The 72,089-nt window shown below is 36.5% G+C and overlaps 3 protein-coding genes across 3 annotated transcripts; all 3 read right to left on the reverse strand.

Annotated features, from left to right (window-relative positions):
* Positions 1-19,278: 19,278 nt before the first annotated feature.
* Positions 19,279-47,829, reverse strand: LOC148301791 (cilia- and flagella-associated protein 91-like). The gene is made up of 16 exons (XM_088272698.1): positions 47,691-47,829; positions 45,587-45,663; positions 44,443-44,506; positions 41,218-41,347; positions 40,067-40,189; positions 38,009-38,109; positions 37,140-37,279; positions 34,815-34,965; positions 33,638-33,775; positions 32,165-32,281; positions 26,985-27,157; positions 25,091-25,171; positions 24,038-24,167; positions 23,543-23,634; positions 23,119-23,258; positions 19,279-20,527 (listed from the first exon to the last, which is right to left on the reverse strand). Exons 1-16 carry the CDS (start codon positions 47,767-47,769, stop codon positions 19,810-19,812), a joined length of 2,454 nt encoding a protein of 817 aa, XP_088128824.1. The 5' UTR covers positions 47,770-47,829; the 3' UTR covers positions 19,279-19,809.
* Positions 47,830-52,512: 4,683 nt separating this feature from the next.
* On the reverse strand, positions 52,513-53,865 carry LOC148301792 (uncharacterized). The gene is made up of 2 exons (XM_088272703.1): positions 53,774-53,865; positions 52,513-53,699 (listed from the first exon to the last, which is right to left on the reverse strand). Exon 2 carries the CDS (start codon positions 53,666-53,668, stop codon positions 52,886-52,888), a length of 783 nt encoding a protein of 260 aa, XP_088128829.1. The 5' UTR covers positions 53,669-53,699; positions 53,774-53,865; the 3' UTR covers positions 52,513-52,885.
* A 3,442-nt stretch (positions 53,866-57,307) lies between these two features.
* LOC148301793 (galectin-4-like) lies at positions 57,308-71,674 on the reverse strand. The gene is made up of 9 exons (XM_088272697.1): positions 71,492-71,674; positions 70,593-70,681; positions 67,993-68,200; positions 65,928-66,059; positions 65,377-65,521; positions 65,094-65,164; positions 59,159-59,209; positions 57,746-58,207; positions 57,308-57,535 (listed from the first exon to the last, which is right to left on the reverse strand). Exons 1-8 carry the CDS (start codon positions 71,516-71,518, stop codon positions 58,037-58,039), a joined length of 894 nt encoding a protein of 297 aa, XP_088128823.1. The 5' UTR covers positions 71,519-71,674; the 3' UTR covers positions 57,308-57,535; positions 57,746-58,036.
* Positions 71,675-72,089: the final 415 nt, after the last annotated feature.

Below are 72,089 nucleotides of genomic sequence, written 5' to 3' on the forward strand. Positions count from 1 at the left end.
TTTTCGAATGGAGAAAAAACCTTCAGGTTTTACCTCAAAAGATCTGTTGCGCAGTAAAAAGTTTAATAAGTGGCTTGATATTTATTTTTAATACATTGCATTTTATCTTTTAACTTTCAAAACGTTCTCCTGAAAAATCAAGTTTTTTGATTTATGACGTTCTTGAAAGGAGTGAGCGATATTTCAAAATATTAATTTGATTTGGAACTAGTACCCGTCTCTTGGCGATGTTGCTGCAGAGTTTGGGCCTGTTCCGCTTGCACCCTTTCCAGGGCCGAGAGGGAGCTGGCTCGGGCAGTCAGAGCGTCCTCCAGCTACTTAAATCTCTGCTCCGACTCGGCCGTCTTGCGTTCTGAGGATCAAATAGCAAGTCGGTATAATGGGATCACCAGCAAAGCCTCTTGCCCGGAGGTAGGAAAGTAGTCTTCACATATTTCAAAATATTTATTTGATTTGGAACTAGTACTCGTCTCTTGGCGATGTTGCTGCAGAGTTTCAGCGTGTTCGGCTTGCACCTTTTCCAGAGATGCTTGGGCGGAGCTGGCTCGGGCAGTCAGGGCGTCCTCCAGCTCCTTAACTCTCTGCTCCGACTCGGCCGTCTTGCGTTCTGAGGATCAAATAGCAAGTCGGTATAATGGGATCACCAGCCAAACCTCTGAGTGCAAGTTGGAAAACTGTTTGTAGATATGAAAGAGAGGAAGGAGAAGAAATATGTATATCAAAATCAAATTAAGCTCAAATTCATATGAACTAGATTTTATACTGTGAATTTATTCATTTTCGTAAAAATATCTTATTTTTCGGTCCATATTTTAATTAAAAACAGTGACACACAAATATATATTAATATATTTATATATATATATATATATATATATATATATATATATATATATATATATATATATATATATATATATATATATATATATATATATATATATATATATATATATATATATATATATGTATATATATAAATATATATATATATATATATATATATATATATATATATATATATATATATATATATATATATATATATATATATAAATTGTGGTAATATTTTCCTTCGTAAAGTGGGTGTATTGAAATAAAATAAACAATGTGTTGCTTTGTAAATAAAGAAACGACAATAAAAGTTTATTCTTAATTAATCTTTACAATATTTCTGATTCTGATTCTGACACAATATTATATTTCTCTATCTGATGTCTTTTGTTTATTCAGTGCGACGCATGCGACATCTGGTGGTAGATTTGTACTATATTTAGGTACTTAATGAAATGTATAGGTAGGTACCTAGGTATTTTATTACAATATATATATATATATATATATATATATATATATATATATATATATATATATATATATATATATATATATATATATATATATATATATATATATATAAATATATATTTGTTTATATCGGTAGTGTAAAGGCAAAGGGGTATATCTGTCTGAGACCAAATTTTACAGGAGAGCAAAAACAAACTTGTGAAATGAAATAAGTCATTTGTTTTATGTATTATTATATGAACATATCTCAATAAAACTAAACAAGGATAGCAACTACAGCTACATCCTTCTGCCAGATTATGGAATACACTATTTTACACATTTTGTGGAACAAACTTAGAAAATGAACATTATTACGTATCGATACATTTAGAGCTACACATTCTTCACATGATACGACTTCAGTTGGATCGGTCACATGTAGCGCTAGTCGGCGCAGCAGATGTATGTCCTGTAATACATCCCCTAATGGTCGGGAAAGGTTTTTGCTTTTTATAACTTTATTTGTACGGTTTGTTTTTTTTGTAAACATGTTTTTCTACTACTAAATGATCTACTAGTAAATGCACGAATCTAGATTCAAGTAGGCTGCCTATACTTTTACTGAATGTTATGTGAAGTAAAAGTATACTAATGTTATGTAGTACTAAAAACCTAATGTTATGTTGAAATACTATTGTTATGTAGTATTCTGCCTATACTCTTACTGAATGTTATGTGCAGGTGTATAATTAGTAGGAAATGTTTACATTCCATTGGTTGAGAATACATTTACTGGATTATACTTACTGCATATTTCCAACTCCAAGCACTTCACTATTTCCTGGTGGCCTCGTCTTTTAGCCACGTCAAGTGGTGTTTCACCTAAAGGCATTAAATATTATACACATTAATAAAAATAAATATTTTCACAAAAATGTAGATTGTACGAGTGGACCGTTGGTATATTTGTGCGGAATAAAGATAGACAGACGGAGAGGACTTCTCTGGCAGGAATTGAATTGACTGGACATAATGTTAGTACACACAAAACATAAAGGGGTAGTATGTATGAACAAGGTGCATTATTCACGAACATTATGCGTTATTTGAACCAGCGCTTACCGGAAACTGGATGGTTTAGTTCAGAATATTGAAATTAATATATTCGTGTATCAGCGTTCCCATCCGTGAACTTAAAAATATAATAATATTAAATGAATATTTCAGCAATAGCGCCTGCCGCGGTCAGACATTACGGCAACGAGTTATGTAGGCTGTCAAATGAAATATCTTCCATTGTCTATTTCACTGATTTTATGAACTTTCTCTCCTCTTTTGCACATATTAGTCAATTGTCGTTTGTTAAAGTAAAGTTACGAAGACGTTAAAAACCTATCAGCGAAAGCTAAACTGGCAGTACACAACGGAGTCCTGGTTCCAACTCTTATGTATGGAAGTGAGGCATGGAGTTGGCAAAATAAGGATGAATGGAGTCGAAATACGATCCCTCAGACGAATGTGAGGCAAATCGATGTTTGATAGATGTTCGAATGGTGAAATAAGGAAAGAGTACAAGGCTGAGATAAGCACTATCGATAAAATAAAGAAAGGTGTGTTGAGGTTTGGACATGTGGAACGTATGAGTGAGGAAATATATGAGGCAAATGGAGTTGGAAAAAGAAGCAGAGGAAGACCGAGGAAAACTTGGTGCAATCAGGTACATATGTTAAATACTCGTAAGCGGCCGGGTCAGGAGTGGAAATCATCGTCGAGTATGTACGAGGAGACGCATGAATGTGGAAGAGGCGAAGAATGTTTGCAAAGAGTTGTGTGGCATTCTATTCTCTCTACCTACGTAAGTGGCGTGATGGTTAGTTAGCAATCGGTTGTTATTGATGACGCATAAGGGTCCGCTTGCAAATTAGTTGATACTTCTGTTTGTGCTAGTTAGTATCCTGTAATCTATATACCATGGAGTCCTTACTATCCTTCTTTGTGTAAGTCGTATTACTGCTAGTACTAGTTACACTTACAGGGTGTACGGCCGGCGCGAGGCCATGCAGCAGGACCCCAATACCTATCCCAGTAACCTCCCCAGTATGTTATATTCACCAATGGTGCATAGGGCACTGCAAAGTATAAACGCAGTGTCATCTTGATCGCTAACACATGAAGGAAAGGTGATCAGCCTTCCGCTTCAGGTACCAGTCCAGGGTAATATTGAGTAAATATTACAGTGAAAACATGGCATATTTATTTAACCCCCCTAGAAATGGAACCCGGGACCTCCAGTACGATAGTCCAGCGCGCTGACCTGGTTACACTACGGAGGCGGACATGCAACATGTCGCTCGTATCACGTGTACGGCGCCACTCGCAAATCATCTTCTGTATAAGGTATCTACCTCTTCAGCAAGTCCATTTGGGGATGGCACATTGAAACCCTGCTGATTTTCAAGTGTTTTATTCGTGTCATATACATATCTATGTACCTATATGCGCATAAACATCTGTATCTGTATGTATGTATATGCACACATACCTACGGAGAATATATATATATATATATATATATATATATATATATATATATATATATATATATATATATATATATATATATATATATATACATATATATATATATATATATATATATATATGTGTTTATATATATATATATATATATATATATATATATATATATATATATATATATATATATATAATATATATATATATATATTTATATATATATATATATATATATATATATATATATATATATATATATATATATATATATATATATATATATATATATATATATATATATTTTTATATATATAGATATATATATATATATATATATATATATATACATACATATATATATATATATATATATATATATATATATATATATATATATATATATATATATATATATATTTATATATATATATGTATGTATATATATATATATATCTATATATATAAATATATATATATATATATATATATATATATATATATATATATATATATATATATATATATATATATATATATATACATATATATATTTATTTATTTATTTATTATGTATACAGATATGTTTCTAAATATCATACATATGCAAACATAACTGCAGAGTTCATGTTGCAGGACCTCAATACTAAATAATCCTCCAAGTACCTTACATTCCTCCTCCATATCCTTTCCCATGATTCCCAGTAGTGTCCTTCACACTGAGCTCCTTCACCTACGTTGATCTACTGCATCCGACCAATCATATCGCTCCATGAATTTGGAGCGCATGACTGATCACCTTGCGATGTATAATTATAATCGAGTTTGATGTCGTGCCTTATGCACCACTAATGCATATCTACGTACCAATGTTCTCTTCATTTCTATTGTTTGTGTAAGTCACATTACTGCTAGTACTAGTTACACTTACCGTCCTTATCTTGCAGATCTGCTGCAGCTCCACGTCCCAGGAGGTCCTGCACTACCGGGAGGTGGCCCTCGTACGCTGCATGGTGTAGTGCAGTCCACCCTGTAACGGAGGATGTACTGTATATACAGGGTGTACGGCCAGCGCGAGGCCATGTAGCAGGACCCCAATACCTATCCCAGTAACCTCCCCAGTATGTTATATTCACCGATACTAAACAGTTTTCGCATTGAATTAGTTTTTTAAGTGAAGCTTTTTAGGCGGCGATTCGCTAATCGATAACTAAACGAGAATCGAGGGTGAGAATATTTTATATGTACATTTTGTAAAGCTTGTATTTCTTCTAAAATCCTCTCTTGAGATCTCTCTCCCTTTCTCTGTCTCTCACATTAAATTTGTCTCATTCTTTGTTTCTTTAACGTTTTTTTACGGCGCATCACCCGCAGTGTTGTTTTTTTTTTTACAAAAGAAAACTCTTGAACTTTTGTTGCTACAAGAAATCTATTGCCAACAGTGTCTAAAATATGTTTTCGTGCGCCAACATTTATTTCCTAAAAATATTAATACATCTAGAATAAATAATTTACTAGAAATTCCTTTTTGCAAATACAGACTCGCGCAAAGACGCCCATTTCTCATAGCTCCAAAACTGTTCAATTCATTCCACAAAGACTATATCGCTCACTCCTTTCAAGAACGTCATAAATCAGAAAACTTGATTTTTCAGGAGAACATTTTTAAAGTTTAAAATTATAATACAATGTATTAACAATAAATATCAAGCCACTTATTGAACTTATTACTGTGCAACAGATCTTTTTAGGTAAATCCTGAAGGTTGTTTCTCCATTTGAAAAATATTTAGTATATTTAAAAATAAATTTAAACAATACCTTTTCTTTGAATTGCAAAAACTGCACTTTCTGCCCTGTAGAGGGTAAATATTAAGTTTAAAATATGCCTCTTTTGCTGGGATACAGTAGATTTTCTGGGCATTACGAAAACATGCACAACTGAAAATTGCCAATTTTTGATTTATGACGTTCTTGAAAGGAGTGAGCGATATGTTAGACGTTAATTACCTAAGTTTGTTTCTATTTAAAATTTTGCTTAAATTATTAATTTAAAAAACCGATCTATGTTCCTTTTTATTTTAAACATATAATAGTACCTACTTATGTACTAAGTTTTTTCATTTTGGTTTTCTGAAAAAATCAAAAATTTTAATTTACACTAACACATTTAATATATTTATATTTCTGATACCTATTGTATTCTTGCTACTAGTCTTAACTATAACCTCAAATAAAAATAAAAAAAATATATATATATATATATATAACTATAAATATATATATATATATATATATATATATAACTACCCGACGATTATTACGACTCCTGACCCGGCCGCTTTCAAGTATTTGACATACCTGATTGTGCCAAGTTTTTCTCGGTCGTCCTCTGCTTCTTTTTCCAACTACATTCGCTCCATAAATTTGTTTAACCGTTCTTTCTTCACTCATACGCTCCACATGTCCGAACCATCTCAACACACCTTTAAATAATTTTATCGATAATGCTTATCTCAGCCTTACATTCTTTCCTTATTTCATCATTCGAACATCCATCAAACATCGTTTTGCCACACATTCGTCTGAGGGATCGCATTTCGACTGCATTCAGTCTGCTTTCATCCTTCTTTTGCCAACTCCATGCTTCGCTTCCATACATAAGGGTTGGAACCAGAACTCCATTGTGTACTGCCAGTTTAGCTTCCGCTGATAGATTTTTATTTGCTAAAACTGATTTTAGTGCACCATTCACTCTGTTCCCAGCATTCACTCTCCTTTCTATGTCTTTATCAATCTTTCCATCCCTAGAAAACATACTACCCAAATATATGAAATCATCTACCTGTTCCAAAATCTCCCCATTTACCAATATTTCACACTCAGATCTACATTCATCTCTTTCAAAAACCATGATTTTGGATTTCCTAATATTCATCAATAAATCACTTTCCTTGCACACGTTATACACTTTTATCACCAACGTTTGCAGGTCTTCTTTGCTATCGGCAAGAAGAACAGCGTCGTCAGCATATAAAAGGCAACAAACGGTCAAATTATTCATTCTTGCTCCAATATTTAAACCTTTCAGCTCTTTCATGCAGTTATCCATGTATAGATTAAACAGCCAAGGCGACATTACACATCCCTGTTTTACACCTTTAGAGATGTCAAACCAGGATGAAAAAGAGCCATTTACCCTAAAGCATGCAGTGCTATCCTCGTACGAGGATGCAATGCCCTGGATGAGTACTGCTTACTCCATACACAGATAACACCATAACTTCATTCTATCATCTCGGTCATACGCTTTTTGCAAATCCACAAATGCGCAGAAAAGCTTTTGGTTCTTTCCCAAAAACTTTTCTGTTATATCGCGCAAGGCAAAAATTTGATCCGTACATCCTCTCCCATTCATAAAGCCACTCTGAACATCCCACACTTTATCCTTAGTTATGGTTCTTACCCTTTCTATGAGGATTCGTCCAGACATTTTGCCAACAGCACTCAATAGACTGATTGCTCTATAGTTTCCACATTCCACCCTAGATCCTTTTCCCTTGTAAAGAGGCATTATAACTGCCCTTCTCCAATCGACGGGAGTATAATTCTCCTCTAGACACCGGTTAAAGAGCCTATGTAACCATGTGAGAACTATTTTGCCACCATTCTTGATGTATTCTACAGCAAAATTATCGAATCCTACAGCTTTTCCATTTTTTAGGGACTTTGAGGCATTCACAATTTCTTCCATACCTATCTCTCCTGAATCATCATCCACACATATTCTAGGAAGTGTATTTACGACACACATGCTGTTATTATTAATTGCATGCGTTTCATACACCTCCTCGAAATACTCTTTCCATCTCTCTTTTATATCTTTTTCATTCGTCACCATTTTTCCGTCTTTAGCTGCAATCGATTTCAGACATCCATTCACGTTTAGATTTCGGGAGTTTTTGACTTCTTTCCAGAATATTTTTATATTTTCTTGGAAATTATTTGTCATTTTTACTCCTTCTTTTTTCAACATACGTTTTCGTTCACTCACCGCATGCTTAACTTTCATTTTACATTCCTTGTACACTTCTTTAACCGATTCATACTCAGTGGAGTTTTTATTTTTTACTGCTATACAATCTAACCACGCATTCTTCTTCTCTTTCACTATTTTTTTAACATCGTCATCCCACCACGCATCGCCTTTTTTCCTTCCTTGCACCGCTATACCACACACTACCTTTGCAGATTCGCACACACTTTCTTTTAAATGTTTCCACATGTCATTTATACTTAGATTCTTTCTATCCTCCGCGTTCAACCTACTGCATACGTCTTTTACAAATTTACCCTTTATGTCGTCATTCTGCAATTTTTCTACTTTGACTCTAGAGGGAGCCGCCACCTTGTTTGTTTTGGCCCTCCATCCTTGAAACAGAATCACTCTTGAAACCACCAAAAAGTGATCTGTTTCCATTTCGGCCCCCCTAAACACCCTTGTATCTACTGTGGCGGATTTCAATCTAGAGTCAATGACGACATAATCGATAATGGACCTTTCATTTCGTCTCTCCCGAGTATATTGATGGATTCCCTTGTGTGCAAAAAAAGTATTTGACACAAAGAGATTCCATTCCAGGCATACCTCTAACAACCTCTTCCCACTATCGTTTACTCTTGCATCCCCGTACATACCAAGCGATAGTTCAAACCCTTCTCTTCTTGTTCCAACCCACCCATTTAAATCACCAGCCAGAATTACCTTTCCATTATTCATTTTTCCATTCATCACATTCATTACATTCAAGCAGAAGTCATCCTTCTCAGATTCGGTGTCGGAGTTGCCGGGAGCATTACCTATCAGCACAAGTAGTCTTGTCAATCCGACTTTGAATCTGATAAACATGAGTCTCGCGTTTATAAACACATATCCTTTCATACATTCTACCATCCTGGGTGACAGAAACGCGGCGACGCCCTGACACGCTCTATCTGACTCGGGGAGTCCAGACCAGAGGACCAGCGAGCCGTCGTGCTCCATCGATCCATTACCTTTCTTCCAGCTTTCAGTCGCACATAGTAAATCTAAGCACTTACTTTTCCTCACATCACATAGTTCATTCATTTTTCCATCCATACGTCCTCTGATATTCCATGTCGCAATTCTACACTCTCGCGTTGTTCTCTTCTTTGCGCCCCCGCGGGAAGAGCGGCTGACTGGATTGCGAGTCTCAGCGCGGCCATTAGAAAGCATCTTCCCGCTACTCACTGTTCTATACTACATACATATTTTAGTTAAACTAGTACAGACTACAAAATACATCACACTTACTCTTAAACCTTACACTTACTTTAAAAATAAAAATAAGCTTAAACTTAAAAATAAAAATAAATCGTTTATGGGCTCACTAAAGTTCACTAAAATACAAAATATTGTCTTTACAAGGCTGCGTCTGGAGCGGGAGAGAGATCCGGCGACAAATTGTTACGCCTTCCTCGCGATCGTCTTGGGTTAGAGGAGGGCCAAGATGTTGGACCGGATGCCTCCCTGAGCGATGGTCATGCTGGATAGCATCGTGTTGAGCTCCACGTCGTTTAGTATGGCCAAGTTCCACTTTCCAGATTAACGCAGTTAAAACGGGTCTTCCTATTATCGTCTTTTGCCGCCCTTCCGTAACCCGATAGTTTGTTTTTTTTTTAATTTTTGTTTTTTTTTGTTTTAACTTTCTCTTTTGCTATAGCTGGCGTGCGAATGGAGATATTTAAAATTGCCGTTTATTTCATAAGAATGGTCTTACGTACGGCGTATGGTGTTCTAGGGTTCTTATTGTCACTTGCATATATATATATATATATATATATATATATATATATATATATATATATATATATATATATATATATATGTATATATATATATATATATATATATATATATATATATATATATATATATATATATATATATATATATATATATATATATATATATATATATATATATATATATATATATATATATATATATATATATATATATATATATATATATATGTATATATATCTTAAAGCGCACGACTGGTCCTATGTGTAGTGCCCTATGCACCTATATCTGTAAAGGGCTTAGAAGAAGACGATGAGAGTGAAGGAAAACACCTGTTCATAATTTCGTTATCCGGTATATTTCATAGTTAAAATCAGTCACATTACGAGTATTTGTCAACATTTGTGGAAATATTTTTATAATGGTCTGTTACGAAGGTCTGCCTCATCATAATCCTCCAAGTACCTTCCATTCCTCCTCCATATCCTTTCCCATGATTCGCAGTAGTGTCCTTCTCACTGAGCTCCTTCACCTATGTTGATCTACTGCATCCGACCAATAATATCGCTCCATGAATTTGGAGCGCATGACTGATCACCTTGCGATGTATAATTAAAATTCAGTTTGATGTCGTGCCTTATGCACCACTAATGCATATCTACGTACCAATGTTCTCTTCATTTCTATTGTTTGTGTAAGTCACATTACTGCTACTACTAGTTACACTTACAGTACTTAGTTTGCAGATCTGCTGCAGCTCCACGTCCCAGGAGTTCCTGCACTACCGGGAGGTGGCCCCGCCATGCTGCATGGTGTAGTGCAGTCAACCCTGTAACGGAGGATGTACTGTATATACAGGGTGTACATATATATATATATATATATATATATATATATATATATATATATATATATATATATATATATATATATATTGTATATATATATATATATATTGTATATATTTATATATATATATATATATATATATATATATATAAATATATATATATATATATATATATATATATATATATATATATATATATATATATATATATATATATATATATATATATATATATATGTATATATATTTATATATATATATTGCGATGTATGATTATAATCGAGTTTGATGTCGTGCCTTATGCACCACTAATGCATATCTACGTACCAATGTTCTCTTCATTTCTATTGTTTGTGTTAGTCGTATTACTGCTACTACTAGTTACACTTACCTGAATCACTTCGCAGATCTGCTGCAGCTCCACGTCCCAGGAGTTCCCGCACTACCGGGAGGTGGCCCCTGTATGCTGCATGGTACAGTGCAGTCCACCCTGTAACGGAGGATGTACTGTATATACAGGGTGTACGGCCAGCGCGAGGCCATGTAGCAGGACCCCAATACCTATCCCAGTAACCTCCCCAGTATGTTATATTCGCTACGTTTTTACATTTTTGTTTTCTGTTTAAATCAAATAATTGTAGTTCATATTAGCACTTTTAATCCATTCATATTTCTGATACCTATTGTATACTTGCAAGTGGCCTTTACTTGCCTAAAATAATATATATAAATATATATATATATATATATATATATATATATATATATATATATATATATATATATATATATATAAAGATATATATTATTATATATATATATATATATATATATATATATATATATATATATATATATATATATATATATATATATATATATATATATATATATATATATTTATATATATTGTGGCAGCCTACACATATAATGTACATCGAATATGGCAACTCAAGCTCAACGTAGCGAGCTACCTTCACGAGACCAGAAAAGAACGGAACGAGCGAGCCCGCGACACTTCGTCGCCACCCGTCCTCAGATCGACACGTACTTCAACTGTTCTCATATTAGAGTCACGCGATTATCCTTAAGTATTTTCTTGATTGTAATTTGATAGAACTAAATAAATTTGTGTTAAAAGTAATCCGCTTTCATCTTGCTTCCCTTCTGATAAATTAAAGTGGTATTCAACTAGAAACCATAATATATATATATATATATATATATATATATATATATATATATATATATATATATATATATATATATATATATATATATATATATATATATATATATACATATATATATATACATATATATATATATATATATATATATATATATATATATATATATATATAAATATATATATTATTTTTTGACATCTCATCAAAGATGAAGAAGAATATGGAAGTCTGGGCATTTACAGGGCTTACGACCGTCATAGGCTGGTTTAAGTGATCACTTTACACACGTGTAACATTCACCAATTTGGACACACTCAAAATGTTGTATATATATATATATATATATATATATATACATATAAATGTGTATATTAACCAATTAACTAACTAACCTTCACGCCGCGTCCCCGCAGGGGTAGGCAGAGAGAATATAACATACTGGGGAGTTTACTGGGACGCAAGGTTGAAAGGTTGACAGATACAGCAGAGGTCCATATTGGTGAAGAGGAGCCGCTGCCTGTACATTTATTTCCAGAAGCATGCACATTCTTTTAAAAATTAAAAGCTTTCTACTTCGCACATTCAATAACTGATGCCAAAAAATTATATTAGCAAAGCAGAAAATAAACTGTTGATTTACGGAAATTAAACAGTCAAAAAACAAATCTTTTTGTGAATTGACTTCTTAATCCCGCATTCATTGTTTTCCCGCATTCGTGGTTCATTTTAATAGTAAGGATTAGTGTTAAGTTCAATTAGTCAGCTAGATCCGATTCCGACTCGACGTTGGCCGGTACACAGACGCCCGCAACCCCGACCAGCACAGCAGACAGACACGGAACAGTGCAAAGACATTTACGGAAAATGGTCAGTCATCGCATTTCCACTCATAAATATATATTTATATATATATATATATATATATATATATATATATATATATATATATATATATATATATATATATATATATATATATATATATATATATATATATATATATATATATATATATATATATATATATATATATATATATATATATATATATATATATATATATATATATATATATATATATATATATATATATATATATATATATATATATATATATACGTACCTATATACACACAAACACATATATTTTTTCTTGATACACGCCTATCACAATCCTAACAAACGGTGGACATAAAAATAATAATAATAAAGAACAACCCTATCTCACAAGCTGGCACAAAGGCCTAACCACGACACTGAAAGACAACAATAGCACAACGCAGTACTTTACACAAAGATAACACCCTTACGATGCAGAACTTTAGATAATTACGATAGGATATTTGAACATTATACTTTTCTCATGGGCCCGTTTGCTTACCGCAAGCTGCCTGTAAAGCGGCTGTAAATGCGAGTACTGTGCTCAGTACTGCAGCCCTCGGAGCGGGGAGCGCGGTGATTGATTGAACTAAGCTAACTGAAGGACCCATTAGCGGGAAGTAACTGCACTCCCAATGTCTCTCGGACCACTGTCCGAGTGATGAATCCACGCGACGCCAGCATTTTAATGGAAAATATAATCAATTCCCTTTTATATTTCATGTGGGTTCGCCGAACTTCAGTAATTATATCATTTACAACAAAATCACTCCACATTTATATTATACACTGCGTAACGTTCACCACTCTGCCCATTAACAGTGAAGAGTAGTAAGTCTCGTAACATCTTACCGGCGCTATCTGCCCAGTTTAAGATTCCAATATCTCGGCTAAGGAGAGTTTTGACCCTTTGTACATCCCCCTCTTCAGCTGCATCCACTAAATCTTGTCCGGACATCTGTAGAAAAATAACTATTAAATTATAATTAAATACAGCCATATATCGCTCACTCCTTTCAACAACGTCATATATAAAAAATCGTCAATTTTTAGTTGTGCGTGTTTTCGGAATGCCCAGAAAATGTACTATATCCCCCAGCATAAGCGGCATATTTTGAACTTCATATTTACCCGCTACAGGGCAGAAAGATGTGACGTGAGTGAGCGATGTATATACATAAGTAACAAAACACATGTTAACAGAATTGTTTCCAAAATGTCCATATAAAAGGTCCTTTAACCCTAGAAAGATGGTCTGCGTAACATTTACGCATGCGTTTGCGAAATACTGCTCGCTCTTTCTAAATAGCGCGATCCACAGCTGTGCGTTTAGGACATCTCATTCGTCCTAGGAGCTGCCGTGTGGTGTGCGTGTCGACAAGGTGAGTGGCACCGATTTTGAAATATAACGAACGTGTGCGTCTTTTTTTTAACCCTTATCCGCACCCTATGGTGCATAGGGCACCGCATCATATGAACGCAGTGTTATCAAAATTACGCACGATTATCTTTTACGTGACTTACACCGGACACATTTGCTAGGTAGGTGCTCGCGTGTCGTATATACAGTAGAGCGGGATGTTGTTTGCGTTCAGCAATACAATATTTGTATTTTACGTAATGTATTATATTTCTAACACCGTTGCATTAGATTCACACTGCTGCATGTGTAATCAAAAATATACAAAAGTTCAGTAAGTCACTTGTTATTATCAAATGCATGTTATTTTACCTTTTACTCGTCGTAAGGCAATAAATGATGACAAAAAATGATCGTTTGCATGCTGTGGTAGTGATTGTCCTGACGAAGAGACGGGTACGTCTCGAAACCGGTAGACATAAAAATCTCGGTGAGTGGTTATATACTAACATTATTAACATTTTTGTAAAAATAATAAGTAAAAATGACTAACCACAAAGTAAATGCTTTAAATATTAATAATATCGAAAATAAAAAAAATGATATTACAAATAGCGCCAATTTTCTAAAAATTCGCATATTTTAAAACAAATATAATAAATGATTTCTTATTATAATATTGTGAGTAGTAAGCAGTAGTATAATATCCTTAGTAGAATAGTAAATATACATTTTTAAAAAAATAAAATCTCAACAATTGAATCGACTTATTTTTAAGCGAATAATTGAACGTAAAACTGTCGATTAAAAAAACAAAATTTTCAGATTTGTACAGCCTATAACTCGTTTAAAAATACATTTTTAAATAAATTTTGGTTTTGAATGTTTTCCGCAGATACTTTGTGGTACATTTTATAATATCTTTATAAAATTAAAGGACTTTGTTTTCACCACTTTTTATTCATATAATTCAACCTACCGGTTTCAACAATACATTGTCATCATCAGGGCTTATTTAAAATATTTTTTAAAAAACATTAAAAATATTAGAATACTTTCACAAAAAAACTTCCACACACTCCTTAAAAATCCTTAAATTTAGGAGAGGCTCAATTCACGAGTGTTAAAATATTTAATCATCTTTTATTTTTAATAGAAAATAAATCCATGAATGAGAATACTTTTATAAATAAACATTTATACATATTTTAATAAAAATTCTAAATTAAAATCACCCAGTTTTCGGTAATCAATTAATAAATAACGCATATTTTTCACAACACACGCAAATTGTGGCTAGTACTCGTGAACTCCTTCTTAAGGAGCATGTACTCCAGATAGTAACAAAAAATATATGGAAATATATTCTGAATCCAGTTCAGAATCAAAATTTTCGGATGTTCTCGTACAATATTAACAAATAAATATTGTAATAAGTATATTAAATATTGTGCGGCTTTGTGCGGCTACTTTACTTTAGCTAGTATTTCGGCTCAACACAGGCTGTGCCTTAAGAGCCATAATGCAGATGTTATATGTACATGTATATTTTAGAAATAATTATTTTTGAAATAGTTTGAATATTGACTTACCGTTTTGTGGTTGTGGTCTTGGTGGTACTGGTGGTCCTGGTAGTCCTAGTGGTCCTACTATGATGGAATAGCGCCCAAAGTGGTGTTTTATACTGGACGCGTTATCTCGGAGAATGCTATCTCCCTGTTGAAGTCAGGGCAGGACTAGCTCCAACTAAATACGCATTCTTGCCACAATAGTGATATTTGGCGGACTTATATTCTCCTGTTAGCTGCCGGATAGCGGGTAGCGGGTAGCACTACAGAGCTCAGAGGTCAGCTGTATAGTTTCCTTGCAGTGGCTTTCTGAGTGAACACCTTTACACCTAGTTTCACCACTGCTGACTTGTGGCTCTTCTGGGATTTGGAACAACGAACCAGTATTACACGGACCTACTAAACATTACGGATTAATATTGAACTCTCGGGAGTTACGACCCCTGAGAGCGACCCCGTATTTTACAGTCTAACAGTGTACGCGACAATACGATATGTGTATTTTTATAAATAGAATATAACGACTCGCTTCGAATGGTTGAATGGCGCCGGTACATGTAATACGGTTTAGCGGTCGACTCGTGACACTTGTTCGCGTTAGTTCTCTGCTGATAGTCGGCTCGGTTCGGTGTTCGGCTGCGACTTGGAAATGATTTCAGCGTGACGTCACACATAGGAAGAATGTCGAAAGGAATTATACAAGTTGTGAAATGAATGTCTTTGCGACTTGCTTTTCAGAAATCGTCTCCTTTGTTGCGAAAGGCGAGAGGCGAGAGGCGAGAGCTCAGGTACAGCGGAGGTATAACAGCTGGGAATGGGTCGGAGGACGGTATTCCCGTTATTGGGGCAACTCCTTCGGGAGTCTACTACCAAACCCAAACGTGACGTCACAGTTTGTGGTCCAGGCGATCGGTCCAGTCGATATTCACGAAACATTTCATTTCTTCCAGGGCCTGCCTCACCTTATTAACATGTTTCATTTAATGAAATACCTTCTGAATCCGGTACTGAACTTAGATTACTATACTAAAATGACCGAAGGATGGTGTGTCGTGTGGAGGAATAGACCATGATCAAGAACTTGTACAATAGTGAGGAGTATTGTACAAAGTAGGGAATAAAGTGAGCGCTGCGTAAATGCTGCAGTCGATCGATAAGGCATTGCGCATTAGTCCAGATAATGTGTTATTTTTTTACACTTCAATTTGGAGGCTTAAGATAAACTTGTTTTTTTCAGAAAATTGATGCAAACATAAGATAATTATATATTAATCTTAGAAAAGAAGGGTAATCAATCAATCGGCGTGTCACGTCATTATCGGATTATCTATTCGCAAATAATACATTTTCAGTTTTGGACGATTCATGTATTTTGAAAACGTTACAAAAATAACAATGTTAGAAAAACCTAGACAATATAAGTTCGGAGTCAGGGCAAAGGAAAAGTCAATCAAAAGCTCACTCGCAAGATCTACGCGGGTCATGTAGCACGACCTGCCCCGGTGGCTGGAGCTTCACCTTCTCCAGTAGTAGCCCTCCGAGGATGTGACTTCGAGCGAGTGCGTCACAATCGGGTGTTTCGCTATCTCCATACGAAATCTGCAGACTGGGAATCATGCGATGTTTTATTTAGTTAAAATGAAAAAAGAGTGCGCCCATTTTTGTTTTCCGAGTGCAGAGTTCACTGCATACTTTCCGCCGGTGTGCTTATCGTGAAGTTATCTGTAAATATCAGGTGAAGTCGCACCCATTTTACGAATGGAATTTGCTCAAGGCTTACGTGTCGATCCGTCCAATAAATATTTTCTAATCAGATTCTCTCCAAAAATAAGCTATCGCCATTTCTGATAAATGTGTTATCGTTGTTCAAATGACGACTGTAATACATAACTTGAATTTACCATCTCCAGATATTCATCGGGAACTTGATATCTAGAATGTTTTGTCAGCAGGAAGGCGCGATTTTCTCCATTTCTTTTCGTTTGCGATACAAATCATGTGTTGTGGTGGTCGGCCTTGTGCGGCCGCAGCAGTCGCACGCTCTTGGGGCGGCCCTGCCTTACGCCGAGGTTCGCAGAGATCGTCGGGACATTTAGCCAAAAATATCTAACGTACTTTATATTTACAACATTTATATTGTGTCCAAATACTTAATCCAGTTCACAAATCTGGATTATCTCCAATTGTAGGAGTTATTTTTCATATTATTTTTTGATACCTCAACATAAGAATATGGAAGTCTGGGCAAATGCTCAGACTTCCCCGTAAATACGGGGCTTACGACCGTCAGAGCCTGGTTTGTCCGATCACTTTTCACACGTGTTACATTCACCAATTCTACCCATGATTGACAACCCCACTACTCAAATTCTTGGAATTTCTATATATACATATATTGCAAGATATAAAATGATCATTTGATTATAAATATCGATGTATAACTTATTGAAGAAGAAATAAAATGTATATTAACTGAAGATTTCTGCACAACCCTGAAGGAATCCCTAACACACTCTCCAAAATGTATCCGATACTTTTACAAATCGTGACGTCAGATCCGGTATCTCTCGCCAGAGTGCCAAAAGCCGATTTATCGGATCTTGGTAACCTAAGAGTTCTGCCAGTTGTTAGCGTTTGAGTTGAATCTTCGCCGCGTGAACCCTCCAATTTCTCGTCTTGAACACTTTCCGTCTTCCAGGGCGATCCTCGTGTCGTCAACGTCAAAATCACCAGTTTTGAAGCTTCTATACCATCCTATTTAATGATGGCACGGAGAAATACAAGAGGACTATTACCAGATTGGTGAAGTCAATTTCAAATTGATTTCACCAATCTGGTGGAGTATTGAATTTTGTACCTTATGTAGCATAGTTTAATTTCACTTTTAATTTTTACTTTTAGTTTTTATTTTTATTTTTCTTCCTTCATTACTTTTAATTGTTATTACCTTTTTACAACCAAATTTCTATTCTGTATAAATGTGTTTAACCTGCACTTTTATTGTTTCTGAAAGCTTGTTGCGCTCTCATATAATTGATGAGAAACATTCATTGTATTGCACTGTATTTCATTTATTGTAAAATGTTTTTCATTGTTTGTGAACCATAAATAAATAAAATAAAATAACATCCTGTGCACGACTCATCCGGTAGGCGTGTTCGCCATTAGCTTCTACATGCACTTTAGTTGCCTCAGCTGCAGTCTTATTCCGATTCAAAGAGATCAGCAGAACTTTCTTACTTAGTACCATTGTCAGCATTAAAAGGAGCTATAAGCAGTCCAAACGCTTATTTTTGTTTATATGTATATGTATATATATATATATATATATATATATATATATATATATATATATATATATATATATATATATATATATATATATATATATATATATATATATATATATATATATATATATATATATATATATATATATATATATATATATATATATATATATATCTATATATATATATATATATATATATATATATATATATATATATATATATATATATATATATATATATATATATATATATATATATATATATATATATATATATATATATATATATATATATATATATATATATATATATATATATGTATATATATTTGTATATATATATATATATATATATATTTGTGTTACTTATTTTATTTCAGTCTTGACTTAGTCTTAAAGCGCACGACTGGTCCTACATATGTGTAGTGCACTATGCACCTATATCTGTAAAGGGCTTAGAAGAAGACGATGAGAGTGAAGGAAAAGACCTGTTTATAATTTCGTTATCCGGTATATTTCATAGTTAAAATCAGTCACATTACGAGTATTTGTCAACATTTGTGGAAATATTTTTATAATGGTCTGTTACGAAGGTCTGTCTCATCATTTGGAAAATTGGTGAGATTGTTTTTTTATTTAACACCTGTACCCGGCCGAATGTAGCTGTGACTCATTCTGGTCAAATTTTAATGAAATAAATTTGAAAACTTACATTTGTGATGTGTGTAAATTCACAATGCTGGTAAAGCGTTGAAAACATAAAACAATTAACAACAATGCATTCCGATAATATTATAAATCCTCAGCAGCATGTCCAGAAGCACGCCGTCTACCATGGGTAATATTTGGTTCCCGTGTGTTTCTCTTACTCTCAACAGATGGCAGTGCCAGTGCAGTTAAAAAAACATCGCAGAGACATATTTATGGCAGTGGGGGGCAGCGGACTTCTGGGCTCCTACAGAATTCCTAGGCCAAAAATTAAACTATTAATTTTTACTACCGACTGGTCTCAGTCATTTGAATTACATCGCCTCTTCAGCTCCTGACATCTCTGTTATTTCTCCTGTAGTTCTCTCGCCCTCCGATACGTGTGAGGGGACTCCACTGTCCACATTTTCTTCTGACGACGCATCACCAACGGCAATTGTCTCTAAAACATCGTCATCCCCGCCTGGTTTTTCCAGATCTTCCTCGGCCTTTTCCTTGTCGTCTTTTGTGGCAACCTCTGTTTCTTCTCTCACTTGTTCACTTACCTCTCCCTCGGCGTTTTGTCCTCCGCCCACCGGGCTTCCATTTCCGTCTGCAAACCTCACCTCTAGGTCGCACGCGGTCACCGAGTTGCCTTTCCATTCATCCCCCAGTACGGTTCTCGTTTGCAACGAATCAATCGTTTGTGAATCCAGACTTTGAATCTCATCGCCGGCCTCGTCCGACTCTCGAGCTTCAATCTCTGCATCGCGTATTTCTAGAACTTCGCCACCACCTTCAATGCAGACGCATTCCTCGCCTTTGGTTTTGCAATCGCACACTGTTTTGGCACTTCTGGATCGGGAGATCTCGTCATCAGATTCGGGGGCCCGGATAATAGTGTGCGCTCCAAAAAGTGCTTCGATTACGATTCCAGGGGTACTGCTCATCTTCATGTTCCTCTGCGTGCGTTCTATCCTCTTGACTACTTCAGGCAGAATGGAATCCATGACAAGCTCGGCGATGAGGTCTTCTTCTTTCAATGGGTCGAGTCTGGTAAAGTAAAATTTGGGTGAGTTTTAAGGTCATGACAAACAAATAAGAAACATAAAATCGTGATAAAAGCGGTGTGAATGCTGTTGAAAATGTGAGTAAGAAATGGAGAGGTCAGAAGCAATGCGCAGCTTAAACAAGTAACGGGTGTTTTTTTAAGAGCTTGAGAAATTTAAATACATAATACAAGACAGAAATATTGTTGGAATGATTTTTTTATTATTATAATCTGGTAGATAATTTTATGGTATTTATTTTTTTAAATATGATTTCCGGCATATCGTTCACTCCTTTCAAGAACGTCATAAATCAAAAATCGACAATTTTCAGTTGTGCATGTTTTCGGAATTCACAGAAAATGTACTATATCCCAGCAAAATAAGCATATTTTTAACTTAATATTTACCCGCTACAGGGCAGAAAGTGTTATTTTTGCATTTTGAAAAAGGTATTGTTCAATTATTTTTTTTAAATATACTAAATATTTTTCAAATGGTGAAAAAATATTTGTTTCTTTGCATTTTGAAGAAAATGTATTATTTAATTATTTTTTTGAATATACTCAATAATTTTCAAATGGAGAAAAAACCTTCAGGTTCTACCTTAAAAGATCTATTGCACAGTAAAGAGTTTAATAAGTGGCTTGATATTTATTTTTAAAAGATTGTATTATATTTATAAATTTTAAAAACGATCTCCTGAAAAATCAAGTTTTTTGATTTATGACGTTCTTGAAAGGAGTGCGCGATATGTCCGCCACAGCTACGAGTTGCATAGTCCATTCGATCAGTCCAATTTTTCGATACTTTTTCCAATAAATCTGGCCATATGGCATCAATGGTGGCTTGAATATTGTCATCCGACGCTACAAGAGTTGTTGGTTTTTCAGCATGAGCCAATAACTTATCATAGCCTTAAAGAAAATATAGAGAGGCGTTAAATCGCACGAACGAGGGGGCAGTTAACAGGACAACTATTTTAAATAAAGTTATCACCAAATTGATGGTTACGCGTTGTACGGCAGGTTGCGCCGTCTTGTTGGAACTAAATATTGTCGATGATTAATTAGCTTATTCATTTTTGGAAATAAAAAAATCAGTCAGCATGACGCTCGCCATTCACCGTAGCGGCAGTTCCTTCGTCATTTCGAAAGAAGCGTGCAAACCGCACCAAACAGTCAATATTAATGGATGAAATGGTGATTCGTTTACTAACGAATTGCTTGCGGATTTTCTTCGCTCTCAAAGCAGGAATTTAGCTTATTGACGGGTCAATGCCATTTAACCAGAAATGAGCTTCATCATTAAACATAATTCTTCAGTAAAAATGCTCTATGAACTTGGCGAACAGATTGATTTTTTTCAAAGTAAATTTCCACAATTCGGAAGCGTTGTTCCGGCGTTTCGTGACGAATTGCCAAACCTTGCTGAACAGAAATGTCAACACAATTTGACATTGTCAACTGTCAAACTGTAGATAGACAACAACCATCGAAACAGAGTTTCTTAGATGCTCGGGTCATGTGGAAAGAATGATTTAAAAAAAAAATTTAGGTGGGAATTGCATTTATCATTTACCTTGCTTATTATTTGCAAGGTTTATAGATCATTTAGTGGATATCTGTTTCTTCTAGCTAGAATTAGCTAATTAAATATGATTTTATTTGAATCTGTGTTGGGAACAGGAGGGATAATCTAGTGTGGGCCGATCGGGAACTCCTCAGCATTTGCTCATTGCTGGGAGGAAACCACGTAAAACTCCTCAGGAGAAGGCGAGAATGATTAGAGCAGTATATATGGGAGAAGAGGACTTAGAGTCTACACAGCATGTATGACTAGAAGCTGGGACTGTATGCCAGGGTCAGGAGTGGAGAAATCAGAAGGAAAGTGCAGCTGAGACAGGTATAGTTTTGACGACGAAGAATCTCTAAAATAGTTTGGCCATGTGGAGAAAATGGTAAGAGCAGTGTTTATGGGAGAGAAGGATCAAATTGATCAACTAAAATAATGCTACATCTGGACTTCCTCAAGGTACCCTTCTCGAACCTTTCAAATATATTCATAGGAGATTCATTTCAAGATTCTTTAATATAAAGACTAGGAGAAAACAAATAGGAGTATCTACCACACCTTGTTCTCTTAATGCTTTGAAGCAATATCTTCCAACCAACCAAAAGCAAAGTAATGTGGTCCAGATGTGTACCTTATAGAGTTATACGAGTAGATAGCAGACAGATAATGCCTATTATAACTACGCGAGTCCAGTTAGGAGAAATAGTAAGGAAATAGCATAGAAAATTAGAGTAAAGAGTTGAGAGGGAGAGAGAGAGAGAGAGAGAGAGAGAGGCCACAAAAGAAAATGATATATTGCACAGTTAAGGTTCCAAGGATATATATTTTCCTAAATGTGTACAGAGAAGGCAAACTCTTGGCGTGGAGATGCGGGCTGGTCCATTGCATGAATGGCTGAAGGATGATGCATTATGTGGAGGAATGGAAAGAAGTCTCTACTGTCGGCTGAGAAATAGGGCTCGTCGTAAGGTAACGACTAGGTTAGAGGTAAGAGGCAGTCGTGTACGGATGATAGAGTACCTTCGAGGGGTCTGCCGGTCGATCGCGTCGGCTTCCCGCAGAGCTCTGCTCTCGGCCTCCTCTCTCGCGTCTCGCTCGGCGGCTTGCACAAACAGGTCCTGAAGATGGACAGCGGCGGCTTGCCTCGTCACCAGAACCACCTGTTCACATTTCCAAAGTAAAGCGCTCCGAGCGACACTCGCTTCTTCTGAGTAAACCCACTCACACACTGAAACAGGCTGTCCAACTTACAAAGTTGGATCCTAAGTAGACGCTAGGCAATTCAGCAAATGTGTGGGGAGAGTTACAAATATAGTACAAATGTAATAGTGTCACAGACTAGCGCGCGAAATTGTTTCTTGTAAATTATTTGAAATTTCAACATTTGAAAAAGTAATATAATCAAATATATTTACAATCAAGGATTTTTTCAAAAAGATCTAACCTGTTCATACATCTCTCGATGTTCCCTCCTTCTCCTCTCCTCCTTTTGTCTCCTTCCCGCTTCTGCTGCTTCCCTCGTCTGTTTCTCTAATACTAAAAAAAAAATTGAATCATCAAATTCTCACACTGTAATTGTGTCTCCAGAATGCCAATAGAAGGCCATACCAATAGTATTGAAGGCACCGAGTGAACTCGTATTAGACTGTAATAGTGTCCCCAGAATGCCACTAGAAGGCCATACTAACAGTATTGAAGGCACCGAGTGAGCTCCTATCAGACTATAATTGTGCACCCAGAATGCCACTAGAAGGCCATACTAACAGTATTGAAGGCACCGAGTGAGCTCCTATCAGACTGTAATAGTGTACCCAGAATGCCAGTAGAGGGCCATACTAACAGTATTGAAGGCACCGAGTGAGCTCCTATCAGACTGTAATTGTGCACCCAGTATGTCACTGGAAGGCCAAACGGACCGTCTTTAGTACAGAGAACTTACAAACGGAATTGGCAAACTCCCTTTGGGCCCTTTCCTCCAATATGTGATCCAGCTCCTTGGTCAGTAGGTCCAGCACCCGACCAATCACCGCGTTCTTGACGTGATGGAACCACGCCGCCAGGTCGCGACTCTGTACAAAAAATTATATATATATATATATATGTATATATATATATATATATATATATATATATATATATATATATATATATATATATATATATATATATATATATATATATATATATATAGATGTATTATATAATAAAAAAAAATCCATGTTAATTTGTAATTTATGTTTTTTTTTATGTTCAAATACTATCTACCCTCTGATTGCAAGCAGCCATATATGGTATCAAACGTTTTGACCAATAATCACTAGTCCGTTTTTGGTTGGCTGGAAGATATTGCTTTTCAGCAATAAGCCCGCCAATGTACTTATTTCTTTTCTGTACATGAAGTTTGAATAAATAAGTACATGTTAGAGTCGCGGCCAGTGGAGAGGGAAAATGAGGTTTTGAGGCTATGAATGAGTTTGGTGCGGGTCGTGCTGTCTCTGCCTGCAGGGGCGGGGGGCTGGTCAGCTGTTGTGTCAGTATTGGTGTTTTTATTTTTTTTTGTTTATAAAAAAAAGTTATAAATTGTGATTTAAATAAATATTTAAATCTCAATTTATAATTTCTTTTTTTTTGCAGAGACCCACCGCGCCACCTTGTGTGTCTTGAGTTCATTTTTATTGTTTTTAACGATTTTAACCTAATATAGACACAAAAATGAGAAAATAATTAAGAATATAAACATTTTACAATTTTCATAAAATTAACTCTCGATCATTTACCCATTCCTTTATTTTGCCTTTGTTCCATATTTTATTTTGACCTCTAACCTCCGTCGGCAACAAATTAAAAATGTTCGGAACGATATATTGCAGTGTTGGACTCCCATATTTATTGTTAATTCTTGGGACTATCGAACCTTCGTTGTGCGTGAATCGTGTATCATGGTTGTGTACTAAAGGATTTCGATATTGATACCATAGTGTGGATAGCGTACCTCGCTAGTTTGGGGAGGAGACTCGGGGGGCAGCTGCAGTTCCTTGATCAGCTCATGGTTTCGTGCCAAGCCCTCGTACACCTGTAACAAACGACACAAATCCATATTTCATAATATAATACAAATGTCGACCGAGGTGAAGAGGAATATGGAAGTCTGGATATTCACGGGGCTTACGATCAAAATACAAAATACAGTTTTTAGAACCGCAAGGGCGTTTGTCCACTACGCGGAATTTTACCGTCCGGCGCGTCAGTTAGCGTTTTAAAACGACAATTGGCTTGGCTTTTGTCCATCTTTCTTCGGATCGGTGCGTGAACACGTTGCGCCTAAATTCCATCAGGCTAAATTGTCGTAGTCGCTTTCATTTTGCGAAACCGGACTGCCGGACAGTAAAATTCCGGGTAGTGGACAAGCCCCCTAACCCCTACGACTACGCATACAGGCTGCCGAAACATTACCTAATGTTCGGCGCGAGACCTCCAGACTGACCGGCGAGCAGCAGCACAGATCGCCTCCTCCTCGCCTCGCCTCCCAACTAATCATACTATTCTTTACAGCTTAGGTTAACTTGAAATATTTCAATTCCTCTCATATCAACATGTATTATAAAGAACTTATTCTTCTTCTTCTTCAAACCCTTATCCGCACCCCAATGGTGCATAAGATAATTATGCATTGAGATAATTTTTCTCAACAAAATTATATCATATCATGGTTATCAACTCCTGCCTTGTTTTATATAACATAACAATTTGTAAAGCCTCCCTCCAGTCTGATGATGTCGGTAACGACGAAACCCGGTCACTGGTCAAATGAAAATAAAGTGGAAAAGCTAAAATATTGGTTTTAATCTAATAATATATTAGAAATAAGTTACTCCGTATAAATTCGTGTCCCGTCGGGAACAATTGCAGTAGAATCAATGAACAATTTAAAAGGGAAAGGCTGAAGATGTAAATTACCTTGTTTCATTAAAATGAAACACTTGAATAAACCACTTTAATGAGTTTTATTTGTATTTTCAGTTTTGATTTGTACCAGAAGATGAAAACACCTGTCGTTTTCGAAACTAGTCGTAAATATAACTAAAACTCATTAAAGTGGTAGATTCAAGTGTTTAATTTTAATAAAATAATCGTGTCGTTCCACAAAGTTAATGCCGAATCAACAAATAATATAATGTTTATTTTGTTACCGAGCAAAAGTGACTTGAATGGCCCTCCTGAACATTTTACCTTTTGTTAGTTGGTCACTTTCTCCTGTACGACTACGATATATCGCTCACTCCTTTCAAGAACGTCATAAATAAAAAAAATATGATTTTTCAGGAGAGCGTTTTTAAAGTTTAAAAATGTAATACAATATATTAAAAATAAATATCAAGCCACTTATTGAACTTTTTACTGTGCAACGGATATTTTTAGGTAAAACCTGAAGGTTTTTTCCCCATTTGAAAAATATTTTGAATATTTAAAAAAAATAATTAAACAATACCTTTTCTTCAAAATGCAAAAACAACACTTTCTGCCCTGTAGCGGGTAAATATTACATTTAAAATGTACCTCCTTTGCTGGGATATAGTACATTTTCTGGGCATTCCGAAAACATGCTCAACTCAAAATTGATGATTTTTGATTTATGACATTCTTGAAAGGAGTGAGCGATATATAAATAAATATATATATATATATATATATATATATATATATATATATATATATATATATATATATATATATATATATATATATATATATATATATATATATATATATATATATATATATATATATATATATATATATATATATATATTCAAGTGTTTAATTTTAATAAAATAATCATGTCATTCCACAAAGTTAATGCCGAGTCAATAAATAATATAAGTTACCTTGATCTGCGCAGACCGCCCCTTGAGGAGCGTCAGGAGCGCTTCGGCCGCCTTCTCCCGTTCCAGCTCCTCGCGTGTCTCCCGCCGCGAGCTGCCGGAGCCGCCCGCGGACGCCTCTCCGCACGCCGAGTCCTCCTCGTCGTACAGGCCCACCTCTTTGTAGGACGCGACAGCTAACGAGGGTTGAAAATATTTACATTTCAAGACATCTCAACAAACATGAAGAAGAACATCTCTCGGGGCTGTGGTCCCGTGGTTAGAGTCTCGAACTCTTGAAATAGAGTATATACAGTATCTACTCAATGAATTAGGGCCACGCAGAATTTCGCGCAATTTCTCAATTCAAACAGGAATAACTCAGAGAAAACCTTGAATAAAACAACATTGAATTTTATTTACACATGAACACTTTATTACGCTTAAATTATGCATATATTTTCATATAAATATAGTTAGTATTTAGTATTTCCACCTTTGGCAGAAATAACTGCCTCAATTCTTTTTGGCATACTTAAAATGCACTGTTTTATCATGTTTTTTATTTCTTCGTCTTCTGACCAAATTTTTTTAATATTTTTTTTTTGACAGTCTACTGTCGGATTTGGAAATGAGTATACCTTATTTTTTAACATGCTCCATACGTTTTCTATAGGATTAAGGTCCGGAGAATTTCCAGGCCAGGGGAGCAAAGGCAGATTTTTGTTAGACAAAAATTTTATTATTGATTTAGCCCGGTGGCAAGGTGCCCCATCCTGCATGAAGGTGTATGGACCTTCTGTTGGGTCGAGTGTATGGTAGAAGGGCAATAAAATTCGTTCGAGGACCTGCTTATAGGAATTTTGGTTCATTATTCCTTCCACGAAAAACAACGGCCCAGGTAAATTGTTAATAATACATGACCATATCATTGTTGCAGGGGGGTGTTTGATAACTTTTACCACACAGGCCTCATCGTAACGTTCCATTGGTGTTCTCCTGACGAATCGACGGCTCTCTGTCACGGCTTCTAACCGGTACTCATCACTAAAGATGACCTGAAAAATAATGAAAATTTAAGTTTAATTCAAATATATAAGTTTATTTACTAAAATGATATGTTGAAAATTCAATTTAAATAAATACCTTTTTCCAATCATCTACCGAGTTATTTCGATGTAGCCTGGCCCATTTTAATCGATCCGCTTTCATTCGTGGTGTCAATTTTGGTACTTTTACAGGGCGCCTGCATTTCAGATTTACTTCGTAAAGACGTCGCCTCAGTGTTGATACCGATATATTTATACCCTCTTCTTCCAATTTTATTTTTAATGTTTTTGCTGATGCACTACGGTTTTCTAAGGCACTTTGAACGATTTTTCGATCAGTCCTCGGTGTTGTTTTTCTAATCCTACGACAGTTCTTTCGCCGATTGCTGGTGGCGGGTGACTGATTTTTTATTGATTTTGAAATTTAGTCCACTGTTTGACGAGAAACGTTTTCTTTTTTTGAAATTTCTCTAATAGATAGTATTCTTAATTTCAGTAGCACTATAACACTAGACTTTTTTTCCTCGGAAATATCTTTACTTTTTCCCATTTTGTCCTTTTCAAAAAAAACACTTGTGTTTACAAAAAAAAATTATACTTTATGAACTAAAATTAAAAATTAAGTTTTTTTCACAAGACACGATAACTATATAACTTCTCTGAACAAAACAACAACCAGAACTCAAGAAACTTCACTAATAAATAAGATAGGACTATTTTTTGAACTTTCAACTATCTGTCTACCTGTGCTAATTAGGGACCTTTCTCAGAAAAAGGGTTTGAAATTTTATAAAGGCTTAAATAATCCAGGTATATTTTACATATTATTGAAGGTAATATACATGATATTAGATGTCAATAGAAAACTTAAAGTATTTATGTAAAATAAATATAATAATCCAAAAGATTTCAGAGTATTCAAAAAAATAATGGGTGGCCCTAATTCATTGAGTAGATACTGTATAATATCAAGCGTATATATATAATATCAGTTCGCCACCGTAGTGTAATGGTCAGCACGCTCGGCTACCGTTCTGGAGGTCCCGGGTTCGATACCCCGGGGGGGTCAAATAAATACAAGTGATTTTTTCTCTCTAATATTTATTCAATATTACCCAGGACTGGTACGCGAAACGGAGGGCTGATTACCTTTCCATCGTGTGTTAACGATCAAGACAACACGCGTTTATATGATGCATTGCCCTATGCACCATTGGGGTGCGGATAAGGGTTTGAATGAAAATATTTATTTTCATATCAAGTCAAATAAAATTCATGTGGTAAAAATTACATAGCTGTTATTTTATTCTTTAATATCTTAATATTACACTTATGTTTGTACGTTTATAGGCGTACGTTTGACAGACCTGTGTACCCACACGCAGGCCACGCCTTTGTGGGATCTTTTTTGTATTAACCCTTCCCTAAGGTGTTGAAAACTTCGGCACGCACCGGTGATATGTATTTTGTACACCATGAAAATGGGATTAAAAAATGTAAATATTCCTAAACGTTGCTTTTAGTAAGCATAGTTGAAGTTCAAATGTACCAATTTTGTAATGTTAGCTGTGTTAGTACCTAAAAAAGAGATAAAAAAAACACATCGTAAGCAGGCGCCGTAGCTAGCGTAGCGACACGACCACCCTGAACGACGACTCCAAAATGGGATCGTTGGAAACCTACGTACTCTGAGAAACGTTTGTATATTGGTGATTCTATCTCCGATTTATTTTACAATTTATTTATTTCTGTCGCTGCAAATGAATAACTTTATATTATAATATATTATTTCGAGAAATTAAAAATACTTTTGTGTTCTGATCCACATTTTTACTAACCAACTAGTTTCGGCAACAACCTGTTGCCCTCTTCAGGGTTTATTTATTACTAAACATATATATATATATATATATATATATATATATATATATATATATATATATATATATATATATATGTATATATATATATATATATATATATATATATATAAATGTAGATACCCTATAAGGTATCAAATATATATATATATATATATATATATATATATATATATATATATATATATATATATATATATATATATATATATATATATATATATATATATATATATATATATATATATATATATATATATATATATATATATATATATATATATATATATATATATATATATATATATATATATATATATATATATATATATATATATATATATATATATATATATATATATATAAGAAACAGTGTACAAGTTGTTGGGTTTCAAAAGGGTAGGGGTGGGGGTAATGGTGTTTTAAGGAGGGGTAAGAGCGAGGAAGGGGATAACTATGTTTAGGTTGGATTTGTAGCGGCCAATAAACCGCTAAACAATAGCAAATTCTCAGAATGCAATCACTGCAACTTTCAGGACAAACGAGGCACTGACCGGGAACAATGAAGTGCACACGTCCCATTGCATTTTGTTGTGACTAGCACTTTTGATTTTATGGGAAAAATATTAAGAATGGGACTTCGACTTACGTTTATTTGATTGTTAATTATATTTAATTTTTGTTTAACCGCTTTTTTTTTATTTCTAAAACCTCCAAATTATTAATTTGACTAGTTCTGTTATTACAATGTAAAATTTCTATCCCATCTTCAAAATTGAACGAATAATTATTTGATAAGATGTGGTCCGCGAATTCCGAAAAATTATTATTGTCAAGACATCTCATATCGCTCACTCCTTTCAAGAACGTCATAAATAAAAAAACATGATTTTTCAGGAGAATGTTTTTAAAGTTTAAAAATATAATACAATGTATTAAAAAATAAATATCAAGCCACTTACTGAACTTTTTACTGTGCAACAGATCTTTTTAAGTAAAACGTGAAGGTTTTTTCTCCATTTGAAAAATATTTAGTTTATTTAAAAAAAATAATTAAACAATACCTTTTCTTCAAAATGCAAAAACAACACTTTCTGCCCTGTAGCGGGTAAATATTAAGTTAAAAATATGCCTCTTTTGCTGGCATATAGTGCTTTTTCTGGGCAATCTGAAAACATGCACAATTGAAAATTGACGATTTTTGATTTATGACGTTCTTAAGGAGTGAGCGATATGTTCCTTTATTCTAATATTATTTCAATATTCAAAACATTATATTATAATACTTTTATGTAACACGTAAAAGTATTACAAAGGATTACAAAAATTGTGAACCCGTATCTATTATGTTTTGTATTGATATTCTCATTTTTAAAGTCCAATTGTAGGAAATACATATCACCGGGAGGGGGAGGAATAATATAATACAATATTTATGTACTTGTATTTATTTACGACATTTTGAGTGTATCCAAATACTTCGTTTTACGAGTTATTTTTCATAGTATTGTTTGACATCTCATCTCAGTAAAAAGCTTCTTTTCATCTCACCGATAGATGTCTCTAGTGAAGTTCTAGTGATTCAAGAAGAATGTTTTGAATTGGTTACTATATATATATATATATATATATATATATATATATATATATATATATATATATATATATATATATATATATATATATATATATATATATATATATATATATATATATATATATATATATATATATATATATATATATATATATATATATATATATATATATATATATATATATATATATATATATATATATATATATATATATATATATATATATATATATATATATATATATATATATATATATATATATATATATATATATATATATATATATATATATATATATATATATATATATATATATATATATATATATATATATATATATATATATATATATATATATATATATATATATATATATATATATATATATATATATATATATATATATATATATATATATTATTTACAATATTTATTTAATATCTGTAACGCTAGACTGACCACCTCGCCTTTGATGATCAAGGCAAAACCGCATCAATGCGGTGCAGTACCCTATGTACCATTGGGGGCGTATTAGCCCCGGTATTTAGGGTAAGAAAAAAACAAATGTTAACAATACTTATTAGTGGTTTATTAAGAGTTTTATTGATATATGTCAATAAAGATGAAGAGGTCTTTGTGAATATTATATTGTGAAATGCAAAAAACAGACTTATTACCTTTGAGTTCTCGAGTGAGGGCTTCCAGCCCAGCGTTATTCCGTTTGGCCATCTTGTCACATACGCCGTTTTTGAGACCGCCGGGCGGGGCGAGGTCCACCGTTTTGGCACTCACTTCTGCAACGAAAGGCATTCCGGCGTACTAGGCGCAACGGGGGTATCTGCATTTTAGACTAATCAAACTTTGCGTTCGGTTTTTAGCCTCCATAGGCAGTTTGGCTATTTACCGAATTGGAAAGTGAGAGATGTTACAGAGGCTGTAAAGAATGTGCGGCAAAACGGTGTATGACAGATTTTCGAATGGTGATATAAGGAAAGAGTGCAAGGCTGAGATGAGCGTTACACTTCAAATTAAGAGAGATGGGTTGATCTCAAACCGACTGGTTTGGGTATGTGTGAATCGAATGAGTGAAGAAAGAACGGAAAAACAAATTGGTGATGCAAATGTAGTCAGAAATAGAAGCAGGAGAAGACCGAGGGAAACTCGGCGTAATCATTTGATCGAGTAACCCCAGTGTTTGATGTATTTATTTGAAATACTCGGGTTCGGTGAGGTCAGAAGTCCGAACATTCGGCGGGTATGTGTGAGGAGATGCATGAATGTGTAAGAGGCGAAGATCACAAGAAGAAGAAGAAGAAAAAGTAAATAGGTATTGCGCGCGTCAACACGGTTTATGAAAGTTGGTAGCCAAAGAGACGGATTGACAGCAGATGAGAATAAACATCGCAGAAGGCTGATCCCTCTTCACAACAGGTCACATGCCTACACCAAGCAGAAGAAGAAGAAGACAGTCGTTAAAACCAGCCCGCAGTATGAAGTTTAACTACTATCCTCGGCTCTACCCGACCCAGTTCCTCCAGGGTATGCTCGGCTACAGCAGTCTACAGACTAGAAGGAATGTGTATTTGATGAGGCGTTTCTATCCATTGTTGCGCGGTATGATGGATAATCCTGAAACTATCCGGAGCATCGGTCTGTATGTTCCCGATAGTTAGCTAAGGACAGCGTGGGCATAGATAGTTTCCCATTCCTATATACAGGAGGACCTGCCGATGGTTATGCCTGTAGGAAGATATGCTGAACAATACCTGTTCCATGTGCCTGAGGGGGTATTCCCATAAGGGATTTGACGAAAATTTAAAGCGTATACACGACGATTATGATGATAGATTCTTTAACAAGAGTATTCTTTCTTATTTTTGATTTTTTGTTGTATACGCTTTAAATTTTAGTTAATGTGTACGTTAATTATTATTATCTTTATAAAATTAATTAACTTTGTTTTCACCACTTTTTTATTAATACAATTCAACCTACCGGTTTCAACAATACATTATCATCATCAAGGTTAATTAATTTTATAAAGATATTCAAGAAAACATTCAAGAAATAAACAGATAAATTGAATTGAATAACGGAGGATGCGAATCTAGCGGTTCTGCCTCTCGAAGCAATTAAGGACGCCCTCTTACCGCCGTCGCACGGCAGGTAGTCCGCGTGCACGAGCACTCGGAGCGGCCTCCTGACCAGCGTGCTCGGGCATCGCGCCGCCCTCTGGCCGCAGGTCCGGCTCTGCGACTTCTGTCTCCGGGCCTCCAGCTTCCTGATGTCTGTAACACAATAATATATCTAAGTACGCTGCAGCGCGAGTGGTATGTTTGCCACAGCACGCCTACCACACTGGGATGGGCTACTAAGGCAGCGAGTGGCAGGCTTCCGGGAGAGGCTGGTGAAGAGCTCCGACCTCATCATAAAGCGGCTTGTGGAGCGCAGATGGGGGCTGGACATGTGGCGGCACCGGACCACAGTGCTGCCGCATGTCCAGCCAGCGAGCTGATCTTCATCTACTTCTTCTTTCCGTGTTCCATGTTCTCTCCCCAGGTGGAGCATATGCCCAACACGAGACGTCTCCTAGTCACTCTGTCACGCGCCATCTCCTCGGCCCCGGGTAAGTCCGGCGTATCGAAGTTCCGCCGAGTATAGTCGGTGAATGGGCGCCGAAATCAAATGCTTTGCAAGAGAAGGTCTGTCAGAAAGCCTAGATGCTTCTGTATCAGGTCTGGAAATGCGGTGGGACAGCTCTCAATGTACCTCGCTTATTATTATAGAGAAGGTCTGTCAGGAAGCCTAGATGCTTCTGTATCAGGTCTGGGAATGCGGTGGGACAGCTCTCAATGTACCTCGCTTATTATTATAGAGAAGGTCTGTCAGGAAGCCTAGATGCTTCTGTATCAGGTCTGGGAATGCGGTGGGACAGCTTTCAATGTACCTCGCTTATTATTATAGAGAAGGTCTATCAGGAAGCCTAGATGCTTCTGTATCAGGTCTGGGAATGCGGTGGGACAGCTCTCAATGTACCTCGCTTATTATTATAGAGAAGGTCTATCAGGAAGCCTAGATGCTTCTGTATCAGGTCTGGGAATGCGGTGGGACAGCTCTCAATGTACCTCGCTTATTATTATAGAGAAGGTCTGTCAGGAAGCCTAGATGCTTCTGTATCAGGTCTGGGAATGCGGTGGGACAGTTCTCAATGTACCTCGCTTATTATTATAGAGAAGGTCTGTCAGGAAGCCTAGATGCTTCTGTATCAGGTCCGGGAATGCGGTGGGACAGCTTTCTGTTCTGTTTGGATAGTTAGGGTTCGAGTACCTCTCTCCTCGGCCTTCCTGATGGCCTGCACGCGGCCGTGCAGGCGCCGCGCCGCCGCCCGCCACGCCCTGTCCGGCAGCCCCCGGTCCACCAGCGACACGACGCGAGGCCCCAACCTGCGCTCCTGAAGCAGCAGGATCTCCTCCAGCTCCTGCGCACCGAGGATCATACGTCACACAGGGAGGTTAGTCCTACCCGCTCGCCAGACTGGTGTTTAACTAACTACTGCCGGGTAGTACTACCATTAAAGGCGGGTAAAACATTTAAACTCGATTATTTCATAACAGCATTTTATGTCCACCTCCGTAGTGTAATGGTCAGCACGCTCGGCTAACCTAGTGGAGGTTCCTACTGGTTCGATTCCCGGGAGGGGTAAAATAAATATAAGTGATTTTTCACTCTTAACATTTATTCAATATTACCCTGGACTGGTACCTGAAGCGGAGGGCTGATCACCCTTCCTTCGTGTGTTAATGATCAAGATAACACTGCGTTTATATGATGCAGTGCCCTATGCACCGTTGGGGTGCGGATAAGGGTTTGAATGAAATTTTATGTCAACCCTTCGGAGACATTCCAAATTGTGCAGACATTAATATAAAAATAAGATAAGCCGTTGTTTATTTTACATACACACATACTCTCTTCTTGCCCAGCTCCGTCAGCTTGGGGAATTAGTAATAAGACTCAATGAGCAAGTGAAATAATTTATGCTAGCAATATTAATTCTTTAGCTATAATCTGTCTCTTCTTATTTCAATGAAATTATCTTCTTAGGCCATAAAAATTCTCAAATTACAGTCAATTCTTATCTCTATGGTAGGCAATAATAATTCTCAAATTACAATCCATCATTTTATCTCGATGAATTATGATCCTGATGACAACAAAAATCCCCAAATTATATCGTTTGTTAATCTCATGTGATAATTCATTGATCTAAATAAAGCACCCACACAGACAGCATGGAGTATGTTCAGTGCACGAAAATAAAAGTTATACTAGTTGCAGGTGTACATTTCGCAACGTTCCCTACAAAAAGGTGATTTAATTTGTCGCTCACTCCTTTCAAGAACGTCATAAATCAAAGATCGTCAATTTTGAGTTGTGCATGTTTTCGTAATGCCCAGAAAATGTACTATATCCCAGCAAAAGCGGCATATTTTTATCTTAATATATACCCGCTACAGGGCAGAAAGTGTTATTTTTGCATTTTGAAGAAAAGGTATTGTTCAATTATTTTTTTTAAATATACTAAATATTTTTCAAATGGTGAAAAAATATTCAGATTTTACCTAAAAAGATCTGTTGCATAGTAAAAAGTTAAATAAGTGGCTTGATATTTATTTTTAATACATTGTATTTTATGTTTGAACTTTAAAAACGTTCTCCTGAAAAATCAAGTTTTTTGATTTATGACGTTCTTGAAAGGAGTGAGCGATGTGTCATACATACTTTATCCAGATATTAGAATAATAGTTTTGTGTGGAAATTAATTTTTATATATACTTTTAAAGCCTTCTTCTAAATATGAGATTATCACGGAGTGCTTTCGTTATTTAAGCAAATCTGTTCTTTAAAAAGAAACAATACTGTGGAACAATATATTGTTAGCGTGAATTCGTTACCAACTTACGAAAACAATGTTTTTACGATGGCGAATTGCGCAAAAGAAAATGATGAATGAAAATATTTTTTCGCATATCGCTCACTCCTTTCAAAAACGTCATAAATGAAAAAACTTGATTTTTCAGGAGAACATTTAAAAATATAATACAATGTATTAAAAATTATTATCAAGCCACTTATTGAACTTTTTACTGTGCAACAGATCCTTTTAGGTGAAACCTGAATGTTTTTTCTCCATTTATAAAATATTTAATAAAATAATTAAACAATACCTTTTCTTCAAAATGCAAAAAAAAACACTTTCTGCCCTGTAGCGGGTAAATATTAAGTGAAAAATATGCCACTTTTGCTGGGATGAAGTACATTTTTTGGGCATTCCGAAAACATGCACAACTGAAAATTGTCAATTTTTGATTTATGACGTTCTTGAAAGAAGTGAGCGATATATTCGCGTGACTGACTATATCTGGCCACGGAATGCGTAGCCTTCTACGATGTTACCATGTTCTGCGCCTTAATTGTGTTGTTATAATTAAATAGGTCAGTGGAGAAGATGGCGGCTATTGGTCTAAAAACACACTTACAAATTTCAACGCATTTCCCACACAACCATTATTCATTGACATTCTATTACCGATCATAAAATGCTGGATTAAGAGTACATTAAAGACCTAATTTAAACCTAATGATACCGACCTTGTCTCTGCATTTGAGTTCGTAGTCTTCGAGCGCACCCAGCACGCGGGAGTCGAGCACGCGCTGCAGCCACGCGCGCCGCACGCGCTGCCTCTGCACGGCGCGCACGGCGCCCCAGTGCACGGCCACTTCCGGCGGACCTGAACAGCACGAAACAGTGAAAATCTGCACAAATCTTAATCCTAAAGAGTTGCCCGATGCACCAGATCCGGGCGCCGTTTCTGTGTTGAAGAGACGCTCGATTACAATATTGCTCGGTCACTTTGTTGCCCAAGAAACATATCTGGTGGCGGAGAAGGCTTATATGGTCGTAGAGCATCAAAAAGGTGATTTAGTACGCAGCTGCACTGGGTGGAGGCTGACGAACCATGAGTGTACTAATAGCTACAATATAATCACCTTGCATGCGCACACAGCTGCGCTGGGTGGAGGCTGGTGAACCATGAATGTACTAACGGCTGTCATGTGTGCACACAAAGCTGCGCTGTCGCCTGTGCCGACCCCGAGGCAACATGAACGAAATGACATTGATGCGATACAGTGCCCTAGGCACAAGGGTTGGAAGATACACGCGCAGAAACCGAATGGCCGTCAATCCATTTTTTTTTTTTTTTGAATTACCTAACGTCCAAGTGACTCTGAAATCTAGCTACGGCTTATGCAACACCGTTTATCATGTCCCTACTCAGGCTTCAACTTTAAAAGTTTCATAGCCTATGCCTACTTGTGAGTGGATTTACTCTTTATGTTTAAAGTTACTATAATTTCATGTAATTCATGAGTGAAAATTCTAGGCAAAAACACTCGCTATCCGTCAATCCATATAATGGAGAAGACAGACATATGATCGCCCAAAAGGCGGTACGAACCAAACTTGATGTCCTCCAGTTGCAGTATTTCTGGAATCTCTTTGCACTTCCGATGGATCCTGTAGTCCGGCTGATAGGGGTCCGTCTGGGCGGACGACTCTCTGGAAAAATGGAGTTATATAATGTTGGACTTATGAAGAAGGATACTCTTTTGGGCTTTCGAGGCTAGCATAAATGTCTTTTTTTTAAATTAATTTCATTAATTGATTCGGCAGTCACTTTGTGGTAAAATCTATCCATTTGTAATTAATGTTTTACTTAGTAAATACCACTATTTCTTAAAATCTACTGTGACACGTGTTTCGATGCATTCCGCATAATTTTCAAACGCCGTAGGTGAAGCTAATTCTAAATTTTAGAGTTGTGTCCTTGGGACGTTGAAGTTTGAAGAGGGGGTAGTAGCCATTTCTTATTTCTATTTATTAATTTAATTTTTATTTTTTACTTTTATTTCTTATCAGTGGGAACATAGACAAAAGGGGGGAGGCTTTAGTCATTGTCATATTGTTAATTATGGGTTTATTGTTATTTATATTTTTGTGAATTTCTATTGTTTCAAAATGGCTTTTCGTATTAATTATTTTTAGGATTTCTACGTTATCGTGGTTAAATTTGTGATCATTATCTGTTGAATGGTTAGCGAATTCCGAAAAATTATTATTTCTCAAACGTAATTCATGTTCCCGGATTCTTGTTTTGAATTTTCAGTCATTGAAAATTCAGTCTTATATTGGTATGACTTCAGTTGAAGTCATACCAATATAAGAACTTTATTTCTTTTGTCTTTTATGTCTTTTTAAGTCTTTTTATGTCTTTTTGTCTTTTTTTGTCTATTTATGTCTTTTTATGTCTTTTTATGTCTTTTTATGTCTAATTATGTCTTTTTATGTCTTTTTATGTCTTTTTATGTCTTTTTATGTCTATTTATGTCTTTTTATGTCTTTTTATGTCTTTTTATGTCTTTTTTTGTCTTTTTGTCTTTTTATGTCTATTTATGTCTTTTTATGTCTTTTTATGTATTTTTATGTCTATTTATGTCTTTTTATGTCTTTTTTTGTCTTTTTGTCTTTTTATGTCTATTTATGTCTTTTTATGTCTATTTATGTCATTTTATGTCTTTTTATGTGTATTTTTTAGCTAAACCCACCATCCACCCGCAGCGGTTAAGTCCTGGGGGACTCTTTGTCAGCTGCGCATAGAGGTATAATTTTAATTCATTCTTTAAGAATAAAAACTCTATGCAGCTTAATGAGGGGCAGGAGGATGTACGGGCAAAGGCGGACACTTTGTCCGCACCCCTCAGGATCGCTATGTCTATTTAAAAAGAAGGAATACAGAAGTAAAAAGAGAAAATAGTTTTTACAAAACTTATATATATTGTCCGCCTCCGTAGTGTAATGATCAGCACGCTCGGCTACCGTTCTGTAGGTCCCGGGTTAGATTCCCGGGAGGGTCAAATAAATATAAGCGATTTTTTCACTAACTAACTAACTAACTAACCGTCACGCCGCTTCCCCGCAGGGGTAGGCAGAGAGAATCGAACGCCACACCACTCTGTCTTTGCAAACATTCTTTGCCTCTTCTACATTCATGCATCTCCTCATACATACCCGACGATTATTACGACTCCTGACCCGGCCGCTTTCAAGTATTTGACATACCTGATTGTGCCAAGTTTTCCTCGGTCGTCCTCTGCTTCTTTTTCCAACTACATTTGCCTCATAAATTTGTTTAACCGTTCTTTCTTCACTCATACGCTCCACATGTCCAAACCATCTCAACACACCTTTCTTAATTTTATCGATAATGCTTATCTCAGCCTTACATTCTTTCCTTATTTTTTCACTGTTATATTTATTCAATATTACCCTGGACTGGCACCTGAAGCGGAGGGCTGATCACCTTTCCTTCATGTGTAATCGATCACGATAACACTGCGTTTATATGAAACAGTGCCCTATGCACCATTGGGGTGCGGATAAGGGTTTTATTATTATTATTATCATAAATAAGACAATGACTTAAAACCAAATATCGTAAAATGTCTAGGTATTTTACCTGCAGACGGTCTGGACTCCGACGCTCCTGGGTTGGCCGAGGAAGTCTTCCGCGGGGAGGTCCGGAGGCAGCGGAATCTGTTCCGCATCCGTGTGGACGATCATCGTAGACTGCACCTTCGGCCTGCAAACCAATACAATCCATCTGTCTGCACGCGCGCGAGTCCACAGCTTCTCGGGGAAGAAGGCAACAGCGCGAAGGGCGAAGCACAAATCCAAGACCAATCGCGAGAACTTGCCACTCTCGGCAAGAGGCAGCATTCGCAATAAACTCAGGCCTTAACCCATCGGCCTATAAGCCGCCAAACGCAGGCGGTAGGTATGTTTTTACATTCGAATAACAGCCGCATTTAAGCCACGCCCATATCCGTGGTAGTTCGTATTATATAAAGATACTTTAGTGTGATATGTACAAATCTGTAAAGAAGGCTTTTGGTAATGCATTATTTTTTATAATTTACTGACGACACTTGACCAAAGATGTCCCTGTAAGGATAGAATTATCATTTTGACTGAAATATCAGCTAAAAGCAGTTAGAAATCAAAACTTTACATCCCAGGAGTAATGTTTTATTGATTTATTTGTTCAAGTTTTCTTGTTAATTTATCACATATCTGATCTATGGAGACACACGATAAAATACGTGTATAATAGTTATATGTACCATATTTATTGGTAAAACAGTAAAAGATATAATTTTATGAGATAGTTTATTTTTATAACTCGGTTGAATTTGAACGCCTTTCACGCTTCAAGCACACGAGCGTTATGATTGGTCGGGCTTATTTGTACCGCAAAAACCAATCTGTAGTGCGTGGTACCTTTTTCTGCATTTAAAGATTATTTCTTTGTTTGTTCTCGTTTTATCAGGTGCAAAATATTAGCGCCTCATTGTTTAACAAACCATATCACCTCCCCTCCGGACAGGGCAACTCTTTTACTTGCGGGGATACATGCAATTATTGTCGTTATATACATGTTTTGAAAATAAACTGATATGCGGATGGGTTAAAAACATATTGATCCAAATATGACACAACGTGCGAACGCTTTACAGGTGGACCTAAAGGTCGGGCATTGCGTTGTAGCGGGCGACAGGCCAAATATGACACAAAGTGGGGAAATGTTTCAGTATATATCTAAATAGTTACGCAGCGCAGTATAAGGTCCTGTCCCTCCCTTCTATGGTGGAGATGGATTGCAGTCGCGTCGTCCTTGCGGCGGCGATCGCTGCATAACTCACTTCAACATGGTCTGGAAGTCGCGCATTAGGATGACACACTGCAAATTTAAAGAAAAATAAAAAATGTCAGATAAGTTGAGATGGAGCCAGGAAGAAGACTATGTGAGTATCAAAAAAATCAGCTGTCAAGATACACGCTGTCTGCCATGAGCAATGTTTAGCATTGCATGTTGCATGTAGCTAGATGTTTTCTCATTGACATGTGTGTATATACAGTGTCGGGTTGTGGTCCCGTGGTTAGTGTCGCGGACTCTTAAGTCAGAGTTTCTCGGTACGAACTACAGGTGTTCCTTCAGTCTCAGGTACAAATACTATGATACGTCAAGATATCATTATATGTATCATGACACTTGTATGGAGTATATACTAGCCACTAGCCACTAGCCACTAGGCAAATCTCACAGATCTGTTTCAAACCAATATAACCAGCGATAGCATTGTCACTCATAAAACATAAAACTAATTTTAGCTTATCAATGACTTGCCGGTCAGTCGTTTGCATTGTGCCAGTCAGTTTGCATTGTGCATTACAAAGCTATCTCTTTCTTAGTTTATTTGATTATTAGATGTAAATGATGAAAAGAGACAAAACACATGTCGATGTCAGTCATGGCGTGTTAAATATCGCTCGGCTCAGGACTCACCGGGTTCGGAAATACCCGGAGATACGAAGTATCACAGATATTCCGATATTAAATAATTTAGCGTACAGCGTACTGCGGCGGCGCATGGTGCGAGATACAGAGTCTGTTTAGCAGACTAGTATTTGGCAACAGGTAGCGTACCCTAGTATCTTGACATGGTGATATCAGTATATATTGAAAGCTGTCCCACCGCATGCCCAGACCTGATACAGAAGCATCTAGGCTTCCTGACAGATCTGCTCTTGCTAAGCAATTTTTTTTTTGAACTAAGTTGCGAAATTTATTGAAAATGTGAAACAACATAAAATTGTATCCCGATTTTACTATGAATTTACATTTAAAAGCTTTCAATATACCTGTCACTGCCAATCTAAATAATACAAGGCTTTCAATATACCTGTCACTGCCAATCTAAATAATACAAGGCTGTAAGTCCATCACCAAATTTTCTAGAAGTTCCCCAGTGTGGTGATATCAGTAATAGCGATATCGCTAAATAGAAGTCTAAACACAGAACTAGTTGGAACCCACTCTACCACAATTTGAAACCAATTTCTAAAAATGAGCTGCTTAGGCTCACAGAAGTAGTATGAAATTAAAGTATTTGTGTAAATGATAAAAACACAAATATTTCTCTTTAAAAGTAAAAAATAAAAGCTATCTAAACATGGATGAAGAAGAGAGTACATGAAAATCTTGATATTCGGACACTCTCAACGTATTGGGGCTATATGACCGTTGCAAACTATCGTCAACTTTTCTTGTCTTCTTCTTCTTCTTCTGCGCGTGTCATGTCAGGTCCCCCTAGTCCACCACTACTTGAGAGTAGTTGTCCTTGTCTCGGGCAGCTCTAGACGGTCCTGATCCCCGCCCAGTCTGGTATATTCCGGAGCCAGGAGATCTGCCTCCTGCCCACTCCCCGTGGACCCTCCACTAGGTGCAATAGCTCGTACTTGTCTCCTCTCAGCACATGCCCCAGATAGGACACCTGCCGGACCTTGATACCAGTCGGTAACTGTCTCCCTGCTCTTGCTCTTTGGAGCACATTTGCGTTGCTGACTATGGTCAGCGGTCCGTGGAGTGCGTATTGTTGTACTATTTAACCACTCTGGTCTCAATCCTGCGGATTGCAACAGATGACATCTCTTTTGCCATTCCCGCCTGTTCTCGGAAGTCCTCTTCAGCTCCTCATGCGTGGAGCAGCCCATGTTATGTGCTAGGTACCATGTTATGTATATGCAGTAATAATTAAGTAGCTCGCTACTCAGCTGGGAGCGCAAAGAGGAGAATAACGTGAGAAATTAAGTAAATTACTCAAGTGGAATAAAAACAAGTGTTTTTTTTTGTCCGCCTCCGTGGTGTAATGGTCAGCGTGTTTAGCTACCGTGCTGGAGGTCCCGGGTTCGATTCCCAGAGGGGGTGAAAATAAATATTAGTGATTTTACACTGTAATATTTATTTAATATTACCCTGGACTGGTTCCTGAAGCGCAAGAGTGATCACCTTGCCTTCATGTAAGAAATGATCAAGATAACACCGCGTCAATTAGATGCAGTGCCCTATGCACCATTGGGTGCGGATAAGGGTTATAAGTAATTAAGTAAGTTTTTTTTAATACTCAAGTGGTATAAAAACAAATGTTTTCTTTAATAATTTTAACATGTCTTACCACAAAGTAGTTAGCGTTAGTACTTTAAGTAGCCGAAACAATTAAAAAAATATAAATGAAGTCAATTATAATCAATTACAACAAACATGTGTGTCCAATTTATTAATAACATTTGGACACACTCAAAATGTTGTCAATAAATTAACTGGTCAAATTATAAGCTAAAAATAATGAAAAGAAAAGTAATATAAGAGTTTCTGCTTAATAAAAAAGCTTCTTTACATCTCACCAATAGATGTCTCTAGTGAAGTTCTAGTGATTCAAGAACAAAGTTTCTAAATTGGTTCATATATATAGAACTTCCAAGAATTTGAGTAGTGTGGTTGTCAATAATGGGTAGAATTGGTGAATGTTACACGTGTGTAAAGTGATCGCTTAAACCAGCCTATGACGGTCGTAAGCCCCGTAAATGCCCAGACTTCCATATTCTTCTTCATCTTTGATGAAATGTCAAAAAATAAAAGAAAAGTATATTTTCTGGCGTTTCCCATGTATGTGATTATAATCCAGGATTCGGACCTCACACACAAATATGTTTCTGCTCAATAAAAAAGCTTCTTCATCTCACTAAATAGATGTCACTAATAATAAAAATTGTGATTCTCGTACAATGTTTCAAAAATTGGATTTTATATAAAGAACTTTCAAGAATTTGAGTAGTGTGGTCGCCAATCGTGGGTAGAACTGGTGAATGTTACGCGTGTGTAAAGTGATCACTTAAACCAGCCCACGACGGTCGTAAGCCCTGTAAATGCCCAGATATCTTCATCTTAATTGAAATGTCAAAAAATGATAAAGTGAATTCATAATATATACTTACAAATTTGTACGTGTTTATATTTTCCAACTTCGCTAAACATCGATTTGAAAACTGGGTGAATTGTCTGAAAAGGAAAACATTTGTTTGATATATATATATATATATATATATATATATATATATATATATATATATATATATATATATATATATATATATATATATATATATATATATATATATATATATATATATATATATATATATATATATATATATATATATATATATATATATATATATATGTGTGTGTGTGTGTGTGTGTGTGTGGGTATACATATATGCAGGTACATACATATATACAGGGGCTTTTTTTCATGTAACGCGGTGGAACGGCATTCGGGCACCTTTTTTATGGATAATTTTTATTTTTTATTTTCAAAACCATCACGCCATTTCACCGCAGCGGTAGACAGGGAGGATAGAAGGCCACAATAATCTGTCTTTGCAAACAATCTTTCCCGTTTCCACTTTCATAAATCTCACTCATACACGCAGATACCTGACTAGACTAGACTCCCGACCTGTCCACACCCGAGTATTTGAAGAACTTGTCAATTGCAAGTGTTCCTCGGTCTTCCTCTGCATCTTTTTCCATCTATAGTCGTCTCACAATTTTTCCACCGTACTTTCCTCGCATATGATATTTATTTGATGTTCCATATGCCCATATCATCTTAACACACTTTCCTAAATTTGATGGATAATGCTTATTCTCAGCCTTTCCATTTTACCCTCCCTTAGTCTTCTATTCAAACATCTATCAAACATCGTTTATACGCATATTCTTCTGAGTGGTCGCATTTTGATGGCATTCATTTTATTTTCATCCTTCGTATGCCAACTGCGTGCAGATATATATATTAGACTGTCGCCTTGCCTTCACATATTAACGATCAACCTAACAACGCATCAATTTGATGCAGTTCCTCATGCACCACTGGATGTGGATGAGAGTAAGAAGAAGTTATTTTATTATTATATCCGTGTATTCGTTCATCAGCCGAAGTGACATTACACATCCCTGTTTTACGCATATCTCATTATGCTTGATAGGAATGTCGACTGGTCTCAGAGCAGCGTGACAGTATATCGGGAGCCCGATGGTGCGCTGGGCACTAGCCCGGATACGCATCGTACTCACAAACTGGGCGGTGGCCATGGCAGACTGTCTCGCTTGTCTCTCGAAGTCCTTCTGTCCGGAGACCACGAAATGCGGATCTGAAACAAGTGTACACAAATATATATATATATATATATATATATATGTATATATATATATATATATATATATATATATATATATATATATATATATATATATATATAAATATATATGTATATATATATATATATATATATATATATATATATATATATATATATATATATATATATATATATATATATATATATATATATATATATATATATATATATATATATATATATATTGTAAAAGCAAAGGAGTATATCTGTCTCAGACCAAATTTTACAGGAGAGCAAAAACAAACTTGTGAAATTGAATAACTCATTTGTTTTATGTATTTTTATATGAACATATCGCTATAATTTGACAGATATACCCCTTTGCCATTACACTATTGATATAAATGTTACGGTTCAATATTTGTAGCAACATGAACTATGACCCTGTGCGCCCGCTAGGGGCAGGGCGCAGTGTACGCGGGGAATGTTTACGTTATACCCCTTATGAGATTGAGGCAGGGAAGATTGCACACACTTGTCATTGTACTGTCATGGCGACCTGTTGAATAATCCGATTGCATCCTAATTACGAGTTATTATTACCTATACCCGAGCCCCATAATAAATATGGTATATTTATATATATATATATATATATATATATATATATATATATATATATATATATATATATATATATATATATATATATATATATATATATATATATATATATATATATATATATATATATATATATATATATATATATATATATATATATATATATATATATATATATATATATATATATATATATATATATATATATATATATATATATATATATATATATATATATATATATATATATATATATATATATATATATATATATATATATATATATATATATATATATATATATATATATATATATATATATATATATATATATATATATATATATATATATATATTCTCCTGAAAAATCAAGTTTTTTTATTTATGATGTTCTTGAAAGGAGTGAGTGATTTCAGGAGAACGTTTTTAAAGTTTAAAAATATAATACAATGTGTTAAAAATAAATATCAAGCCACTTATTAAACTTTTTCATATGCAACAGATCTTTTTAGGTAAAACCTGACGGTTTTTTGTACATTCAAAAAATATATAGTATATTTTTAAAAATTATTAAATAATACCTTTTCTTCAAAATGCAAAAACAACACTTTCTGCCCTGTAGCGGGTAATATTAAGTTTAAAATATGCCGCTTTTGCTGGAATATAGTACATTTTCTAAGAATTCCGAAAACATGCACAACTAAAAATTGACGATTTTTGATTTATGACGTTCTTGAAAGGAGTGAGCGATATATATATGTTAATGCCAGTAAAGCATGACTGGTGTAATGATATATCCAATTTTCGAAAAAGAAAGATTTAAACTGGAAACAGAATGTGCAAAAGAAGGTATGCAGTTGACAAGAATTGAAGAGGCAATAGGACATCAGGATCTATCGAGTTTAGTGGTGTCCTATTTAGAAAATATGACAAGACGAATGAGACAAATAAATGAGCTATGTGACAGATCTTGATTGATACAAGATACTGAATCCATTGTGCCTATTGTATTGTGTTTATGGATCAACCTTATTCATAAACTAGACATCCACCATCATTTTGAAGACATACAAACTAAATATGCTATAAATCCTTGTACATAATAGCCAAGAAGAATTTTCCTAGGCAACTAATAATTTATTTTTTTTAATGTAGTTGTCCGCCTCCGTAGTGAAATGGTCTGCACACTCGGCTACCGTTCTAGAGGTCCCCGGTTCGATTCGACTGGTACCTTTCATGGTTTTAAGCGGAGGGCTGATCACCTTTCCTTCATGAGTTAACGATCAAAATAACACTGCATTCATGTGATACAGTGCCCTATGCACCATTGGATGCGGATAAGGGTGTGAATCGAATGAAAATGTAGTTGGTAATAGAAGCAGAGGAAGACTTCTCGTAAATAAGCAATATCTTACCGTAGATGAAATCGTGTTCACGAACAGTCTTGAACTTGCCCCGTCTCCCCTCGAACACTTGCTGAAGCCTGGTGGACATTTTCACCAATTTAAAAACCGTATCAAAAATCAATGGTGTTATCAATCCCCGTAAGGTGACTGCTGAGGATAACCGTGGAAACGGCAAATAAGTATTAAATATTATAACACGTTGCCGGGGATACCGGGAGGTGGGTAGGTTCCGTTACTAGGAGCAAGTGATCAAATACCTTCTCGTATCAACTAACATATAACAATAAATGTACCCTAGACATAAAAAAGAGGATAACGCTAGCCAAGCAAACTTTTATGAAAAAGTACAGCCTCCTATCAAACAAACATTTAAAAATTGAAGTAAGAAAAGGATTCATAAAGGCTTTTGTTTGGAGTGTTTTGTTGTACGGGTGTGAAACCTGGACCATCCAAAAGTACGAAAAAGACCGGCTTGAAGCATTTGAGATGTGGGTTTGGAGGAAGATGACCAAGACATCATGGGTCGTAAGGAAGTCCAACGAAAAGGTGTTGCAGGACGTAAAAGAAAGAAGAGAGCTTATAAATCATATTTTGAAGAGGAAGGCCAAGCTAATAGGGCACTCAATTAGACATAGCACCTTTCTTAGCAACATCTTCGAAGGAAGAATCTTGGGAAAACGAACAAGAGGCCGCCCAAGAACTTCATACTTCCAGGATTTGAAGCGGCTCATGGACGTCTCCTCCTATTCGCAGCTCAAGAGGATGGCGACTGACAGAGACAAGTGGCTGACACAACAAGGCGCTGCCTTTAGAAGATGATGATGATGATGATCAACTAACTTACCATCACGCCACTTCGCCGCAGGGGTAGGCAGAGAAAATAGAACGCCACACCGCTCTGTCTTTGCAAACATTCTTCGCCTCTTCCACATTCATGCATCTTCTCATACATGCCCGACGATTATTACGACTCCTGCCCCGGCCGCTTTCAAGTATCTGACAAAATTGATTGTGCCAAGTTTTCCTTGGTCTTCCTCTGCTTCTTTTTCCAACATTAGCCTCATAAATTTGTTTTACCGTTCTTTCCTCACTCATACGTTTTACGTGTCCAAACCATCTGGACACGCCTTTCTTAATTTTATCAATAATGCTTATCTCAGCCTTGCATTCCTTCCTTATTTCACTATTCGAGCATCTATCATACATCCAGATGGCATTCCGACTGCATTCAGTCTAGTTTCATCCTTCTTTTGCCAACTCCATGTTTCGCTTCCATACTGTGGAGCCATATTATGTATTGATTTATACATGATCAGGCGCAGTTTAAGCTCAACCCTTCGGGAAGCGTGCCCAGTGTAGTTTGTGAAGTAGTGGGGTGATGTGGCTGAATTTAGAAATTCCAAAAATTAGTCTCGCCGCTGCGTTTAGCACTGATGGTAGTCGAGTCAATTTAGTAAGACTCTTTCAAACATTATCCGCGAGTAATAATAATGGTTGAGTGGAAATGCGATGACTGACCATTTTCTGTAAATGTCTTTGCACTGTTCCGTATCTGTCTGCTGTGCTGGTCGGGGTTGTGGGCGTCTATGTACCGGCCAACGTCGAGTCGTGATCGGATCTAGCTGACTAATTGAACTAAACACTAATCCCTTTCACTGCCTACACTGGGGCCTTGTAGAAAATTTGGTGATAGACTTACAGCCTTGTTTTATTTAGATTGGCAGTGACAGGTATATTGAAAGCTTTTAAATGTAAATTCACAGTAAAATCGGGATACAATTTTATGTTGTTTCACATTTTCAATAAATTTCGCAACTTAGTTCAAAAAAAAAATTGCTTAGCAAGAGCAGATCTGTCAGGAAGCCTAGATGCTTCTGTATCAGATCTGGGCATGCGGTGGGACAGCTTTCAATATATTATCCGCGAGTAAGTTTTAGAACGTCCTAAAGACCCAATTTTGGATGTTGCGTTGAAGCATTATATTGCGGGTGGTGTATAATTGCATGAAGTGCATATATCGCTCACTCCTTTCAAGAACGTCATAAATCAAAAATAGTCAATTTTAAGTTGTGTATGTTTTCGGAATGCCCAGAAAAAGTACCATATCCCAGCAAAAGAGGCATTTTTTAAACTTAATATTTACCCACTACAGGGCTGAAAGTGTTGTTTTTGCATTTTGAAGAAAAGGTATTGTTTAATTACTTTTTTAAATATACAAAATATTTTTCAAATGCAGAAAAAACCTTCAAATTTTACTTAAAAACTTCCGTTGCACAGTAAAAAGTTCAATAAGTGGCTTGATATTTATTTTGAATACATTGTATTATAATTTTAAACCTTAAAAACACTCTCCTGAAAATTCAAGTTTTTTTATTTATGACGTTCTTGAAAGGAGTGAGCGATATATGCACTTCATACCGGAATATTCCGGTGAAAAGAAACTCAAATCTCGCACTGAGTGGCCATTGATAAATAGGTTTTATTTCAAATAAAATTGGTAATACTGTTTGATTATGTGTCCAAATTCAGAATTTCCATTGTTAAAATTGATCAAAATGTGTATCACTATACAGATACATTTATGCTGGTTCAATGTGTGTTTTCTTCTCACATCTGGTCATAAGAATGTTTTTTTTCCCACAGTTACTCCGATTGTACTCACTTAATTATTTTTTTCTTCTAATGTACAGACATGCGGCCCTTGGATCATCGAAACAGCCCGGGTGCAATTTGGGATAAATTAAATTAATAAAGAAAAAAAACATTTTTTAATGAAAAAGGTCTGTATTGTATTTCATTCATCCTTCAAACCCTTATCCGCACCCCTATGGTGCATAGGGCACTGCATCATATAAACGCAGTATTATCTTGATCGTAAGCACACGAAGGAAAGGACCGCTTCATGTCCAGTCCAGGGTAATTATTGAATAAATATTAGAGTCAAAAAATCACTTATATTTATTTGACCCCCCTGGGAATCGAACCCGGGACCTCCAGAACGGAAGCTGGGCGAGCTGACCATTACACTACGGCGGCGGGCCGTATTGTATTATAAAGCACCCGAGTATTATTATGCTAATATCACAAGTGTCCCACCTTCCTGTGAAACATCCATCGTACCTCTTTATACGAAAGCAGATGGACGTCTGAGCATCCCGGGGCTTACGACCTGGCAACTGGCTGGCTTAACACTTTATATACTCGCATTCCTTTGAGCTTGTCGCCAATATCAAATATCAAATCCAATGGGAATATTTTTTTCATTAGAATATATAGAGACATCTATAAGGAAGATCAAGAAATACTAAAAAAAAATATATATATATATATATTTTATTTTATTTATTTAAACTTCATGTACAGAAAATAAAAAGTACATTGGCGGGCTTATTGCTAAAAAGCAATATCTTCCAACCGACCAAAGACGGACTAGTGATATTGGTCAAAACGTTTGATACCATATATAGCCGTTTGCAATCAGTGGGCAGATAGTACTTGAACATTTAAAAAAAACATAAATTACAAATTGACATTTAAAAAGAAACATAAATTAACAAAAGACGATAATAAGGAGGGCAAAGGAAGAAGGGAGTTTATATATTTTATTGATTTGGCGTTTAATTTGTAGAACTCCATTTTAATTTGTGTATTAATTTTTAAATCAAACACAGATTTTTTGAGTCTTCTAAGCTGTATGTTATTAAAAAACACATGAAAATTCATATTGCGACAATTGTTTCACCAGTTATGGCATTTGAAAATGAATGTCATTTGAAAATGCCATAACTTAGTAGACTCGAAAAATCTGTGTTTGATTTAAAAATTAATACGTAAATACTAAAATATTACAATTTACCGATATTATCAAAGTTACAGTCGTCTTTCTAGAAGCTCACACTGGCAGTCTATATCGCTCACTCCTTTCAAGAACGTCATAAATCAAAAAGATTTTTCAGGAGAACGTTTTTAAAGTTTAAAAATATAACACAATGTATTAAAAATAAATATCAAGCCACTTATTGAACTTTTTACTGTGCAACAGATCTTTTTAGGTAAAACCAGAAGGTTTTTTCTCCATTTGGAAAATGTTTAGTTTATTTGAAAAAATAATTAAACAATACCTTTTCTTCAATATGCAAAAACAAAATTTTCTGTCCTGTAGCGGGGAAATATTAAGTTAAAAATATGCCTCTTTTGCTGGGATATAGTACATTTTCTGGGCATTCGGAAAACATGCACAACTGAAAATTGACGATTTTTGATTTATGACGTTCTTGAAAGGAGTGAGCGATATGTGTCTTCGATACAGAGTTACCGAGTAGTTTTTTTTAAATGACTTATATTTCTGTGCAACATCAACATTTATTTTAATATTTTTCTAGTCTAAGTTAACATAAATAAATATATGAATAAACATATTTCAAACAGTTTTATTCCGCTATATTTCTAAGTATTTTATTTATTGTTTCGGCATTAACTTTGTGGTAAGACATGTTACAATGATTAAAGAAAACACTTGTTTTTCACCACTTGAGTTTTATTATAGACTACATGTTTCAGAAGTTAAACTTCCATCATTCAGGTCTGTATAATAACATGTCCTGAAGGATGGAAGTTTAACTTCTGAAACATGTAGTCTATAATAAAACTCAAGTGGTAAAAAACGAAGTGTTTTCTTTAATCATATTTCTAAGTAACTGTGTTTTCTGTATCAAGTTGTGACAACCTTGAATAATTGAACTGTGTGTTTTCTGAGTGAACGGCAGCTCCAACGCCACACGGTGTATATATTTGCTAAGTTTTAAATAATATCCTCTATATCTGTGTATAATTTTTTTACTTTTTTTAGGTTTTATTTTTGTTGAAAAAATCCCAGCCCGCTGGGTACAGCCATAGTAATACCTTCCGGCATTGAACGGGTCTGAAGACCACCATGTGTACATATTTGTCAAATCCCGCCGCCAGCGGTACCGGGCGTAGGCCCGTGTGAAATGTCTTAACTATTTACAACACTTTGAGTGTGTCCAAATACTTGTTCACAAATCTGGTCTATCTCCAATTATAGGAGTTATATTTCATATTATCAAAGATGAAGAAGAATATGTGTAAAGTGATCCCTTAAACTAGCCTGTGACGGTCGTCAGCTTCGTAAATGCCCAGACTTCCATATTCTTCTTCATCTTTGATGAGATATGTTGAAAATTTCAAAAATTGTCTTTTAAGTGCCGCGGACTCGGCGCCTCGCTCGCCGTCGCTTCTCCGGGACAGGCTGGGGGGGCCCCTGGCTGGGGGGGCCCCTGGGGGGGGGCGGGGATGTGGGTGCGGCGGTGCGCGGCGAGCGCGGCGCGCCGGCCGGTCGCGTACGGGCAGCGCTCGCAGCGGAAGGGCGCCGCGCCGTGCACGGCCTGGTGCGCGCGCAGCAGCGACGGCTTGCGCGCCGAGTACGCGCAGCGCTCGCACGCGAACGCGCCGGGCCGGCCCTCGTGCAGCCGCGCGCGGTGCGGCGCCAGCGACAGCGGCCGCTTGCACGCGTACGCGCACACCGCGCACGTGTAGAAGCGCGTGAAGCGCCCCGCGCACGCCGGCCGCGCGCCCGCGTGCGCGTTGAACGCCCTCAGGCTGTCCAGCTGCGCGCGGCAGGAGTTGCAGGAATACAGCACCCCGTTGCCGTCCTTCAGGACCTGCTGCACGTCCGGGTCGTTCAATGCCTCGTCGACATTCAGCGCGTCGTTTTCTAGATTTGCGTCAAAACCATCGCGAGTCTCCGCTTCACGTTTAATATCATCCGGCCCGTTCGATTCTTTGTCGAGAGCCGTCGAATAAAGCGCGTCATTTTCTTGTTTTGCCCTCTCATTCGGATCAAAACTATCGCTTCTTTCTCGTTTAATGGTGACGGTTTTATCTGCGTCCGATCGGATCTCTTCGCTCGGTACTGCGTCCGCTTCTCGCTTTATCGGTTTACACTCGAACGCGGTGTTTTTATCCATCTCGAGGGAACGTCTTCGTAATGTCTCAAATCTAAAATAAAATCCAAAGGTTACAAAAACGCGAGAATAATCTACGGTTCCATCACACGAAGGAAAAGAAAGTACCATTTTATCATTTTTAATATGTCAAAGTGCGCAAATAATAACACAAAAATATATACAAGTGTCAACAACTCGATATATTTTTGACAGTTGACACTTGTGACGTATGTTTAATCTATGGATAACATAAATATTTGTATGGCTGTAAAGTATCACATTTTAGTAGCCGATAAAATATGCGTAGGTACTCGTTGAAAATACGTACTTACCGTTTTCAGAATGGAGATTGTCGGGAAACTTGAAGATCTGCCAGGAAGCGCTAATAGAACCGAGTCTAAAGACAAATTATTCAATGGATACGGTTCATTTCTTCTTTATGACATTTTTTTGGATTCAAAGAATCCAAACTCTTTTTGTTCGCCTCTGTGAACTATGTCCGTTCGCATGCTCTTCACCATCGCAAATTTAAGAAATCTCAAAAATTCTCAAAAACCAGTTAAGGTGTGTAACTTCAACTATTGAAGTAGATAAGAAAAATTAATTAAGCGAAAAGAAACTCAAATCTCGCACTGAGTGGCCATTGATAAATTGGTTTATTTCAAATAAAATTGTTTGATTTATGTATCCTTCTTAATAATTTTGATTGTTAAAATTTTTCAAAATGTTTATTACCATACAAATACATTTTTTGATGGTTCTCACATATGGTCGTAGTAATGTTTTTTTTCTTCACAATTACCCTGTTTGTACTTTCTGATTACCTCTGCATTCAAATTATGTACAAGAATAATAAAACCCTTATCCGCACCCCAATGGTGCATAGGGCACTGCGTCATATAAACGCAGTGTTATCTTGATCGTTTACACATGAAGGAAAGGTGATCAGCCCTCCGCTTCAAGTACCAGTCCAGGGTAATATTGAATAAATATTACAGTGAAAAAATCACTCATATATATTCTTACCCCCCTGGGAATCGAACCCGGGTCCTGCAGAACGGTAGCCGAGAGTGCTGACCATTACACTACGGAGGCGGACAATACGTATGAAATTTGTTGTTATACAAAAATGAATAATCTAATGTCTGGTGAGGTCATCAACGCGGCCCGGGGTGCAATGCGGCCCGGGGTGCAATGCGGCCCGGGGTGCAATGCGGCCCGGGGTGCAATGCGGCCCGGGGTGCAATTTGGTTTTGTTTTGAATATTGAAAGCATTAACTTTGTGGATCATATTGATATATTATTTCGAGAAATAAAAATACTTTGTGTTCTGATCCACTCACATTTTTATTAAACAACTAGTTTCGGCAACAACCTGTTGCCTTCTTCAGGGTTTAATTTATTACTAAACATGTATATATATATATATATATATATATATATATATATATATATATATATATATATATATATATATATATATATATATATATATATATATATATATATATATATATATAAAAAACAGTGTACAAGTTGTTGGCTTTCAAAAGGGTAGGGGTGGGGGTAATGGTGTTTTAAGGAGGGGTAAAAGCGAGGAAGGGGATAACTCTGTTTAGGTTGGGTTTGATTTTATGGGAAAAATATTAAAAATGGGACTTTGACCTACGTTTATTTGATTGTTAATTATATTTAATTTTTGTTTAACCGCTTTTTTTATTTCTAAAACCTCTAAATTATTAATTTGACTAGTTCTGTTATTACAATGTAAAATTTCTATCTTGTCTTCAAAATTGAACGAATGATTATTTGACAAGATGTGGTCCGCGAATATAATAATAATCTCATACGTTCCTTTATTCTAATGTTAAATGAACGCGATGTTTTTCCTCGATGTGTGATTCACGCATCGAGTGGATCAGAACACAAAGTATTTTTATTTCTCGAAATAATATATGCAATTTGGCTGGCCGCGCCCGCTCTGATGACTTCAGAAGGTGGAGTTTTCAAAACTGGCATCAGCAAAATCGTTCGGACAGGCTGGTTAGACGCTCGACTGCGAAACTGGCGTTGCGGGTTCCATTCCCGCCGAGTGCAAAACAAATTCAAGAATGATTTATTTTCAATAGGTCCGGGTGTTAGTGATGTATTTTTCACATTTACCTTCCCTATCCATACTATCCTACCTGCAGACAAGCCTCTAGAAGTAGAGGCTATGCGGGTTATTCCTTTTTTTTAAATATATTAGCGTACTGGACTATGCTTTTTGTTTTTTGGGGGAAATTTTCTACGAAAAGAAATGATAAAAAACTTTTGGTGATAAAGATTTATTCCTCCAGTAATATCACAATAAATATATTCACATAAAATAGTAATAACAATAAACTTTAGAAAATCAACATTATTATCCAATAAGCTAGAAGAACAAAGCCACGAGTACACATTAGTCTAACTACGTCCGGAGTGCGCCTCCTCAAATCTGCGTGCGCCTACTTCAAACCTGTGCCTATTTCCCTTATCTATCTATTACATCCTTAGTTTGTTTATTCTTTAGTGACTCTGTGATTATTATTTAGTGATTCTCGACAATGACAAAGAAGAGAGAAGTATGTATATAAACTATCGTACATACTGACCACTGAGCCACAATGAGTATTTTAAGATATTAAAAAAAAATTGATCGATATGCCCATAAAAAATAGTTGTACGTATATGTTTATACTGCGAAACCTTTATCTATCGTTTTTAAAGGGACCTATTGAAATAAATTATGAATGCGGGATTAGGGAGTCTATACACAAGGAGATACCATCCAGTAAAGGTACCGTCCTCCCAATCCGCATAACCATTGCTAGGTTAAGATTCTAAGAAGAATAAAAGTTTTTTGTATTTTAAATAATCTGTGATCGACGCTTGTTTTATTACTGTTTTATTTCTGCAAGTCAACAATATATTTTCGGCTTTGATAATATTTTTTTCAGCATCAGTTATTGAACATGCGAAGTAGAAAGTATTCAACCTTGCAAAGAGCGTGCATGCTTCTGAAAATGAAGGTACAGGCAGCGGCTCCTCTTCATCAATATCCACCTGTTCCGCTGTATCCGTCAACCTTGCGGCACACGAGCTTTCCATAGTTGCAATCCTACGCGTAGGAATATTGTCGTTGAATGTAACAAAATTGAGAAAAATGTAAAAAAACAGTCAAAATATATCAAATATGCAGGGCAATTCAAACGATGAATGCGGTAAATGGCGATAGAGAAACGATGGATGCCTTCTATTTTTGTGAGAAATCAATTTGGGGCAGAAGAAATAAATGACGCATCCGGGAAAAGGAATGTTCGAGGAAAGATAGATAAAGGTTTCACTGTACATTATACACATAAACATATATGTATATGTACTGTTAATATATCACATTTAAGCAAACGCTTCATATTTCAAATGTTATCTAATTAAAGCAGCAATTATATAAATCTTGGGAATGCAAAATAGTGAAACAGCATTTTTTTCAGTCAATTCAAAACTAATTGGCCAAATTTCATAAATATTTGAAGCTAAATTATTATAACTTTCTTGGTTATTTAGTTATTCTAGCGTGATGTCGGTGAGAATATTGTCTGGCAGTGCTGGCGTTTATATATATATTTTTAATTAATATTTATGTTTAAATTTCATTGAATAAGAGTGTAATATTGTTTAATAAAGTGTAACGCATAATGCATTAGCATAATGATAACAACAAAAAAACGGAAAAAAGTTGTTCCCTTGATGAGCTATATGAGTTACAGAGAAAGTTATATTGTTTAACCACTTATTCTTCACGTCTTTACGTGAAGAAGAAGTGGTTAAACAATGTTATTGTCTTTACAATAATTAAAGAAAACACTTTGTTTTTTACCACTTGAGTTTTATTATAGACTACATGTTTCAGAAGTTAAACTTCCATCATTCAGGTCTGTATAATAACTGTATAATGTCAGTTATTATACAGACCTGAATGATGGAAGTTTAACTTCTGAAACATGTAGTCTATAATAAAACTCAAGTGGTAAAAAACAAAGTGTTTTCTTTAATTATTGTAACATGTCTTACCACAAAGTTAATGCCGAAACAATAAATAAAATATTATTGTCTTTACATGAAGAATAAGTGGTTAAACAATGTTACTGTCTTTATGTGAAAAATACGTGGAAAAAAACTATGTTATTGTCTTTACGTGAAGAATAAGTGGTTAAACAATGTTACTGTCTTTATGTGAAGAATAAGAGGATAAACAATGTTATTGTCTTCAAGTGAAGAATAACAATGTCTTTACGTGAAGAAGTGGTTAAACAATGTTATTGTCTTTAGATAAAAAATAATGTTGCGAGTTGCAAAGCGGGGGGCTCAGTCGTCGCCCAGCCAGTCGTCGTCGTCGGCTGGCGGCGGCTCGGGGCTCGCCGCGGGCTCGTCCTCGTGCGAGGAGAAGCCCCCGCCGAGGGCGTAGGCGCCGAGCCCCACGCCGGCCAGGGGCACCCCGTACTTGAGCGCCTTCATGCCCAGCGAGTCCTTGGGGCGCTGCGACCGCAACCAATCCATGCGCAAAAGGCCAAGGCGTTCATTTTATTTAAACATCATGTACAGAAAAGAAATAAGTACATTGGCGGGCTTATTGCTAAAAAGCAATATCTTCCAACAGACTAGTAATATAAGTCAAAACGTTTGATACCTTATAGGGTATCTATATTTATATATATTTATTTATATATATATTTATTTAAGCTTCATGTACACAAAATAAATGAGTACATTGGGGGGCAAAGACAGGGTGGTGTGGCGTTCTATTCTCTATACCTACCCCTGCGGAGAGCGGCGTGACGGTTAGTTAGTAAATCGGATAGAATGTACTTGTCGTCTTCCTTTTTGAGTGTGTAAAAATAATTGTTCAAAAATCTGGATTACCTACAATTGTAGGAGTTATTTATCATATTATTTTTTGACATCTCAACAAAGATGAAGAGGAATATGGAAGTCCGGGCATTCACGGGGCTGACGACTGTCATAGACTGGTTTAAATAATCACTTCACACACGTGAAACATTTACCAATTCTACCCATGATTGACTGACAACCACTCTACTCAAATTCTTAAAAGTTCTATCTATACATACATGATCCAATTTCGAAACATTGTACAAAAATCACTATAGACATCTATTGGTGAGACGAAAAAGCTTTTTTATTGAGCAGAAACTCTTATATTTGTATGCGAGGTCCGAATCCTGGATTATAATCACATACGTGAGAAACGCCAGAAAATATCTTTTTCATTTTATTAATTTAGCTTATAATTTGACCCGATAATTCATTAGGCCCCGTAAATACCCAGACTTCCATATTCTTCTTCATCTACATACGTTGATATGTCCAAAAATAATATGATTTGTTTCAGTAATCTCGATTTTTCCTTATCCAAACCACCTCCATTCTCGGTTCCGCCTAATCCGGGTTCAACCGGATGGTACGTACCTGTTGTTGCATCATCGGCATTCCACCGCTGTACGGATTAGACCCAAAGCCCTGAAATTTGAGAAAATTACATATATATATTTATTTATTTATTTAAATAGTCTGTGAATCCATGTGAGGGTGGTCAGTCCACCACATTTTACACAATCTATAGCAATATTATCATACCCAACAGCCTTACCGTTCCGCATTAATTTTAAGGCATTCGTTATTTCTGACATACTTATCTCACGTACCATACCCTCACTCACACTTCCCTCTATTGGTGTCTCCGTGGAGACATGACGGTGTCAAAAGTCTGCGTAATCGGAGGGCGTGTATGACTTGATGTATGGATGTGAAGGAGGCGAGGAGTGTATGACAGGACAGAAGAGTGTGGCGTTCCATCCTCTCTGCCTACCCCTGCGGGTAGGCAGAGAGTAGTAGTATTTATTTAAACTTCATGTACAGAAAATAAATAAGTACATTAGTGGGTTTATTGCTAATAAGAAATTTCTTCCAACCGACCAAAATCAGACTAACAGAGTCGGGTTGTGGTCCCGTGGTTAGTGTCGCGCGCTCTTAACTCAGAGTTTCTCGGTTGGAAGCCACTCTACCACCTATTTGTAATGATGAGCCGCTCAGGCTCACAGAAATAGTATGAAATTGAAGTATTTGTGGAAATAATAAAAACACAAATATTTATCTTTTTTAAAAAAAATAATAATAACAGACTAGTGATATTGGTCAAAACGTTTGATACCTTATAAGGTGTCTATATATATTTATTTATTCATGTACAGAAAACAAAATATGATATGACATAAAAGAAAATATGACGCCTGAATGTACGAAGAATGAAAAGAGTCTAGAGAATTTTAAAATAAATGTTACAAACTAGTTTGTATTTATTGTAATATAACTAACTAACTAACTAACCATCACGCCGCTTCTCCGCAGGGGTAGGCAGAGAGAATAGAGCGCCACACCACTCTGTCCTTGCAAACATTCTTCGCCTCTTCCACGTTCATGCATCTCCTCATACATACCCGCCGATTGTTATGACTCCTAACCTGACCACTTTCAAGTATTTGGCATACCTGATCGTGCCATGTTTTTCTTCTTCTTTTTATATTTAACGGTGAAAAAATAGTCTTCAGACCCTTACCCACACCCGATGGTGCATAGGGCACTGCGTAATACCAACGCAGTGTTATTTTGATCGTTAAGGAAAGGTGAACAGCCCTCCACTTCAGGCACCAGTCCAGGGTAATATTGAATAAATGTTAAGAGTAAAAAATCACTTATGTTTATTTGACCCCCCCCTGGGAATTGAACCCGGGACCTCCAGAACGGTAGCCGAGCGTGCTGACCATTACACTACGGAGGTGGGCTCCAATACAGTAAATAAAATAATTGTTTAAATTATAAATCAAATTGATAATAGTTTCACTATATTTTGAGTGTGTCCAATCCTTGGTCACAAATCTGGGTGAGGCCACTCGGGAATTATTTATATTGACATCTCAACATAGACGAAGAAGAATATGGAAGTCTGGGTACTTAAAAGGCTTGAATATTCATATCGCACACCTAGATCAAAACTGTATCAGCTCAAAAATTATGATTTTTTTAGATAATCACTTATTCGGATTCTACATACGAAGACGTATATCGCTCACTCCTTTCAACAACGTAATATATCAAAAAACTTGATTCTTTAGGAGATCGTTTTTAAAGTTTAAAAATATTATAAAATGTATTTTTAAAAAATATGAAGCTACTTATTGAACTTTATGCTGTGCAACAGATCTTTTTAGGTAAAACCTGAAGGTTTTTTCTCCATTTGAAAAATATTTAGTATATTTAAAAAAAAATAATTAAACATTACCTTTTCTTCAAAATGCAAAAACAACTCTTTCCGCCGTGTAGCGTCCCGGGTTGGATTCCGTCCAGGCGATTTCGCTCTCACATTTACCCGACATCTCCCTTAAACTACTGTTCAAATATGTGTAAAGGCAGCTAGCCGTAACTCAAGTTGCGGCTGTTTGGCGTAACACGGCCCAAAGCATTCTTATAGCTGGCCTCTATCATATACAATCACAGACTTTGCTCTATCTCTTTCCTTTACCGAGATATTCATTATCCAAATAGCCGCTAAATTGTATTCATTTATTATTTTTTGACATCTCATCAAGATGAAGAAGAATATGGAAGAATGGGCATTTACGGGGCTGACATGGTCATAGCAAGTGTAACATTCACCAATTCTACCCCATTATTGACAACCACACTACTCAAATCCTTGGAAGTTCTATATACATGAACCAATTTAGACACATTATTCTTGAATCACTAGAACTTCACTAGAGACATCTGTTGGTGAGATGAAAAGAAGCTTTTTACTGAGCAGCAACTCTTATATTAGTATGTGAAGTCCGAATCCTGGATTATAATCACACACATGAGAAACGCCAGAAAATATCGTTTTCATTTTTATTACTTTAGCTAATAATTTGACCAGATAATTTATTTACAACATTTTGAGTGTGTCCAAATACTTGTTCACAAATCTGGATTTTCTCCAATTACAGGAGTTACTTTCATATTATTTTTATGATATCTCATCAAAGATGAAGAAGAAAATAAGGAAGTACTAGTCCGGATGGACACACTCATAATGTTCTATTAATTTGATCCATGTCTTGGCCGAAAGTATCATTTTAAGTTGACTATTAACTCGTCCGCCTCCTACTATGCTACAGGTGCTGGGATCGATTCCCATGATGGTTGGCACTCTACACAAGATATGTCATAAACACAATTGGAATCTAAAAAATTATATTAAAAATACTCCTATAATTCGAGATAATCCAGATTTGAGAACAAGTATTTGGACACAAGTATTTGTCCGCCTCTGTAGTGTAATGGTCAGCACGCTCGGCTACCGTTTTGGAGGTCGCGGGTTAAATTCCCAGTGGGGGTCAAATAAATATATGTGATTTTTTACTCTTAAGATTTATTCAATATTACCCCGGACTGGTGCCTGAAGCGGAGGGCTGTTCACCTTTCCTCCACGTATTAACGATCAAAATAACACTGCGTTTGTATGACGCATTGCCCTATGCACTATTGGGGTGCGGATAAGGGTTTAAATTTTAAAAAATAAACTCGTTTATCTCAAAACTAACTAACTAACTAACTAACCATCACACCGCTTTCCGCAGGGGTAGGCAGAGAGAATAGAGCGCCACACCACTCTGTCCTTGCACACATTCTTCGCCTCTTTCACGTTCATGCATCTCCTCATACATACCCGCCGATTGTTACGACTCCTAACCAAAACTGCTGTTTTTAACTTGCGGCTATCTGCCTTTGCACATTAGTGGTGCTGTGCATACGGGTGCTGTACAGGTGGCGCAAAATTAATCACCCTCACTCATCACATTCGTGAACTAGACAGCTGCAGTATATAAATGGTGCAAAACCAATCGTCCAATTTTGTTTCTGAATAACCTTTTCTTACCGAATAAAAAAAATGTTTTGTCTAAGAATGGAAATCATTATTTGGACCGATACTATTTTTCACGTCGAGTGGAAATAAATTTGTACCAGCGTTGGTGCAAATTTGTGCCCTTTTTATCAGTCTGTTTGTATACTGCAGCTGTCTAGTTCACAAATGTCAAATATGATTGACGTACGATTCCATTTGCAATTTTGCGCCACCTGTATTTTAAATTTAAAACGTATCTTAATTGTGTTAAACTTTTTCATATTATTTTTTGATATCTCTACATAGATGAAGAAGTTGGAAGTCTGGGCATTTACGGGGCTTGCAACCGTGATAGGGTGGTCTAAAGTGATCATCTCGCCAATAGATGTCTCTAGTGAAATTCTAGTGATTCACGTATGAGATTTGAATAGTGCGGTTATCAATCGTGGGTAGAATTGGTGAATGTTACACGTGTGATCGCTTGAACCAGCCTACGACGGTCGTAAGCCCCGTAAATGCCCGGACTTCCATATTCTTCTTCATCTATGTTGTCATGTCAACGGATAATGTGAAAAATAACTCCTGTAATTGGAGATAATCCAGATTTGTATTTGGACACACTGAAAATGTATTAAACTTGAGTGTGTGAGTATTTGGGTCCAACAGCGGCTATGCCTGAAGGCCCAAAATACACATTATTTATATTTACATGTATATCTAGTAAATAAATTAAATCAAATTAAAAAAATATTTATAACTATAAAAAAAAAAACTAACAAAAAATATAAATTTTATTTGACATAACGATTACACAGAACATATATCGCTCACTCCTTTCAAGAACGTCATTAATCAAAAAACTTGATTTTTCAGGAGAACGTCTTTAAAGTTAAAAACTATAATACAATATATTACAAATAAATATCAAGCCACTTATTAAACTTTTTACTGTGCAACAGATCTTTTTAGGTAAAACCTGAAGGTTTTTTCTCCATTTTAAAAACATTTAGTATATTCAAAAAAATAATTAAACAATACCTTTTCTTCAAAATGCAAAAACAACAATTTCTGCCCTGTAGCGGGTAAATATTAAGTTAAAAATATGCCGCTTTTGCTGGGATATAGTACATTATCTGGACATTCCGAAAACGTGCACAACTGAAAATTGTCGATTTTTGATTTATGACGTTCTTGAAAGGAGTGAGCGATATGACATACAAAACCCAAAAACATCTTCCCAATACAGACGAAGAAGAATATGGAAGTCTCGGCATTTACAGGACTTACGCCCTGCCGTCGACTGGTCCGAGTGGCCGCTTCACGCACACGCAGCCTCCACCATACTACCCAACTTTCCTCATTCCTCAAACCCTCATCCGCACCCGATGGTGCATAAGGCACTGCTTTATATAAACGCCGTGTTGTCTTGATCGTTAACACATGTAGGAAAGGCGATCAGCCCTCGGCATCAGGCACCAGTCCAGGGTAGTATTGAATAAATATAAGTGTGAAAAACAATTTATAATTATTTGACAGCCATGACAGCCGCGTGTGGGCAACTACACAACTCACACGCGCATACCATTGTCCCTTGGTTGCCTTCCCCACCTAACGACATCTTCCATCTCGCATATTTCCCTGGTCCTGGCGTTCTCTATTCTGTCTCAAGAATTTTAATAGTGTGATGATAGCGAGTGTTTTTGCCTAGAATTTTCACTCATGAATTACATGAAATTATAGTAACTTTAAACATAAAGACTACGTCCACTCAGAGTAGGCGTAGACTATAAAACTCAAAAAGTTGAAGCCTGAGTAGGGTCATGATAAGCGGTGTTGCATAAGCAGTAGCTAGATATCAGAGTCACTTGGACGTTAGGTAATTCAAAAAAAATAAATTGAATAGTGTGGTTGTCAATCATGGGTAGAATTGGTGAATGTTACACGTGTGTAAAGTGATCAGTTGAACCAGCCTCGTATGACGGTCATGAGCCCCGTAAATGCCCAGACTTCCATATTCTTCAACATCTATGTTGAGATGTCAACAAATAATATTAAACGATTAAGGTGGTGTGCCGATTTAGGATGGTATGGACATGTGGAGCGAATGGATAGCGAGAGGATGACTAAGAAACTAGGGCACGACACGAACAGAAGACGAAGACACCCAGATTTGTGAACGAGTTTGGCGATGCTACACTACTTTATATTTTTTAAAAGGAATAACCCGCAAAGCGTCTATTTTAGATGCTTGTCCGCAGGTAGGATAGTAAGGATAGGGAAGGTAAATGCGAGAAATACATCACAAACACCAGACCAATTGAAAATAAATCTTTCTCTAATTCATTTTGCAATTGGCGGAAATTGAGCCCGCAACGCCAGTTTTGCAATCGAGCGTCTACCCGACTACGCCACGGCGCCTGCCTAACGAACGGACGATTACTAGAACCGGTAAGGCGGTTGAACCTGGGACTGCTGAGGGAAGCCCGCGGGGGGGGCTCCCGCGTAGCTCAGAGCCGCATTCTCCGGAGCGTAACCTGAAATACAAAGGTAGGGTTGAACAGCGTCATCGGGTAAACACGCAGATACTCCGTAGAGCCGCATTATGCACACACGAGCAGACAGCGTTTCTACTGTACCCTTTGGGTAATACGCGCCCAGTGATGGGAGTCACTCTGCTGTATGGCAGACCCGCGTATGTACACCTGCAGGAAGTGTGAGGTTGTTGTAAGAAGAGGGGAATATTCACCGTGATTCGGGGCGTACTGCTGTGGCGCCCCGTAGGCCGGAGGACCGCCCATGGGACCGCCCATGGGACCGCCCATGGGGACCCCCATGGGAGCATACCCCATGGGGGGCTGGGACGCGGCGGCCGAATACGGAGGGGGCGTTTGCTGCAATGTGAAAAAATTACATTAACCTTCCCCTCCCGGTGATATGTATTTACTACAACTCGGCTTTTCAAATGAGAATATCAATATAAAATATAGATACGGGCTCACAATTATTGTATTCCCCCGTAATGTCATCACGTATTACATGAAAGTATTATAATATAAACTTATCAATTTGCAGCGATGGAAATAAATCATTTGTGAAAAAGTCAGGGATAAAATCACCAATACACAAGGGGTTCTCATGTCATTATACACGCGTGTCGTAACATTTTTACTGCACCAGTAGTGCGCAGATCATCTATATGCCAGAGCGGTGCGGCGTTCCACTCTCTCTGGTCGCGGGTAGTTAGTCGGTTATGTATCGTGCGCAGGGTGAAGGGTCCGGTGTTGGGAATGGGGTCACCTGATAGCCGGCGTCGCCTCCCTCGAAGCTAATCATGGAGAGCGCCACGTCCCCATCTATGGTCAGGTAGGAGACTCTCTGCAGCGGGACGCGGTGCGCAAACTCGCAGAAGTGCGTCCCGTTCAGGGCAATCTGAAGCAAAGCGTCCCGTTAGTGGCTCACCCAGAGTGAAATCGTACTGTTATTTATTATTTTTTTATCAAGCCGACAACACTGAAAAATATCCGCACATTTGGATGGATTGCATGTACGTGAAACATCCAAGCTTTGTGAATTTACCAGGTCCCTACTAGCACCGGCGGTTCGGCACTTCATTATAATAAACAACTGGCTTTGTTGTTATTGTAGCGAGTGTTTTTGCCTAGAATTTTCACTCACGAATCACATGAAATTATAGTAACTTTAAAAGAGTAAATCCACTCACGAGTAGGCATAGGCTATGAAAAAAGTTGAAGCCTGAGTAGGGACATGATAAACGATATTGCATAAGCCGTAGCTAGATTTTAGAGTCACTTGGACGTTAGGTAATTGAATAAAAAGTTGGTTTATGAATGTCCCGCTTGTTTAGGGGATTTTACCATAGTTTCCATATTTTAAACGTTCCTGCTTAGTATGGACAATGTATAATAAAAATTACTAGGTGGAGAGTGACGGATCAATTCTAGAGCACGTCAGTTGAAAACAAACCCTCGGATTATAAAATGTCTCTCAATTCGTAAAAAGGCGGAAATAAATCGTGAAAAAAAACATGGCGTGAAAAATGTTGAAGTTTGCAAATAGTTTACATCATCCGCAATGGATAATTTTCATCGTGCATTATTATTGGCTAATAAATTAAAATGAAAAATCACAAGACGGTAACGTTCTTATCGAAATCTGTAGAGAACTAAGGGAGATATGAAGGTTTAAACTTTAGATATTTTGATAAAACGAAAAACGGACGGTCATCAAATTTTACGTCATCGGGTGTGTTATGGGGCGTATCCCTTTATGTATCCGCTTTATAGAGTATGATACAGTAGTAGTGTGGATTCCTTTCTGCGACGTCATTCGTTACCAACTTACGAAGATGAATTTTGCAAATGAAAATGATGAATGAAAATATAGATTGTGTCGGCCATTATGAACACTGCACGAGTCTTACACAATCCTTTATAGGTTGAATGTGTTCAATTAGATATTCCTCCCGAGTGTTCACACCCTTTAGTATTTTTATCTGTATTTGAAAAGACCATCACGGACTGGAAAAAAATAGGAACAAAATGAGTGTATGTTGATGAAACTTTGCAACAATGGTTTTGTACCCAAAGAAGCGGAGGATTTTCCAAATATTATATGAAAAGTCGATTGACTGAAAAATATGACATACGTGTAATGGGTTTACTGTGTATTTTGTTTGAATTTAAACTTATTCCGATTCCAGATACTTTACGCCTTCACGTGATAGGTAAGTTTATGAAAAAAATACCTTTACTCGGGTATAATGAGTAACGGTTATAAGAGCTAATTCAGTCGGTCCCGTCATCCTCGTTTTAAGCGGGATCGACTGTATATGTGTATGTATATACATACATATATATATATATATATATATATATATATATATGCATGTCTAGGCAGATACATGTCAGGACCGAAGAGTGTGGCGTTCCATCCTCTCTGCCTTCCCGTGCAAGCTGACGGCAGCACTGGAGGGAGTCTAGTTCCGCAAAAATTTTATATTCAAGATACACCTACCAAATTAAGAAATTTCAGAGGTGCATATTTACCATATTATGGTAACACATTTAACATATTAAGTTCAATGCCAAATGTGAGCCTACTTAACTGAGCACAGGCAAAATAAATCAATAAAAATCTAGTGTGCTGTGGCACACAGGTGTACCGTGGTGATTAGTTGGTGTTCCGCGCAAAATGTCTAGTTAACGCTTACAACTGCGCTTAGTCAAGCGGGCTCACAATTTGAAAAATAAGTTAATATCAAATAAGATTTACTTTTTTTCTTTGGTGTACCTCTAAAATTGATTTGGCAGGTTGTCGGGTGCGGTGGTGTAGGGTCGGTTACCTTGTAGTCGGCCTGCTCCGCCAGCAGCAGCAGCTGGAAGGGCTGGCCGGGTGCGAGGGGCTGCCCGCCGGCCAGCTGCTCGGCCCCCCAGGCGCCCCCCTGCAGGTGGTTGCGCACCACGCAGCCCTCGGGGAAGCGGAAGTTCACGTGCAGCGCCATGTCGTCGCGCGGGTTCACGCCCGGCCCGCACTGCAGGTTCACGGCGAACCTGCGCACACGCACATCGCACATCGCCCCGTCAGCTCTCCAGATAGTTGGCACAATTACATTTTAAATGAAGGCCACGAATGCCATCTATTTTTATATGAATTGAATTTGGGGTAGAAGAAATAAACGACACAGGGAAAACAATTATTCGAGGAACGATAGATAGGAAGTAGAAATCTCTGGTGAAGGGATATGTCCATTCTAGGCGCGAGTGGCTGTTTGGATTTTACAAGTCCCGCTGTACGAGGTGTGGATACAATTTTCGGGTACTATATCCAAAATTAAACAAGGTTATTTGGATTGAATTCTGCTAACCCATCAAACGTTCCGTGTCTAAGCTAGACAAAATCTGGAAAGACCGGGTGTCAGTAACAACACCAAGATAAAGCGGGTCAGGAGTTTGGTCCACTCCGTTTCTCTCTACGCTGCTGAAAAACGAAGGCGAATGCTCCGAATCCCATGGACAGCTAGACGCACCGACGAGTCCTTTCGGCAGGAACGCCAACGCTCCGATGGCTCGACTCTGGCAATGAGGAATAAGACAGAGAGGAAGAAAATAAAAGAAGAATTAAATCCAATAACCTAGTTTAATTTTGGATATATTACCCAAAAATCTAAAAAACTTCCCAAGTATCTATACTTGGGAAGTTTTTTAGATTTTTGGGTCATCGGGTCATGATTTAAATCATCGACCCGTTCTATAATTTCCCCATTTACCAAAATTTCACACTCAGATCTACATTCTTCTCTTTCAAAAACCATAAATTTGGATTTGCCCAACGCTCATCAGCAAATCACTCCCACATTATTGTATTTTGTAATTATGTATAAGATAACACTAGTCAACAAAAATAAAAATTAAATTTCCTTGGGTTTCTATTCTAATGCTTGGATTCTGATTCTAGACGTCTAAAAACATTTAAACTTCCATTTCCAGCGTTAGTGAATTTTTATTGTAACATTTATTTGTTATCTACTTATGTACAATATATATACATATAAATATAGATATATCGTAGTCGTACAGGAGAAAGTGACCAACTAAAAAATGTTCGGGAGGGCCATTTAAGTCACTTTTGCTCGGCAAGAAAATAAACACCAATGCAGTTAGTCATTTTTACCAAGTCAATATATTATACTTACAAGTTTAAAATCCTTTGGGATGTTTTCATGGCAATATTGAGCTAGTAAGATATCAAATAGTCAATGATCACGTTTTAGTAAAAATTCGCACGGTCACTTTCTCCTGTATGACTACGATATACATACATTCATTTAAAAATTCATAAACATTTTTTTTTGCAGAGACCCGCCAAGCCCCCCCGTGTGTCTTGCAGGGAAGTTCTTTTTACATCTTCAAACCCTTATCCACACCCCAATGGTGCATAGGGCACTGCATCATATAAACGCAGCCTTATCTTGATCGTTAATACATGAAGGAAAGGTGATCAGCCCTCCGCTTCAGGTACCAGTCCAGGGTAATATTGAATAAATATTATAGTGAAAAAATCACGTATATTTATTTGCCCCCCCCCCCTGGGAGTCGAACCCGTAGTCCGCCTCCGTAGTGTAATGGTCAGCACGCTGGGCTACCGTACTGGAGGTGTTTTTACATACATCTTTTTATTGTTTTTATCTATTTTAACCTAATATACATACAAAAAAATAAGTAAAAAATTACAAATATAAAACTATTTTACAATTTCCATAGTAATAACTCTTGATCCGTTCCTTTTGTTCCATATTTTATCTCGACCTCTAACCTCCGTCGGCAACGTCTTCATCAACCTCCCCTCCCGGTGATATGTATTTACTACAACTCCACTTTTCAAATGAGAATATCAATATAAAATATAATAGATACGGGCTCACAATTTTAGTATTCCTCCGTAATATAATCATGTATTACATGAAAGTATTATAATATCAAGTTATTCATTTGCAGCGACGGAAATAAATCATTTGTGAAAAAATCGGGAAGAAAATCACCAATACACAAACGTTTCTGTGTGTGCGTGTGCGCGCGTGGCGGGCTTATAAGTATACGCTCATGTCGTAACATGTTTACTGCACTAGCAGTGGGCAGATTGTCTTGCGTGGCGGTCTAGTCGCTACGCCAGCTATTGCGGTTATTTGCGATGTATATTTTTTCTCGTTTTCAGATTACCGGAGCTAACATTACAAAATTGTTACATTTCAACTTCAACTATGGTCAATAAGAGCAACATTTTGAAATATTCACATTTTTCCCAATTTTAAATGACATTTTCACATGGAATACAGAACACATATGACCGGCGCACGCGGGAGTTTTTAGCACCGTAAGGGAAGAGGGAAGGGTTGAAAATGCTCGGAGCTATATATTCAATACATTAGGTACACTAATCAATTACCTCTGGGCATCCGGGGGAACATTCCCGTTGATCCGGATCATTTTCCCGGGACTGACACCTCCCGGAATGGGCCCCAGATAAGGGTTCGGCTGAAAGAAAATACAAATTCTTTTTTTTCTCGACATAAATGAAGAATTTTCAATTTATCAAAAAAGTTAATATATACATTACAAACAAATATTTAAGGCGTATACATTAAAAACGTAAATTACAAAGCAAGCGAGAAGACTCTTGCTGAAGATGTAGGATCCCTTATGGGAATACCCCCTCAGGCACATGGAACAGGTATTGTTCAGCATATCTTCCTACAGGCATAACCATCGGCAGGTTGCTCCTGTATATAGGAATGGGAAACTATCTATGCCCACGCTGTCCTCAGCTAACTATCGGGAACATACAGACCGATGGTCCGGATAGTTTCAGGATTATCCATCATACCGCGCAACAATGGATAGAAATGCCTCATCAAATACACATTCCTTCTAGTCTGTAGACTGCTGTAGCCGAGCATACCCTGGAGGAAGTGGGTCGGGTAGAGCCGAGGATAATAGCCGTAATCTCTCATGTAGAGATACCTCAGAAACTAAAGTCTGGGCATTTACAGGGCTTACGACTATCATAGGTTGGTTTACGTCACTTTATACACGCGTAACATTCACCAATCCTACCCATGATTGATAACCACACCTCTCAAATTTGGCGGCAATTAGGGGCAGGAGAGAAATGTGACCCTGAAAATAGGTCGATGGCCCAAATTTGAAAATACTGCAGCGCTGTCAGAAGGAAGGCTACAATGGAGGATTAAATAAATAAAAAAGTAAATGTAAGCGACTAAACATGTGGAATAAATCAATTAATTAAATTGTTAGCGTGTGTGAGTTATTATTATTTAAATTTACCGGATTGTAGACGGTTCCGTACGACATGTTTTCTTAATTGCTGTTTAAATTATTCTTTTAAACACTTGAAACAATAGGAAAATTGTTCTTCTTAATATATACAATAACACTTATTCGAACTTGAATCGTATTTCGCAACAAAATGAACACAAGTCATAAGACTGTGACGGAATTTATGACTTCATCTATTTGTTTTCCGAATTCGCAATGGCCAGAATATTACGCGACCAAATCAGACCACTTAATGAAAAGTCTAATCTAATCACTCGCGCACAAACTGACAGTCATGGTATTGATAATTGCCTTTTTAAGTATCGTGCATTTCAGCGCGGCGCGGATACAAACTGACAGAGCTACGTGTAAAACGACAAATATTGAAACTAACGGCGCCATTTTGTATGTCGGTAAAACAGATTGCATGGTTAGTATTAATTAGGGCTGCCATAGTACAAAATAATAATTTTCCGAGATTTAATAAATTATTTAGATGTACACCAAGGTGTACATCTATATAATTTATTTGTTTGATACATCCATAATATTTATGGATGTATGCATGTTGTTGTAAAAACAGTGAACTATATCCGTTCGCACGCTC

This window comes from Brachycentrus maculatus, unplaced genomic scaffold (assembly GCF_059751285.1).
Source record: "Brachycentrus maculatus isolate JH-2025_06_01 unplaced genomic scaffold, ASM5975128v1 h1tg000516l, whole genome shotgun sequence".
NCBI classification, from domain to species: domain Eukaryota; kingdom Metazoa; phylum Arthropoda; class Insecta; order Trichoptera; family Brachycentridae; genus Brachycentrus; species Brachycentrus maculatus.

Excerpts from the sequence above, each read along its gene's own strand:
- LOC148301792 (XM_088272703.1), bottom strand. The coding sequence starts at position 53,668 with ATGGATAAAAACACCGCGTTCGAGTGTAAACCGATAAAGCGAGAAGCG.
- LOC148301793 (XM_088272697.1), bottom strand. The coding sequence starts at position 71,518 with ATGTCGTACGGAACCGTCTACAATCCG. Across the intron at positions 68,201-70,592 it reads GTTCCCCCGGATGCCCAGAG|GTTCGCCGTGAACCTGCAGT; the intron begins GTAATTGATTAG and ends GCGTGTGCGCAG. Across the intron at positions 66,060-67,992 it reads CGGAGCAGGCCGACTACAAG|ATTGCCCTGAACGGGACGCA; the intron begins GTAACCGACCCT and ends GCTTTGCTTCAG.
- LOC148301791 (XM_088272698.1), bottom strand. The coding sequence starts at position 47,769 with ATGTCCACCAGGCTTCAGCAAGTGTTCGAGGGGAGACGGGGCAAGTTC. Across the intron at positions 34,966-37,139 it reads AACTCAAATGCAGAGACAAG|GAGCTGGAGGAGATCCTGCT; the intron begins GTCGGTATCATT and ends CTCGGTGCGCAG. Across the intron at positions 33,776-34,814 it reads CAGGAAGGCCGAGGAGAGAG|ACATCAGGAAGCTGGAGGCC; the intron begins GTACTCGAACCC and ends ATTGTGTTACAG.